The sequence below is a fragment of the Varanus komodoensis genome, unplaced genomic scaffold (genome assembly GCF_004798865.1).
Source record: "Varanus komodoensis strain SLA01 unplaced genomic scaffold, ASM479886v1 scaffold8, whole genome shotgun sequence".
Taxonomy (NCBI): Eukaryota; Metazoa; Chordata; class Lepidosauria; order Squamata; family Varanidae; genus Varanus; species Varanus komodoensis.
The window spans coordinates 21028838-21099306 of record NW_025336481.1 but is presented as its reverse complement, the minus strand read 5'-3'; the positions used below and the strand labels follow the sequence as shown (position 1 = coordinate 21099306).

At 43.4% G+C, this 70469-nt stretch overlaps 4 protein-coding genes and 1 long non-coding RNA gene across 9 annotated transcripts in view; 2 read left to right on the top strand and 3 right to left on the bottom strand.

The window, feature by feature from the left end:
- STRA8 (stimulated by retinoic acid 8) overlaps positions 1-6050 on the bottom strand; it is a 19858-nt gene extending 13808 nt beyond the window's left edge. Inside the window, exons 1-4 of the mRNA XM_044455666.1 lie at positions 5859-6050; positions 3578-3653; positions 1983-2067; positions 330-482 (exon numbers count right to left, since the gene is read on the bottom strand). Coding sequence (XP_044311601.1) covers positions 330-482; positions 1983-2067; positions 3578-3653; positions 5859-6050 — 506 coding nt within the window. The remainder of the gene's footprint in view (positions 1-329; positions 483-1982; positions 2068-3577; positions 3654-5858) is intronic.
- Positions 6051-10828: 4778 nt separating this feature from the next.
- Positions 10829-38046, top strand: WDR91 (WD repeat domain 91). 4 transcript variants are annotated; one of them, XR_006417105.1, is made up of 17 exons: positions 10829-10960; positions 14771-14950; positions 15169-15376; positions 16901-16983; positions 18299-18432; positions 22430-22607; positions 23196-23354; positions 24063-24262; positions 24935-25085; positions 25653-25747; positions 29627-29795; positions 32396-32504; positions 32875-32987; positions 33601-33798; positions 35270-35484; positions 36028-36193; positions 37039-38046. XR_006417105.1 is itself a non-coding variant. In XM_044455266.1 (15 exons), exons 1-15 carry the CDS (start codon positions 10838-10840, stop codon positions 35432-35434), a joined length of 2259 nt encoding a protein of 752 aa, XP_044311201.1. In that variant the 5' UTR covers positions 10829-10837; the 3' UTR covers positions 35435-35944. The 4 variants fall into 4 exon arrangements, 3 of the variants coding, with proteins under 3 accessions (XP_044311201.1, XP_044311200.1, XP_044311203.1); XM_044455266.1 differs by lacking the exons at positions 36028-36193; positions 37039-38046 and having other exon boundaries at positions 16907-16983; positions 35270-35944; XM_044455265.1 differs by lacking the exons at positions 36028-36193; positions 37039-38046 and having other exon boundaries at positions 35270-35944.
- A 137-nt stretch (positions 38047-38183) lies between these two features.
- On the top strand, positions 38184-45879 carry CYREN (cell cycle regulator of NHEJ). The gene is made up of 4 exons (XM_044455362.1): positions 38184-38393; positions 39935-40062; positions 44128-44194; positions 45102-45879. Exons 2-4 carry the CDS (start codon positions 39941-39943, stop codon positions 45324-45326), a joined length of 414 nt encoding a protein of 137 aa, XP_044311297.1. The 5' UTR covers positions 38184-38393; positions 39935-39940; the 3' UTR covers positions 45327-45879.
- Positions 45880-46956: 1077 nt separating this feature from the next.
- On the bottom strand, positions 46957-54559 carry TMEM140 (transmembrane protein 140). 2 transcript variants are annotated; one of them, XM_044455358.1, is made up of 2 exons: positions 54118-54559; positions 46957-48892 (listed from the first exon to the last, which is right to left on the bottom strand). In XM_044455358.1, exon 2 carries the CDS (start codon positions 48875-48877, stop codon positions 48260-48262), a length of 618 nt encoding a protein of 205 aa, XP_044311293.1. In that variant the 5' UTR covers positions 48878-48892; positions 54118-54559; the 3' UTR covers positions 46957-48259. The 2 variants fall into 2 exon arrangements, with proteins under 2 accessions (XP_044311293.1, XP_044311292.1); XM_044455357.1 differs by lacking the exon at positions 54118-54559 and adding an exon at positions 50667-50728.
- A 15057-nt stretch (positions 54560-69616) lies between these two features.
- The window catches only part of LOC123036259, a 7486-nt gene continuing 6633 nt past the window's right edge, over positions 69617-70469 (bottom strand). Inside the window, exon 5 of the long non-coding RNA XR_006417111.1 lies at positions 69617-69742. This is a non-coding gene — a long non-coding RNA (uncharacterized LOC123036259). The remainder of the gene's footprint in view (positions 69743-70469) is intronic.

Genomic DNA, 70469 nt, shown 5'->3' with positions numbered 1-70469 from the left:
CCATATTAGCTATGCCAATGCTGATGACAGAGTCAGGTGAAAGGCTATGATTTTGGAACCCAGAGCCAATTGTAGGGTTCCAGGGCTTGATTGTGAGATGTGCTCTTGTGCTTGCAGTAACATCATTCCATGGGGAGCGCCCCAAGGATTTTGTTTCTCCCAGCAGTTATAAAGAAAAAAGTCACAGTCACTGAATTTCTTCCATACTGCAGATATTAAAATCATAGGAACCACTCTTGGGTATGGTGCAAACTCACTGAAATGATTATGTTCTATATGGTTTTACCTGATGGGCCATTCCATCAGGAGCAAGATATTGCTTCATTTACCGTTCAAACTCCATGAGATCAGGAGACGAGATTGCTGGTGACTGTGTAAGCCTTAGAGTTACATCCTCCTCTACCACACTCTTCTCTTGTTCTTGAATCACATACCACACTGTGGTTCCACTCTGACCCACGGCATCTGAAGGAGGTAAATCACTAGAAAGAAAAAGCAGGCAATATCTTAACTCCATGGTTTCCCTGCCAGAATGGATGGATTGAAAAGTTAACTGACTTTATTCTGTTTAGTTATTCTTCCACGAGTTCCCAAAGAAGAATGTTGGCAGAGAGGAGCAAACATAAGAAAAGCTGGGACTGGGATCTATATTATGTTAAATTATTTGCTCTACAAAAATTTGCTTACAAGAGCTGAGCAGAGTTGTCAAGGCAGGACATTCTGGGGGACATTCATGGATAGGTTAGACATAAGTCAGAAATGACTTGACAGCACATAACAACAAATATGACTTACCTTCCTACTGAACAGTGAGCTAGAGATTCTATGTACAGAGAGCCAACATGATGCTTTCTGCTCTTAGTCCACAGTGTTTATTGGCTACCAATAGAATGTCAGTGCCCTTCATCTGCTCTCAAAAAGGAATTATTTTTATGATATCTTATGAAAATAAAAATTTACCAACTTTTTTTTGGAGGGAAAAGTCTCCTTCTCTAACATTTCACTGTTCATTCCTATACTCCCCTCTTCTACTTTGGTGTTTACACTGCTAGATAGAAAATACCTTTTTAAAAAGGCTGCTTTACTTTGCTCTAAAGCAAGTATGCTCACTCCAAAGTATCTTTGCCCATCTGATATAGTTAATTATCCCCATAGTTCCCTCTTCTACTTCTGCAGTTGCATTGTTATCTGGCCAACACATTTTTAAGGCTGTTTTTAAGGCACACCACTCTAAAGAAAGCAGAGCCACTCCCAAAGCAGCTCACCAGTTATCCCTGCATTCCTTTCTTCCACTTTTGTGCTTGCATTGCTAGCTGAAACATCTTTGATATTTATTTATTTGATTTATATCCCACTTTTTTCTTATAACAAACTCAAAGAGGCTTGTGTCGTTCTCCTCCTGCTGCTCTCAGTCTTATCCTCATAACAACCCTGTAACATAGGTTGGGCTGAGAGTCTGTCACCCAGTTGGCTCCATGGCTGAGCAGGCCTAGAATCCAGATTGCTTGAGTTCCAGTCCAGGCTCGTTACCACTACACCACATGGCTCTCAGTGGGTTATAGTATAGTTATGAGCTAGATATGGGTTACAGAGGAGTGAGCAAGATCGGGAAACATACACAAATGTCACGGCAAAGCAATAACGTGGAGGAGAAAACTGAGCAAATGTAAAGCCAGCTGCTGGCTGAAAAGAGTTGATTGAGGATAGCAGAAAAGGCGCAAGAGGAGCATCCGCTGCTCTGGATGGGTGGCACACTAACCATTCTTGGTAATGCACAATAAAATACCCTGTCAGGTTCAGACAACACAGCAAGCCATCATGGGTTTGAACAGCCCTAAAACAAGTCATTTGTTCTCAGTGTGGCTTGTTCTTGAAAAATAAGCCACCCTACAGAAACGGTGCTGGGCTTGCACAAGACAACAGCCCACTATGGGTAATCACTCAGTTAATTGCTACACATGGGAACCAGGTCCATGCCTTACCTGTGATTACTGAAATACATCTTGACATATTCCTCCTTCACTTCCTCCAAGTTTGATGGATTGCCATCCTCCAGATTTAAAACCTCTGTTGACAGCAGAAGAAAAAAACATCACAACAGGCTTATTTTCAGACATGCTTGAGGCCCATCTTAAGAAAGTGATGTGGATAAATTGTTTCAAAAAAGTACAAACAGAGGGTATTTTAAATCATCATCATCCCACTTTATCAAGCAGTATGGTCAAAACAGCTTGTAGTAAAATAATCACAATATATATTACAATATAAAACAAATGAAATAATAAAATTAAATAGGGAATATAGGTTCAAATTCTAGGGGAAATACTATATAGGTAGCAAATCAGAAAAGACTGGTGGCCTAGCAGTGATAGATTGAATTTTCTCCATCCCGTTTTTTGAAAGTTCCCCACTTCCTGGGGAATGGATGGCCAGCACAGTCAGCAAAATGTGCAACTCTACCCATTCCAGACTGTTTTTACCTCCCCATCCTCAAGATGCCACTTAAATTAGTGAGATTGTAGAAATTACTGAGGTGATGCATGACTGTGCCCTCTCAGAATCCTAACTAGTCAGATGTATTTCCCATCCTGGAAGCTGCCTGTCCCATAGAAATACATTTTGTCTTTGGGATTCTCCTTTATGTTTGACCAGCTGGCAACAGTGAAGATAAGCCCAAGACAGGCTGTAACCCTGAATAAACCTTATCCCTCCTACAACTTGAAGGCTAGTTGGTAACTGAGGAGCCAGATAAATAAGCTTTAGTGAGCTAGGCTGATGTTTCATTTTAAAAGCAACTATTTCTAAACTGCTTGATTCTTGCATAATTATATTGAAAACTGGAGTTGATTTGATTTTCTTGCCCAGTTTAGGAGTTAGAGTTCTCCGTGAACTCAAATGCTTAGTAGGAACACACAAAGGAGCCTAAAGGAGGCTCTGAAACAGAGGACTATTGTTGTCCACATATAAAAACCACAAACCTGTCTTCTTAAGTGGGCAGACGAGGGGAGATTAAAAACGCATGGGAGCCATGGTTGCAATACCTCTGAGGAATAGAGGGGAGAATCAGTGTGGTGAAGTGGTTAAGCACATTGGACTGAGAAGGCCTGGATTCAAGTCCCCACTTGGCCATGAAACTCATTGTGTGACAAAGGAGCATTCACTGATGCTAAACCTAATCTACCTCACAAAGTTGTTTGATGATAAAATCAGGGGAGGGCTCATTGAAGGAAGAGGTGGGATATAAATGTAGCAAATACATATAGATAAAAGGTGCTTTACAGCCTGTCCAACCATGCAGGACTGGAGGTTCAAACATACTGATTTGTCACAAAAAAAATCAAGGAACTTTGTTTTGAGAGGAAGCATAGCACAGTGGTGGAGCACATGAATTGCATGCAGAAAGTTCAGTCTTTTGCATTTCCAATTAAAATGACAGCTGATTCCATAATTTATTTATTTATTTATTTATTTAATTTATTAAAACGTTTTTTTATAATGTGGCCATCTGTCTAATTGTGATCAAATAGACAATGGCAGACCAGAGTAAACAAATCTGGCAAGCACTTGCATAAAGTACCTTTCATCTTCAGCAGATTTTCCAGGGTTTGTTCCAGTTCTTGGATATAATTCTTAGCCTTGCATAAAACCTGACACTAAACAAGAAACAATACAAAACTAAGATCAAAGTCAATCTATCTTATATTCTAAGCAGACTAACATTTTAATATGCCTTCTGTCCTTCCTTGTTTCACTTAGACCAGTGGTGTTGAACCTATGGCACGTGTGCCACAGCGGGCACACAGAGCCCTCTCTGTTGGCATGTGAGCCAAGTCGCTCTAGCATCACTCCAGCAGCCGAGCATCGGATAACAGCACACATAGAGGCCAGAGAGAGAGAGAGAGAGGGAGGGAGGGAGGGAGGGAGGGAGGGAGGGAGAGAGAGAGAGATTTGCTTGGACTGGCTGTGAGTTCTTTTTCTAAACTAAAACCTCAGCTTTCAGGTTTTGTTGTAGTGTTGGCACTATGTGACAAATAAGTGGGTTTTGGGTTGCAGTTTGGGCACTTAGTTGCTAAAAGGTTCGCCATCACTGAGTTAGACCATTTAAACAATAACAAAGATGGTTTCATATGCTAATTTCTGAGATAGTGCAGTAGTGAAGCCATCATGAACATAACTCTCCTATGGATGTGGGCTTGGGTGTACTCTGGGGGATGGTGGAGGACAGGGAAACCTGGAGGAATGTTGTCCATGGGGTCGCAAACAGTTGGGCATGACTTTGACAGAATAGAATCATGTTCAAGGAGCATTCATAGAGAAGCAAATAAGCTTGGCTTCTTGCACAGTAATTACAAAATGAAGTGCCTTCTTGATTTTTTTCCCCCCGATTTATATCCTGCCTTTTTCCTACAAAGGGCTCAAAGTAGCTTACATCATTCTCCTCCTCCATCTTATCCCCACAACAACAACCCTGTGAGGTAGGTTGGGCTGAGAGTCTGTGACTGGCCCAGAGTCACCCAGCTGGCTCCATGGCTGAGCGGGGACTTGAACCCAGATTGCCTGAGTCCCAGTCCCATGCTCTTAACCACTACGCCACACTGGCTCTCTTAATAGAATTAACTTAGTCTATTATAATAAACAAAAAACAATATTGGAAAAAGCTAGAAGACATTACCTGCAGAGTGGGAATGGTGTGTGGAAGTGACTATAGGTGGCAAATCCACACCAGCAATTTAAATTGTTTTAATATTTATTTCTTCTCCACAAGAAATCACAATGTGATGGGAAGGCCAAGGATTATATGGCCTAACACATACAGGTGAGGCAACAGTATGAGGACCTGGTTCTAACCCTGTCCACATAGATATGCTCAAGCAATGCATTTTTAAGTGGGTCAGCCCAATTCCATGCTCCCTAGGCTACAATGTGGATAGGAAAACAGCTATCCTTCAGATTTTATGCTTCTTCAATGGTTAGAATACAGTTCTCAACTAGAGAGAAACAGAGAGAACAAAACACCTGCAAAAATGCATATTCTAGGGCCAAATGCCTACAAATATGCAATTTATGATAAAATGCATATAAACATGCATATTAAATTATTTACATCCAATGTTTGTGTTTTAAAACATTGTATAATGCAGATAAGTGCAGAAACAGGAGGAATGTGTGCAAACCAACAGAAACAGATGAATGTGGCCAGCTGTATTTCTATACTATGCTATATATCACAAAGAGTGGATTAGTTTACACAGTTTTGATAAATATTCCTTCTGTATAAGAAGCTGCAGTATAGTAGGCATCTACCAGACTTCCATGTATAGTTTAGATTACAACTACTACCAGTCCCCTCCACTATGGCAACATGAAGATATTTTAAATCTTCTATGGGCAAAACTGAAGCAAGCCATACACTTAGTATCTATAACTCTAGTATGTAGTCTGCTGCTGGTTTGTTCTGAAATAAACATTGGTACTAATAGAAACAGCTCAAGCAAGTTCCACTTTTATTAGATTTATATCCTGCTTTTTTCCCAACAAACACAAAGTAGCTCATATCATTCTCCAGCTCCTGCTTTAATCTTATACCCATAACAATAACCCTGTACGGTAGGTTGGGCTGAGAGTCTGTGAGTGGTCCAAAGTCACCCAGTTGACTCCATTATTGAGGGGGGACTAGAATCCAGATTGCTTGAGTCCCAGCTCTGCACTCTCAGCCACTACAACACACAGGCTCTCACCATATGGTGAACTCAAAAGTCTATTAACTGTTCTAAGAGGAAATTGTGTATGTTACAGTGATAAAAACAACACTTAAGTATTCATTGGTCGTAAGTACAAATCCAACTTTATTTCTATACCTTGGATACAGAATTTTCTCGTTGAGAATATACAGTTTCTCGTAGGCTGTTGAAGAGTCCTGCCAGGGTGGCTCTGTGGCGTGCCTGAGACAAGCGTCTTTTCCCTGCTTGTGGCTCTGAATTTTGCAAGCGCGCTTGATACCTGGCTGTCACTCTGACATAGGGAGTGCCACAATCTCTAGATTTCTCCATAAAAGCTGTAAAAGAATACATTACTTAAAAAGTAACTCTGCATTATCTGCACTGAGTATAACAAAGTTGCACATATTTTAATTAAATCATTCTTAAAGCCACTTGAACTTCATAGCACATTAGTTAATTGACATATACTATCACTAAGTGTTAAAGAGAAACACTTTTTAAGATTACTTGTATTCAGCTGGAGAGCTCCCCTGCACTTCAAAAGAAAATACAGTTGTACAGTAATGGACACAGGCCATGCTCTTCTAACTCCTTCCAGCAGATGAAATTTAAGCTGGTGTGCAACTCTGTGTGAAGCAGAGAAATTTGCTGCTTATTTCTCAGTGCTGAAATGTCTATTCCAGTATTAAAGCAGGGTTATTCATATTGATGGTGAATCAGTGCACACCACATTTATTATCCTTTTAATATAATTGCATTCTATGAATATGCTGCAGCCATAATGAAATCCTAAGTGCAGTACAATAGGTAGGGTACTGGGCTGAGACTGAGAAAACATGGGTTCTACTGCTGACTCAGCCATGAAGCTCACCAGGAACTTTGGGTCAGTCACTGAGTCTCAGCCTAACCTACCACCTAGAGTCGTTCTGAGGAAGATCCTGTACACTAACTTGGGGTTCAAATACAGCTAGTTCTAAATATGCATGCTTGCAATTAGAGCATGAATCTTGTATGCTAGGTAGAGTACAGCAAGCTTGAATGGAGTTCATGCCATTGCAACAGAGCAATATAGAAAGTTCTCCCAGATCTCCCCATTGCCATCCTACTAACTCCCTTGAGTTGATCCCAGAATAAAGCTAGCCAGAATTTAAGCCTGGGTTATTTCTTCCTTGATTTCCTTCACTGTCATGATACTCTGATCTTGGATAAACTTTATATCTGAGTGACTGGCAGACTTTGAAACATATACAAAGACCGAGCCTAGAATTATTAATTGTTCTAAACCAATTGTTTCAACAATCCCATTTCATCACCAGATTCTCTTCACTGTATTGATATTGCCCAACCACTATGAATAGGGCTTGTCCCTTGAAAAACTTGGAAATGCCAGTGGTATCTTATTCTGTGAAAAAATGCAAATTATGATTTTTAAAATTCAGCTGTGTGGGAAACACTGCAGACTCATCCCAGTCCCGCAAATCTGAGTGTAAAGGCTGCTAAAATTAATGCAACAGATGCCTTAATTCTATTAATTAGAATTAATTCTATTAATCTTCATAGTGATACATCATTCACTATTATTGCTTGGACAACTACGAGCCTCATCCACTCACCATATGCAGCAACAAATTTCCTCCCCTTGTACCCCTGCGTATATTGTTAGCCAATTAAGAGTCCTGTTAGGCTACCGAGCTGCATATTCATTTAAAAATATAAATAAAGGGTAAGGATCTATTGAGATTGCTATCAATAGGTCTTACTTCTGTGTGAGGTATATGAGGCTTTCTGAGTTTGGGGACCATACAAGGTGGCAGAGCAGATCCTTTGCATGCAAATAGCTCATGGTTCATTCCCAGGATGGGGAAGGGGGTCACTTGCCAAGAAATGCTAGGGTGCTGCTGCCACTTGGCATACACAACCTTCCCCATCTAGTTCCCCCCAGATGTGGAAGAATACCATTTCTCAGAAAGCTTGAGAGATGCTGGGAGTCACAGTCCAACACATCCTTAAGGCACGGAGAGTAATGCTGACACTGAGCGAGGTGAAGGTGTACGGAAAACAAGCTACATAAAGTCTGTCATTTCCTCAAGCCTGCTTTGTCACTCGTTTCTTTCTTTCCTTTTTTAAAGCCAATTTCCCTCTTGGCTCCAAGTAAAAGATAAAAACATGCCTGCTGTTTCTGAAGATAGGTCCACCAGCCCACCGCATTTTCTGCTAATATCTACCACAGTACCTATATAGCCATTTGCCAGGCTCTTCCTGGCCAGAGACTATTCTTTACTTGAATTTCACCGCCTTTTTCTGGGTTTAGTCGTCCTGTCCGAGCTTTTCTAACCTTCTTTAGGAGTGCCAACAACGTTCCCCACTTTATGCCCTCAGTTTCTTGCTGCCCACTCTTCTCCCGCTTTCCAACCTCGCCCCTAGGATAGGAGAATAGGCTGCAGACTTCTCTGTGGGGTACACCTCACACAGCAGATACTTTGCACGCTCCCGCCTATTCCTTCTTCTCACCTTACGCAAAATAAGCAACGTCTCTCCCACCCATCCGCATCTACCTCCCCACACCCTCCCTTCATAGCAATATTTTCGTGGCGTAGGACAGGGAGCACCAATCAGAACGCAGGAGGCGACGGCAGCAACCAATAAGAAATCTCTGGCGTTAAGCAAGATTCTGATGGGGCCGGGAAATTGGCAACAAAAACGCGGGAAGAAAAATAAGCGAGGGGGCGGCAGGAGAGTAAGCAGGCAAAAGTAGAGTGTGGGTAGGGAGCGGAAGGTGGGAGGCGTGGAGGAGCGGGCTGAGTGAGGACATGTTAAAGTGCTGAGGAGAAAAAAAAATTAACGCGTGTACACGTAACACAAACACATGTACATAATACTCTTATATAGGGTTATTACTATAAACCACTTGTCCAGGAATGTTGGCCGAGAAGCTAACATGCTAGAAGTTGTAGGCCAACAAAGTTTTCAGCTGACCAGTTAGGGAAGCTTGGACTTACAGTCCTGGGTGCAGGGAGAATTGTATTCACATGGTAGATGACTGCCTCTGAGTTATCCACCTAACAATGGGATGTGATTTAATGGGGTATTGAGTCTGCAATCTGTGCCTACCTACATAGTGTAGGTGCTCTGTGGCTTGTTATTAATCTGAATCACCTCACCTGTGTATACATAGCAACTGAGAGTGCCCCGTCTGAATTAGGCATTGAGCAAGTGCAGACCTGCTCAGTTTTTCTTGGAAAGAATAAAAAATGTTTTTCCATACATAAACTGTTTAAGCAGAGTGCTGTTTAAACAGTTCTCTCCATCAGGTAATGATGGCCATTCATCAGGGAGCTACTAGAAGACCTGTATCCATATTCACATGCAAAGAAGTAATTCTAATGACTACACTTGCCCTGCCTGGGTAATAAAGATGTGCATAACTGAGACTACAAATACCGGTATGCAGTAGGACAACCTGTTCCTATCAATTCTTGAAGAATTTTGGGATATGTAAGTTAGTACTTGCTCATAATCTGTACAGGGTCTAGTGTATGTAGTCATGAGATAAATGTCTATGAGAATACTGTTCATTGCTTTTTTATTCTGGAAAGTTGATAGAATGTCAAAAATAGAAATAATGAATATGAGGACTGTAACCCTGAGGTTTGCTCCATTTAGGTTGAACAGGATGAAAGAACACAAAAGTGTGCTTGCCACAGAACTCAGTTACTTTTGCTGTCATCACACAGTTTCACAGAGACCTTAGCTTTGCTGTCATTTCAAGTTTTGGGGTATCTGTCATTTCCAGATATGCATAGATGCTGACCCAGAAACTCTAATACCAGTGGAAACAAGAGGTCGTTACATGCCATCAAGTTGTCTCCAACATATGGCAACGCTATGAATGAAATACTCCAAAATGTGCTGTCCTTTACAGCCATGCTGAACTCTTCTAAACTCAAGACTGGCTTCCTTTATGGAAGTGACCCATCTCATATTTGGTTGTCTTCTTCCACCTTCCACCTTCCTTAGCATTATTGTCTTCTCCAGTTAGTCTTGCCTTCTCATAGTGTACTGGAAGTATCAGTTTTGTCAGTTTTGCTTTCAGGACAAGTTCTGGCTTAATTTGATGTAGGACCGACTTGTTCATCTTTCTCTTGGTCCAGGGTATTCGCAGTGCCATGCTTTGAATGCATTTGTTTTTTCCTTTCAACTTTCTTCACTGTCCAGCTTTCACTCCCTTATTTAGTGATCAGGGATAAAAGAGTTTGGATGATCTTGGCCTTGGCCTCCAGGGAGATGGCTGTTGCAGTTGAACTTTCTAGTCAGAAATAATTCAAAGGAGTTTACTCCTAGGTAAGTAAGGAAAGGATTGCCGCTTAAACTGTTGCAGGACTGTTATTTTGGTTTCAAAATGCTTAGCAATGTGTCCTAAGTTTCTTTGAGGTAGATGGGGGACATGGTATACAAATTTGGCATATTTATTTATCATATTTCTAAACCACCATGTAGCTGAAGCTCCCTGTTCACGTTTGGATGTTAGCAGATATACCCCCATGGGTAGGACCATAGGAAAAAAACAGCTGGAGAGCGAGAACAAGTTTTGAACCACAACATTAGGGAGTAAATTCTCAAAGTTTGATAGAAAGCGAAGTACGAGGAACATGTTCTAATTGTATTAAGCTTATACACGGACAGCGTGTGCTAATAGTAAACACTTGGCTAAGTTACTAAGCTAATTGGGACATCTGGGTTTTTTAAAGCTTGATATCTCGAGACTCATGCGAACATCGTGAGTTCCTAAAATTGCGAAACTTTGTACTCGTTGTTGCAGGAAAGAACTCTTCCGAGACATACCGCCGTGCTGTGATCTGCCTTCGGGCTCAGATTCAGCCATTTAAAAGAAAAAGCAAAACATAGCCTCTTCCCTTTTACAGAAAAATAAAAGCAAATGTGGAGATTGCTGTCCTAAAACTCGGACTGTCTTAAAAGGAACCATTAGAAGGACAGTGAAGGGAGGAAGCGCCGAACCGCAGCGGGACGGCGCCAGCAGAGGGATTGGGGCAGGGAGTGTGCGGGGCGGTGCGCACGGCTCGGCGCCGCCCTCCTATTCCCCGTGACCCGGCGGTGCGATGGCGGCTGCGGCGGAGCGCACTGACGAGCTGGTGCGGGAGTACCTGCTGTTTCGCGGCTTCACCGGTACTCTGAAGCAGCTAGACGCGGACATCAAGGCGGACAAGGAGAAGGGCTTCCGGGTGAGGGTTGCAGGGAGGCTTACTAGCAGGAGTGGGGTGGCTGAAAGGGGCAGAGATGGGAAGAAGAGGCTCAATTGAGATTAGTACTCCCCTCCGCCCCACACACGCCCATCCATACATGTCTTTTTCACATTATCTCAGCCTTGCATGAACAGTATGGCTAATGTAAATGTTATTTGCCCGGGATTCCGAGCGCCCATGTCAGTGCCGCGTGGACAGGATAGGGGCTGCTGGCTATATAGGCCGCCCTTTTAGTTTCGATGCTTTTTGGTCTCCATTGCAGACCGTTCAAAGACAACCTGATCTCACAAAGTCCTTTGTGGTGCTGCGAGTATCCAGCTTTAAGCAGAGCTGTACTGTGGAACCAGTTTGTTCTCAGCTGTGCTGAGCTCAATTGCTTTGGAACTATTGCACTGGTGATGAAGAGGAGAGAATGTTTGAGTGTGTACAGCATTTCCCCTTTCTCAGTTGAATAACTGCCCTGGGCTTTATGCCTCTGCTGTTGTAGGCAGGGTGTCCAGTTAAGCTTGTAACCTGGCACTTCCTCTGTTTATGTGTAGTATTCCTTCAAGGTGGCTTACAAAACTGGAGCTATTAACAATAAAAAAGAGATAAAACCCATCTTTAATCATCAACTCAGACATATAACCCAGTTTGAGTGCTTTCCAGTGTGACCACCTGTAACTCTAAATAGTGAGTATCAGTTGTCTTGGCACGCTTCCCATCCTCAAAACAATTTGCACACCCAAGGCCCTGGCTCATGAGGAGAGAGATGCTGGAGGCACCCCCAGGATGTCATGTGGTGCTGGTGTCTTCTCCCTGCTTTGTGCCCCAGTGCCATCTCTGAGGTCAACCTTATAACCTAGGAGCTGCAAAGGCAGAGAGTGCTGTGAATTTGGGGTACCAGCTCTGACCTAAGAGCACTTTCCTGAGGTTGGAGCTGGGACTCCTACAGCCATTTATACAGTGTCTAGTATACTACTAATTTAAGCCATTTTACAGCATTATAGATACTCCTGATTTTCCCTTCATGTGAACTGAGGAAGAGTGGGTACAAATTAAATGAAAAGTCTTCCTAGGGACAACTAAGCAATGCATGACATCAAGGCATGATCAGATGCTAGAGTCATAGAAGATAAACTAGAGGAATTATAAATGCAAGGCCTAGGGGGCAACATAATAAAATAATTAAATGTCTTATTGAGGCAGAACAAATAGTTCGCATATTTAGGCAAAGATAGATTCAAAAATTCCAGCATTCCTCAAGCTGGCTGAGACCTTTGTCAGATGCCTCCCAGTTTGTTTCACTAAAATTCCCCAGCATTGCACTGATGGAGACATAACCATTTCTTTTGAACTGTTTAAACCAGAACTGCTTAAACACCTCGGTGAGGGTGTTCAAACATAGACTGTACATGCACATGGTGGGCATGTCGTGAGTGGAGCCGACTGGAACCGGGGGTCAGACTAGATGGCCCGGGAGGACCCTTCTGACTCACTCTGTTTCTATGTTCTTAGCGGACTAGTATGATAAGTGTAGGTTCTTGGTCCATTATCAGATACACATCGCAGAAACACCCGCCTTCCCAAGGTTTCAGTTGGGAAGTAGTATCCCAAAACTACTGATGCTACCCAGTACAATCTTTGGTAATACGGTATGTGGGATAGGTAGGTAACACAAGGATGAATCAGAACAAAGGTGGCATCCTGTTTCCCATAGTGGTCAACTAGATCTACTGGGGTAGCTCAAAAGCAAAACATGCCCTTTCCTGCTTTGGTCCCCTAGCTACTGGTCTTTTGGCTGCCTCTGAAGCTGGAGGTAATATGCAGCCATCATGAGTAATCAGCATGTTAGCCTTTTCTCCATGAGATTATCTGTCTCCTTACAGAGCTATTAATGGAGGCGGTGGCTATCACAATTAGTGAAGAAGCTATCCAAAGAAATATACCCTGTGCACACTTGCATGAGAGTGGACTCCCCTGAACACAGTGGGGCTTACTGCTGAATGTATTGAATTGCTTTGTTAACTCTGTTTTAGGTAGCAAAGCCAGGAAAATATCTGAGGCTGGTAAAGTTTTTAAAAATTTGGGCATTTGGTTAGGTGGAATAGTGATGTTGTTCATTGACTGTGGACAACATTTGGGGAAATGTAGATGATTTTTCTGGTGCTTGGATTTTGAATATTCAGGAGGTTCTTGGTTAATGAACTGGGGGTTAATAGCAAGTCTGATGAGAAAATGTGGTGCATCATTTTTGGTATCATGGTCTTACTAACAGTAGTTTAACATATGAGTTCAACTATGGGCCCTCACCTGGATCTTTTATGTTGCTACCTTGGAGATAATTTCATTGTGATTACTATTTGGTTATACAAAAGTACTGATTTGGCATAAACACTTCAAAACAAAACTGCCCAGACTGCTTCAGCTGTGGGGCAGTATAAAAATGAAATGGATAATAATCATAACATGAAATCCCATTGCCTTACCGGTTAACATATTTAAGTCCCTTGCTTTCATTCTGCTTAAATTGCATTCTACACAAGTATACTGGAATGATGGAATGATGCCATCCTCACAGCCATGCTCATCAGGCTTGTGTTTTTATTTGTTTATTTTTCAGTTTATATCCTGCCTTTTTCCTACAAAGGGCTCAAGGCAGCTTACATCTCCTCCTCCATCTTATCCCCACAACAACAACCCTGTGAGGTAGGTTGGACTGAGTGTCTGACTGGCCCAAAGTCACCCAGTTGGCTCCATGGCTGAGCGGGGACTAGAACCCAGATCCTCTGAGTTCCAGTCCCATGCTCTTAACCACTGCACCACACTAGCTCAAGATGTTTTTCTTCATCTTGCCACCGCTGATGCTGCTTCTCCCCCTCCCTCTTGATTCAAACAACCTTATGTAAAAAGTAGATTTCACAGTACAGGATCAAGAACTTTGAAATGTAGAAGCAATAAACTGTGTACTGGAAAGACAGAGGCTCAAACTGAGCCAGAAGTGGAAACCTCAGGCCCACAAGACAAATGTAGCCTTCTTGGGGTCCAGTCCTATCGTTCAGGGTTTTCCAGATGACCCTGACCCCTTCACTTGCTTCTAGTTCCTTTCTTCCAAGCACCAATTGTTTGCTGTTTCCTGATTTTTCAACAGTTTTTCCCTATTCTAAAAGACTGAGAAACTTCCCCTAAGGCTATTTACTGACAGTGAGAGTTTGTTGTGAAATAATGCTAGTATTTTTGTCTCCACCCCTTTTGCCCCACCCATTGCCCAGGAAATTTCTCCGAAAATGAATGTGGTTGTAGGGCTCAGATTCAGTGCCTAGCTTGTGGCTGAGGCAACTGAATCCTAGCCAGGCTACTGAACATGGGAATCTAGGACCATTCTGTAGCTGAGTCTTTGGTGGGCAGAATGCATGTGCTTGCTGTTGGGTTTGTGGTGCAACCTTGATTTGTTTATTTACCGAGTGTTGCACAACAAATGAAAAATGCCCTGAGCCGGATGGACTGTGGAAGTCTTACAGCATGACAAGTCTTACAGGACCTGCAGAGACACAAGATTGCCAAGGATGGTGTTGGCCTTGTTTTGAAAGAAGATGTTGAAGGCAACCTTCTTGTTTTCAGCCAGTCCTCAAAACAGTGGACAATTAAAAATAGAATGTGACAAAAAGGAAGTATCAGTCAAACTACATTTATGCCATCTTTCCAAGCCTTGCTGCTAAAATAGAAAGGAACATCTGCTTGGAAAATCTTGGTCAATTGTGAAAAATTTAACCAATTGCCTATTTTGCTTTTCTCTCTTTCCATCTTTAGGTAGATAAGATAGTGGACCAGCTTCTGCAGTTTATTCAGAGCTATGATCTGGCTGCCCTTCGGGATTACTGGAGTTACCTTGACAGGCGCCTTTTCAGTCGATTAGAAGATGTGTACCGGCCTACGGTGAACAAGCTGAAAATCAGTTTATACCGCTACTACCTCGTTCATGCTGTGCAGGTCTGTGTCAGGCTGGTAGCCTTGTTTAAAAATTCTGTGACTTTGTTAAAAAGAACATATATCTTGCTATTCTTCTCCAGCTGTTGTGCTGTTTGGTGGCAAAAGCAGCCTTATGACTTGATTTGGAATAGAAAAGCAAGGAAAAATCTGTCTATATTTGGAAATGATTCTGCAGAAAAAACTGAAATCTGAGCCTCTTTGTCTTTTCTATATTTTAGACAAGCAGGAATGATAAGACACAGGAATTCTTTCTCAGGCATGCCTCTGAACTTCAGAACCAGGTTGAGTGGAAGGACTGGTTTGTTCTGCCCTTCATCCCAAACCCAGAAGCAAACCCAGCCTTTGCCACATATTTTTCCCGCCAGTGGGCAGACACTTTCATCGTTTCTCTGCACAACTTCCTCAGTGTCTTATTTCAGTGCATGCATATCCTTTTTTTGGTGTTGAAGAATAACTTCAAATCTATAGAAGCTTCATTCTATATGCACATCTCTCCCGTAAGAAAGCAGTAACTTGCTGTTTGTTAGTTTATTGGGGGAATGATTTTGTGGATTGCTTTTTGGCTCAACTGCATTTTCCTCAGGTTTCAGATTAATATCTTCTGGTCCTTCAGTAGTGGATTATCCTCAGCTCTGTAATTTAGGAAGGCTGTGAGAATGTATAGTATTGGTTATAATCGTCTAGTCCAGCCTTCCCCAACCTGATGGCCTTCAGAGACATATGGACTGCAACTCCCAGAATTCTCATCTAGCAGGGCCACTGACTAGGAATTCTGGGTGTTGCAGTCCAAATGACTGGAAGGCTGCTCTAGTCTGTAGTCCACAAAAATGGATCTGCCCTAAACAAATCAGCTGAATCAGCGAAACCTTTGGCTGAACAAATCAGCCAAAGGTTTAGCTGATTTTAATAGAAAATGTAAGGTGACATTCAGCCCAATCTTTGCTCCTTCTCTGCCATCTCCTGGCCCCTTTGTCTTTGGGGCTCCCAGTTTCCCTGACTCCAGGGTTTTATTTCTTATCTGCTTGCTTCTTCCCAACCATACACATTCATTCTAGTCTCTTGGCACTCTGTTGCCCTGTTCTCCTGCCAGTTGCCAAATGCACCTTTTACTTTTGTCACAGAAGCTGTTCTGTATTTAGTGCTTCATAATTTTTGTACACATTCCATGACTGTGCACCAACTCAGCCAGTCACTGGACAGCATTGCAAGCAACAGGTAATTAATATGTGGCAGCCATTTTTAGTCTGTTTTGTATATAAAACAGGGCCGCCTTGGTCATTGCACCTCACATTTAGAATTCTCTTTCAAGGAAGGTATGACTAGCACCCATTTTATCTTGCTTTTGATGCCAAGTCAAGACTTTTCTATTTGGTGTCTGTTTTTAGATTGGATTATTGATTTGCTACTGGTTTATTGTTTGTCATTATAGGTTATATTGTGTTTATTTTCCTCCTATTCCTATTTATATGGTTGTATTTGTATTTTAATTCTACTATGTTTTATGGTTTGTTTGTTTCTTACTTATTTTTATTTGTATTATATATATATATGTATTGCACTGTGAGCCTCTGGCTAGGGGGCAGCATACAAATGTGATAAATGAATAAAATGTAACCCTTTTGCTACCCTGCAGAACACTTGAGCAATGGGGATGGTATGTTGGGTAGAAAGGCAGGATCAAAACTATTTTCAAAATAAAGAAGATTATTAGAGATACCATAGATGCAATGGGGTCATATAACTCTCTAAATCTTAGGGATGTGGTGGGGGGATCTGTTTTAATTTCAAAGAATGGAATAGACAATTTAAAATATCTTTTAACTCTCAACCACCAAGTGTCAGTCCAAATGATTCTTATGATGCTTCTGGAAAATGTTTGGGTTTTGGTGAACTGCAAGAGGAAGGAGTTCTATAGCAATCTTAGGTTTTTTTATCCTTAACTTTTCTAACCTGTACCAGTCATCTTGAACTTTGAGGCCGAATGTCAAAGGAGTAATCTTCTGCAAGAAGAAAATGAAATTCTGCGTCAAAAGGTGGGTGTGGCAGATCTTGGAGTTTCAATATAAAAATATTTTTCCATTTTCTTTACTTAACCCAAACTATTACCATGTTTGCATCTCACGTTAACATGGGAATCCTGACTGGAAAACAACAACAACAACCCTGTTCACATGTTATGACAGCAGTTTTTGGGTTGTTTAACCCAGTTACTGCAGGAATGAGTGGAGTATGTGCATCACACGTTCATTATTTCAGCTTTTAATTAACACCCTGCCCCTGGATTATTTTGTGATATGCAAACCTACCTGGAAACTTTAGTTAATCAATCCATGGAGGATTCTTGGATTAACTCTGGGTTGTTTAATTAATAGTTTCTGTGTGCTCATTTCACAAAATAACCCTTGTTTGCTGTTTGAAAGCAGTGAACTATGTGTGCTCCACTTGTCTCCACAATTCCTGGCTTAAACCACCCAGCAATTGCTGTCAGAACATGCAAACTGGGTCAGTGTGCCTGAGCATCATGCAGGTCCATTCGTACTGTTCAGCTTCTCATTTTCTGTGAGCAGGTAATCATGTCAGGGAGGGAGTTTCACTGGTCATCTAAACCCAGGATTAGTAATAGGTGGGGAATCCAGTTTGGGGGTAGGAATCAGTCAGATTTCCTGGACTCAGTTCCCCTGACTCTGGTGCACTTTCTCTGTGCCCTGTTGTGTGGGAGTCTGGCAGGAAGCAAGCGAGTCCACGAGGCTGATGCACATGGTGCCTGCTGTGCAAGTGGAGTTCTGCTTCCAGACATGTGCCTTGTGGGCTTTGCGTCATTTGTGTAATGAATTGCATACTTTGAATAGTTTGCATAAAGATTTGCATACCTTCACAACCTGCTTGCATTCCCAAGCATTTGCAGACCTGATATTGGCCAACTTTCTTCCTAGCCAGAGTTGAGTGCAGGAAAGAAGTCTGGTCAGCACAAGAGAGCTGGACTTGGGCCTGATCTTCACATCCCTATCCAAATGTGCCCAAACAAGCCAGGATTTAAGCCAGCTTTAAATCAGGTCATCTTTTTGGCTTACAAATTCTGATTAGTATGGGCATACATAAACTTAATTTTGGGTTCAGATATCACACAAAGTTTCCTTTCATGGCTTGTGCAAAGCAGCTGCAAATAACACAATGTTTGATTGTATCATAGGCTATTAAATTGAAATTCCTGGCTTAAAGGCACATGTGAATGCAGCCAACAACTTGAAGTTAATAAATACAGTATTGTAGAAATATGACTTACTGTACCATTGGAAACAGTTGCAATTCAGTCCTTTCTGTTTTCCTCTCCACTGTTTTTTCTTTTAGCTGTTTGCCTTGCAGGCAGAGCAATTCCGAATGAAGAAAGAGGAACAGCAACAGGAGGAAGAGGAGCAGCTGATACTTCATCACAAGCTTCCTTCCTATGTGGCTAACATGGACCATCTGGGGGACTCAGAGCTGTGAGTCTGTATTGGAGAAGCTGCATGAGTGAATGGCAGTGGTGGATCTTAGCACTTTTACAGTTCTTTGTGTGGTGGTAAACTTGAACAGGCAACTTCAGAGGGGTGTACATTCAGAAAGCTTGACCAAAACATGAGAGCAATTGCGTGTCTTCCTCCACACCTCTGCTCCCTGGCCACGCCAGGTTCCTGCAGAATTGATTAGTAGGCATTGCTTTTTAAAATACTCCCACTGAAGTCACTCCATGAGAACTTTGTATTTATGCATTGTGGCCCATTAAATAAATGTGGATTGGGTTTCAGGACTCTGTGTATAAAAGTAGAAAGTCTCAGTCATGGCCCTGGTGAGCATCAGGCAACTCACTAAAATCATAGACCTCTCTTAGTGGTTTTATTGGCCTCCTGGGAACAGCCAGCTGTATATGTGGCTATGCACTGAGGTTTGTGCAGACTCTGCCCCCTTGTGACTGGCTGTTTATAACAGGAGCAACCATTCTTATAAGGTAGCTTCTTGCTAACCTCTGGCAAATTGTGCAGAAATGGAAGTTCACTACATTATGGTCTATTTTACTTCAGGCGCTCCAGTCTTGAACTGGGAAAGGTCCAAATATCCCAACTGTTACCATTGTGATGCAAAACATGATAATTGCTCTCTGAGCCATGAATTCTTGAGCATCTGCTTCCATTGCCATTCCTGAGCTCAGAGGATAAGATTGCAGCCCCAAAAGTATAAATGGCTTAGTTGTAAATATGCAAAATTGAGAATATACCTAGGATTAGAGAGAACTCCCAGCTGTTGCATCCTATGCTACCTAAGTGCATGTGTGTGTGTGCCATGAAAAGTTGGAAAAATAAAGTTGAAACTAAAATATGAAAATTTCAGCAAATGTAAGTATTTGGACAGAAATAGACTCATGTAGTCACAATGAGGAAGGGTATCACCATATTTGGATACTTGAAGCATTTTAAATAGCACTGAAAATATTAATCTCTTAAACAGTGTGAGAACAGTCTGTAGCAAGACATTTTGATCACAGTCCTTGGAGGAGAAGGCCCAACAGGGAAACCGTGAAGGAGGGGCCAGATGAAAAGTATGGCAGCAGTGGGATACTTGCCTTCTGGTATCTCTTAACTAAATTAGAGTACCAGAAAAATGCAAGCAGTGAATCATATGATTCTTTCATAAAAATGCCAGCTGCCTTGAAGTGCAAAATGCATTTTGTGTTTGATTGTTGCACATATGAATTGTCATTCCCTAATTATGTAGATTATCTTACATATAAGAAGCTTCATGACACATATTTAGGGTGAGTTAACCTTGTCTTAAAAAAGCATTTTACTCATTCCAGCAGAGATGGTCTTTCATAGAATGTGTTTCTGCACCCTGCCCATCCAGTTTCTTAAAATCTCAGCTTGATCCATTTCAGATGTCTGCTTCATTGCAGTTCCCCAGAAAGTTCAATCTCCAGAAGCTTGAATCAAAATGAACTTTTAAAAAAAAAAATCCTCATGATGCATGTATCAATTGGCTTAGGTCAGGCATGTCCAAAGTCCGGCCCGGGGGCCAATTGTAGCCCGTTTTCAAATTTCGAGCGGCCCGCAGCCTCTTCTCCCCACCGGCTCAGCCTGTCACTCATCCCCACCGGCCGGCATTTTTCCCTTCACCGCACAGCGGTTCCCACAGCTGTCCCCTGCTGCCTCCTGCTTCTTCAAGGCTGGTGGTTATATTTCACCAGAAGATGGCAGTAGACCTGAGTCAGCACTCTCCCGCGTGACCCTTGTGACACAAGGCTTGAGTGCCCATTTCTAAAATGGTGACTGTAACTAAAAAAAGGAAAGCTGACAGCGAGGGCCACTGCTTCCAGGACAAGTAGAAATTGGAGTATTTTTTCACTGAAATACGAAACAACTCTGTCTGCCTAATTTGCCAAGAGACTGTGGCTGTTTTCAAGGAATTCAATATCAAGAGGCACTACCAGACAAAACATGCTAACTACAATGAGCGAACTGGGAACGAACGCAGCGAAAAATTGAAGGAACTGGAAGCTGCTTTAACGGCACAGCAGCGCTTTTTCACAAGAGCCCGTGGGTCAAATGAAAATGCCACAAAGGTGAGCTACAAGGTGGCAACGCTGGTTGCCAAGCACTGCAAACCTTTTACTGAGGGTGAATTTATTAAAGACTGCGCGATGAAAATGGTGGAGAAAATTTGTCCTGAGAAGAAGCAAGAGTTTGCCAATGTTTGCCTGGCTCATAACACTGTGGTACGGAGAATTGAAGACGTTTCATCTGATATTAAGAGACAGAGGCAAAAGGAGTGGAGTTTGACTTTTTTTCGTTAGCCTGCGACGAAAGCACGGATGCATCTGACACCGCTCAGTTATTGATTTTTTTGAGAGGAGTGGACAATGACATGAACATGAGTGAAGAGCTGCTTGACCTCCAGAGCCTTAAGGACCAAACAAGAGGAACAGATTTATTGGTTTCTGTTTGTTCCGCTGTAGATGACATGAAACTACTGTGGAATAAAGTCACTGGGATTATTACGGATGGCACACCTGCCATGGCTGGCGAGCGAAGTTACAGACTATCAACCCTAGTCTGTAACAAAGTCAGCGAAGAAGGAGGCAAAGCTATAAAACTCCACTGTACTATTCACCAACAAGTTCTCTGTGCCAAACATCTGAAATATGATCATGTTATGAAACCGGTGATGAAGGCTATTAATTATATTCACTCCAAAGCCCTGTGCCACCGCCAGTTTCAACAGTTTCTACTCGACATCCAGGCCGAATACGGAAATGTTGTGTATCACAACGAGGTAGGATGGCTCAGTCGGGGGTCTGCACTGCAGCGCTTCTACTCTCTTAGGGAGGAAATCGGACAATTCTTAGCAAAAAAGGGACAACCCATGCCAGAGCTATCTGATCCTGTTTGGCTGGCTGATTTTGGATTTTTAGTTGACATAACACGGCATCTGAATGTGCTGAACACAAGCCTTCAGGGGCAAAATGCAGTGGTAAGCCAACTGTATTCACATATCAAAGCCTTTGGGACCAAGCTGCTACTTTTCCAAAGGCACCTGTCACAAACACAGCCCAATACCACACATTTCCCTTCGCTGCAGGAAATAATGACCAGTTTTACACAGAACAATATCAGTGTGCAAATAAGGAGGTATGAAGCAGACATCTCATCTGTGGCTGAGGAGTTTCAACAGTGCTTTCGGATTTTGCAGCTATTGAAAAGGAGATCATGCTTTTTTCAGCTCCTTTCTCTGTGTACCCTGATGACGCTCCAGACCACCTGCAGCTGGAGCTCATTGAGTTGCAGTGTGACGCCGAGTGTCGCAGTTGGCACCAGCAGCTCCCTCTTGTCAACTTTTACCACCAGCTGGATAAAAACAGGTTCCAAGAGATTAGAACATTTGCTAAGAAAATGCTGAGCTTGTGTGGTTCGACATACTTGTGCGAGAAGACATTCTTGGTTATGAACATTAACAAGAACCGCGTGAGGACGAGACTAAGTGACTTTCACCTGCGTGACATCTTGCGCATCAAAACCACTGTTTTTGAGCCAGACCTGGCCTATATAATGCAGTCGAGATCTCAGTATCACCCTTCACATTAGTGCAGTTAAGTTATTTGTTTAGTCTTTCATAAAATAGCTCATTTGCATTTAATATTAATAGTTCAAAGAATGTCAGGCTGAATGGTCGGCCCCCACACATTTTCACCTCACCAAATCTGGCCCTCCTTGCAAAAAGTTTGGACACCCCTGGCTTAGGTAGTGCCAGGATGTTTGAGTTAAGAGCAATAAGTGTTTGTGAATGGCCACTATTAATAATGAGGTTGTCCTTGTCAATACTTCTTGCATTTAATTTCACCTCTGAAGTCAATATTTATATTATACCATTGATTCTTCTAGCTTGGGTTTGGGGTCTGTGTCTAATGTAGAGCTTTTGGGTTGACTGTCTTTAATTTCCTCTTGCCCTCAGTGACATGACATGCAGCCAAAGAAGCGCTGCTCACTTTCTCCAGGCCCGAGGAGGGTTCCTGTCATCTCTCCTGTCTCAAGGTAAAAAGGGCCCCTCTAGAGTGACACAGGCACCAGGAACCATGTCGGGGCAGACGGGTATGGCATCTCTGGGCAGGAAAGAGCAGTCAACCCACCAGGTGAGGAGAAGAAGAGTGTGTGTATGTGGCAGTTATTCTGATGATAGGAAAATACTGCTGTTCCTCTTCAATCATTTAACTTTCATAATTAGAACTAGGCTGAGAACCTGCTGCGTTGGCCTGCCTGTACAGGCTGTCTGCAGAGTGATGCTGCTATCTGGTATACTTGCCAACTGTCCTTTGGAGCCAGAGATTGGTTGCAATTAATTCTTGTTAGCTTCTTGCACACCTTCACTTTGGCTGCTACATGGCTGCCTAAGTTATCATTCAACCAACATCCCCTTATTGCTAACGTTTTGGTGCAGCAGCCCAGGAAACCACCAAGAGCTTTGCAGACCCTCAGTTCAGTTCATACAAGTCTCGGTTTATATATGTGACATGGGATGTTCTGCATTTCTCTTTCCAGGTTTTTTTGCTATTTCTGGGAAGGTGCTAGTCAGGGCAGGTTAATGGAAGAGAGACACAATAATGTGAAAGTCCTTTCACATCTTCAAAGGATGCTCCCAGACTTTTATGTACCAGATCTGCTAGCTTAGGCATGGGATCTTGGAGGGCCAAAATTTGACAAGTCTTCTCCTTGCCTTCTAGACCACCAAAGGAAAGGAAGTGGCATCTGGCTGCAAGGAACCAAAAAGTCACTTCAGTGGCCTGGTAGCAACAGAGACCAGTTCAGTCCAGCAGCGTCAGCGGCGCCTGCAGGAACACGGAAAGGAACGGAAAGAGCTTTTGTCTAAAACAGTTTCCCAGGTATGAGGCTTGGGTTTGAGATGGAGTAGATTGTAATGAGTTTTTGCCATATTTCATATTTCGACTATGGGTTTTTGCTGTACTTAAGAGTTACATTAGAACTGCATATGGATGGATCTGAAATCCAAAAATATGTTGTGGGCCAGGCTTCCTAGGCTTTCAGTTGCCTATTTCTAATACCGAAGAAGTGGCAGGGAAGACGATCATTGCTGCTTCTGCCTGGAAGCCTCTTTCCTCTTTGAATGGAATGACCTATATATTCTGGGGTACTTTCACATACAGTCAGTCTTCTAATTGTATTGGCTGTGCATAAACAGGCAACAAACTGATCTTTCTGCATGTAAATAGCTTGGATCTGGGAAAGCAGCACAATCTCTACCAACCTCTAGAAAGCAGCACAGCCTGTAGAAACAAAACTCCCTTCAAACTGGCTAGCTTTATGAAACCTTAGAGCCTGAAGAATAATGTCTTAATAGGACTTTCCTTTTCTTCCTCAAGGATGATTTTTCTGTGAGAGTAGGATAAAAATAATCAATCGAGAATACATGCCATTTGCCTGATCGCACTTGAGTTGCTGGTGTGATACAATAGTCTGGCCTTGATTACCTAAAATCTCTTTGCTCATTTAGTAGGTTGAGGTGGACATGAGCAACTTGACTGATTCTCCTGGCTTGCTGTACTATATGCAGGGTCCTTCTCTTGGTTTAGGCACAGACTGTTGAGCGGAAGCTGGAGACGGGTAGCACTGAAACAGACCCACCTCCTGAACTGCATGCAGAGCAAGCAGAAACCTTAACCAAAGCTTTTGGGTCTAGCACAGAGCCTGGAGGCATCAGGCAGGAGCAGCCGTTCATTGTCTTGAGCCAGGAAGAATATGGAGAACACCACTCCTCCATCATGCATTGTCGGTAAGGGCTGTTTCCTCTTCCAGGAGGTGTGATTGATGAAGGGAGAGCTGCTGCTGTTCAGTGGATCAGGTACTGAACTTGAATTTGTGGAAATTGAGCTCAGCTATGGACTTGAGAATACCAGTAGCTCCTCCTTTGTGAAGTGCGAGTGATGCCTGACTTCACAGGAATAGCAAAAAGAGACCTGTGGCACCTTAAAGACTAACACATTTATTATGGCATTAGTCAGATTTGTCCAGACTGGTGCCCTGCAGTTATTAATGGGCTTCAGCTCCCATCAGCTTCGGCTAGCAAGCCCGGTGATCAGAAATGCTGGGAGTGGTAATCCTAAACATCTGGAGGGCACTAGGTTGGAGAAGGCTGGTATAAGCTCTCATGAGGTGAACTGAAGTCAAAAATACTTATGACAGAATAAATGTGTCGTTCTTTAAAGTGCCACAAGAATCCTTGGTTTTGCTGCTACATGCCAATATGGCTGCTCCTCTAAAAATTAAGAACACAGGAATCTTGTTAGGAAGATTATAGCAGTTTCTGCATTTTAAAAGTTCTATGTCTATGGTAGTGCTACTGTCATCTCAGATGGGTGTACTGAGTGTACAGTGATCAAATGGCAGAAGAAATGCCAGCTATGCGTGTTGGAAGGACAACCGAACAGCTTCCTTCTGTGTTTAGGGTCGACTGCTCTGGTCGCAGAGTGGCTAGTTTGGATGTGGATGGAGTCATCAAAGTCTGGTCGTTCAATTCCATCATGCAGACAAAAGCTTCTTCCATTTCCAAGTCTCCCCTGCTCTCCCTAGAATGGGCAACCAAGAGGGACAGACTGGTGAGTAGCTGGGATGGTTGTGGAGGTGAATATCTAGAATTGTCGTTGGCGTAGCCACTGGCTGCCCTTGCTCCTCAAGCAGGCACAAGATTGCTGCTCAATCCAGATATGTTGGAGTACAATTCCAGCCATCCCTAGTCAGCATGTCAATTTACCATGCAGAAATAGAATCTTGTTCCTTTTTTGTCTTGGTCATCTCAGGACCTAAACTCTGCCATTTGATGTTTGTTGTAGCTGAAGTGAGTACCGTTTCCTTTTTCCTTCTCACCTGCTCCCCATTCCCACATTTTGTATTTGAAGTGTATGTTTACTTTCAATCTGAGCCATTGTTATAGCTTGTGGCATATCAGTATCAGAGCAGGCTATAACGGATGAAGGCTTTAATCAAAAGGTTGAAGAAGAGCCATCTGCTTATTTGAAGTACATTAGGAAGGAGACTAAATGGGCAAGTTTGCACTAGGGCAGATTCACCAGTAGAGTTAAACCATGTCTTTTTTAAACTGTGGCTACACCAGGCTTTTGCATTTCCCCACTCTCTGTTTTTCCGTCTTTGGTGCTGGTTCACAGTTGTTGCTAGGAAGCGGAGTTGGGACTGTTCGTCTCTATGATACTGAAGCCAAGAAGAATCTCTGTGAAATCAGCATCGATGAAGACATGCCCAGGTAAGCTTCCTGAACTTGGCCTCCTTCTCTTTGCCTGTGGTGAATATAAAGCAGTCATTTACTATCTTACTCTCACTTGCATGACATGGTTTGTGATTGTCCCTGGAGACTGCATTTGTTTGTTTATCGCATTTGTATGCAGCCCTATAGCCAGAGGCTCTCTGTCCGAGGCTCAGTATGGCCTCTTAAGACAATGATCCACTTTTGAATTATTTTGAAAAATTATTTTTATAATAATTTCTTGTGAGCCTATTTTCATCTTTGTTTGTGGGCATTGTACGCAATTGCAGGGTAACCTCCAGGTACATGTCACCTTGTTCTTGCTGGATTGAGGCTATTTTATGCTTTGATTTTCCTTCACAGAGAAAATATTTGTGATGGGAGAAGCATATGCACTGAATTCCATAATTTTGATTACAGATCTTTGGCAAGTGTCCCAGCCTTCCTCCTAGCCTTGGAGGAGCAGCAATTGTATGGTGATTTTCCAAGTTTAAGAGAAAGGCTGCAGTGGTTGCCAAGGCTCCTAGATTACCTCAGGGTTGCAGGACCAAGTCAGCAAGGTCCCACTCTCCTTTGTGGTTAGGACATAGGGTTGGAGAGAGGACCAGAGGGTTGTTCCTTAGCTCAGTTGTGAGCAGAAGTAAATGCCTGGATGCTTTGGCCTTCAGCTTCCAGAAACCCTTGTCAGCATGACCAATGGCCAGGAATGCTCTAGGTCAGTGGTGGTGAACCTATAGACAGAGCCCTCTCTGTTGGCACGCGAGCCAAGTTGCCCCAGCCTCGCCCCAGCAGCCGAGCATCGGATAACAGCGTACATAGGGGCCATGTGCATGCTCAGAAAGGAGTAGTGGTGCCAGGCAATGATGTCACAAGCCGTGACTCATTACCTGTGACTCATCCAAGCTTTCGCATGGCCAGTCAGTGCAATATATATACAGGGTGTTTCATAAAGTATGCAGTTTTTAAAAATGCAATAAGTCAGCCAAAATCGAAATAAAATTCAAAATTTTTATTTAATTTCATTCAACATATACTTTGATTTAATAATGAAAAATGATATTGAGCATATGTTCACCTCCACTTTCTCTGCAGACAGTCATCCGATCGTTGATTAACGATAACTCTTTTGCAGACATCCCTGTCGATTTCGCCGATTACCCATACCGTTTACCCATACCGTTACCATACCGTTTTGACCGGGCAATTTTCTGGTTGCAACTGACCCAGATTCTTTGAATTTCTGTACTTGCACGAAGTTTCTGTAGATTGTGCGAAGTTTATGGACAGTCTCTGTGTAGCACTCCCCATTTTTGTAATGAGTTTTCACAATAAGAATGCGTTGCTCGATACTGAACTGCTCCATGGCTACTAAATGGAAAAACAACAAATGGTCTTCTAATTGGAGTGATAATAGATAACAAAAATGATAGGAACAGTGCTGACAATCTTCAGACAAAAAAATTTAAAAACTGCATACTTTATGAAACACCATTTGCTTGAACTGGCTGTGGGGTGTTTTTTCTAAACTAAACCCTCAGTTTTCAGGTTTTATTGCAGTGTTGGCACTTGGTGATAAAAAAGTGGGTTTTGGGTTGCAGTTTGGGCACTCGGTCTCTAAAAGGTTCACCATCACTGAGTTAGGGTTAGAAAAATGAGATGTCCTGGTATGATTTTGATGGCTGGAATGTGTTTAGAATGGGCAGAAATGTTGAGATGTGCAGAAAAAGCTACTCAAGGCTTTTTCAAAATTGTTCCATTTTCAATGGAACTTTAGCCCTGTATTAGGGTTAGGGGTGTACACCAGGGTAGGGTTAGGGTTAGAAGAATGTGGTGTTCTGGCATGATTTCGATGGTTGGAATGTGTTTAGAATGGGCAGAAATGATGGACTGTGCAGAAAAAGCTACTCAAGGAAGGCTTTTTCAAAATCGTCCTATTTTCAATGGAACTTTAGTCCTATTTTAGGTTGAATTCTTTTTTTTTTTTTAGGTTGAAATTTTTTATTTAAATAAAACCATACTACAAAAGGGTTAGGGGAGTGCACCAAGGTAGGGTTAGGGCAGTGGTGGCAAATCCATGGCACGCGTGCCACAGTGGGCAAACAGAGCCCTCTCTGTCACCATGCGAGTCAAGTTGCCCCAGCATCACCCCAGCAGCCGAGCATTGGATAACAGCGCAGATAGAGGCCATGCGCATGCTTGGAAAGGCATAGCGGGACCAGGCAGTGATGTCACATGCCACCACTCATTAGCTGTGACTCGTCTGAGCTTTCGCATGGCCTGTCAGTGCGCTGCCAAGGATATATATATATTTGCTTGGACTGACTGTGAGGTGTTTTTTCTAAACTAAACTCTCAGTTTTCAGGTTTTATTGCAGTGTTGGCACTTTGTGATAAATAAATGGGTTTTGGGTTCCAGTTTGGGCACTTAGTCTCTAAAAGGTTTGCCATCACTGCTATAGGTTGTAGTCCAGAATACCAGGAGATCTTTTTCCTACGTCTATCATAGTCCATGGAGATACAGCATGAGGTCAGTGACAAGGGGAGGAGCTAGATTTGGCCACTACAGTTTTTGGCTTGGTTGCATGTAGACTATAGCATAGAGATCAGGCAGCCTTTTTTTCTTTTTTTAGCATGTTACTTCTTACATAGACCTGATTCATGCTGAAGATGACCCAGAATATGGCTTTAGCATGGGTTGTTACTGAATTATGGGCTGTAGTTATGTGAAAATCCTGCATTATGGTTTAACCATGGGATGTTAACCATAACAACGCAGACTTCATATCCCAACAGCAAACCATGGGTTCACTGCTTAGGTAGTTTATGATTTAACCTATAAATCATACTGTAACATTCACATGTAACAATGCATGTTTCAACAACAACCCATTCAACAATTCAGGTATAATCTGAATTGCTATATGCAGACTAAGTGGTATGGTAAAAATGTTAAATGTAGCCATGCAAAGCATGTTTAGGATCTTCTAGAGTTCTTCCAAGTTGCCCTGAATCTTGGAAAATTATTTCATAGCCCTAGATAATTGGCAAATCATGGGTACAAGGAAAGGAGATCTTCTCTCAGGGCTGACTGGAGTAACTGGCTACAATTGTGGGATTATAGCTGTGCTGGTTTTCAGTTGCTGCTCTAACCAAGCATGGTAGCTGCTTGGTGTTGATCCAAACAGATTTCTTCTCTACCTTCTTCCCAGAACAAGCAGGAATTCTGACCTGGCAATTTTATCTTCTGCTTGTTCCAAGCAAGAGATGACAAAAAGAAATGAAATAATATGGAGTATTGTACAACTGCACCTTCCCTTCTAGGAGTAGCTGGAGAGTGAGGGGCTTTGACATCTATATCTCCAAAGTTGCTTTTGTTGTAGGCTTGGGAGGATATATAAGCTACCAGATGTTTTCTTGATTTCAGGGGTTGAAATCTAACAGATTTCATTAAACTGAAGGCATATACTATGAGTAAAACTAACCATGGATTGATGTTCTGTAAACTGCCGGGAGAGCTTCTATTTGGCAGGATAGAAATGAAATAAATGAGAATAGTGATTACATAGGCAAGAATACTTGACTAATTTTGCCCATTTTTATCTTATTTAACCATGCCTGTCAGTAGTTGATTTTGCTCTCTTGTGCTCCTCGCTCAAAAGATGAGAGATGCCCCCATGTCCTCAGGTTAGAGGAAAAGACAATAAGAGAGGGGAGCAGCTTATACTTTCCAACATTAGAAGAGTCTTGTTAGGATAGAGAGCATAGAGATATGCACGAGTGTGGAGTGATGTGGCTTAACAGAACTATGATTAAGGCTTGAAATGGACCTCTGGGCTTCCTGTGCAGAGAGCCAAAGCTGAACCATGCTTTTGTGTTTCAGGATCCTCTCTCTTGCGTGCAGTCCAAGTGGTGCTTCTTTCGTCTGTTCTGCTGCAGCATCTAGTCTTGTAAACCAGCTAGATTGCACAGCTCTGGATTCTGGAGGGAAAAGCATCAATCAAGTTCCTGGCAAGCTTCTTTTATGGGACACAAAAAACATGAAGCAGCAGGTAGGGTTGTGTGTTCATACTATTGGAGCCTAGGTTTTAAGAACAAAGGAGAGTGTTTTAATATTAATTTATAGCTCTGTAAGAAACTACTAGCTGACGGTTTGGTTCATACAATGAAATAAATCATGCTCAACCCATACTTAGGGTTAGGTGTAGGTTGTCGTTGAAGCATAGGTTATTGGGTTGTCTGAACCAACTGCAGTAACACATCATGGTTTGTTGTAGGGTTGTGAACTGTGGGTTGTTTGTGACTAACAAACCACAGTTTGCTAGCATGGTTGGGTTCACAGATAGAACACAACCCATGTTACTTACAGTCAATCATACTCAACCTTACATATGGGTTGAATGCATTGTGGCATTGTATGAATCCAGCCATTGACACAGATACCCAGAAACCTTTGCATTTAGTCTGTCTGTGTGTCTACTGTGTTTATTTTCTTGAAGGACTCCATGAAATACTCCATTTCCATGGTACTGAGATCTGTTAGTTTTTTAAATGGTTGGATATTGCATTCCAGATGTTTTAATGTTGTTTGGTGCCCCAAATGAGCAAATCAGTGAATGTTCTCTGTTGCCACCTCCATATGGGTGTGATCCTGCATTCCTCATTGGTCCTGGGGGGTCAGCGGGGTCAGACTGCTGTGGCAGAAGGGCCTTTGTTTAACTTTACCTGGTTCACTGGTTGTGTCTGGTGAATACAGACTTGTAACTATAGACATATGCCTTGGTCACTTCCAGATTAGACAATTGCAATTTGTTCTTCACAGGCTGCTCTTAAAGATGGTTTGAGAACCGCGGCTAGTGCAAAATGCAGCAGCCAGGAAACTTCTGGGCAGGCATCCTATTGCACTGATCTTGCATCAGCTGCACTGACTGCTGCTTTATTTCTGGGTCCACTTCAAAGTAGTGGTTCTTACCAATAAAGCCTAACAACTTGGAGCTAGGATATTTGCAAGACTGCGTCCTCTCATTTGAACATTGTTAGTAGATCATACGTCACACTGATGTTCTAATAACAAAAGAGGAGGATATGTGACCAGTTGGAAACATTTTTCCCTGCTTGACTTTAAGTAGGTTAATGATACTGAACATTTCACCATCTCTGCATTCTGTTTTTGTTTTTTCAACTGTTTTTGTTTTTTGTCTCTAATTTTGTAGAAATACTTAAAACGTGTTTTTGATTATTTTTATAGATTTTATTGTAAACTGCTTTGGGGATCTTAAGATTGAAAGCTGCTCTTTACAGAATGGACTTCTCTACATGATGCATTTAATTTGTTTACTGAGACTTCTTCCATTTTCTTCATGGGAGGAAGAGAGCATCCTTTATAGAGCCCCTCTCCTTTGCTTTTCTCCGCTTGTCTGTATATATTCTAATATCCAACCACAAGGTGGCACGATGGTGTAACTGCAATTGCAATAATACATGAAGACCTTCTTTCTGGGCTTGTATTATTGTTGAAATTTAATAACTGACTTTTAAAAAGATCTATGAAAATGACTGGAAAACATTGGAGAGGCCTCAAAGGATGATGAGATCATGTCAGGGACCCACAAATTGCCATGGGTGAGGGATCATGAGTACAAAATAAGTGTTTTGTGTGCAGAAGTCCATTGTCTGCAATCTCAGGCTGAAATGTTTGACTTCTTCTGAAATGTTTTCAGGAGTGCTTGGAAAACTGATTAATATTTGTGTTCATTTCCCCAGTTTCTGTCCTGGTCTTTTGATTGATTTTCCTCTGCTGGTGCCTGTGCTCATCTTCCCCCAATAGAAGGCCTCACTCTCCTTCCCTGGTGGTTTGGCCCTAATCCCTCCTCCCAGTTCTCTTGCTGCTTTGTTGTGATGCTGCTGGAATCCATTCTGTTTGCCCGTTGCCTGTTTACCTTCTATTTGCATTCCAGAGTGGCAGACTTGCCAGCTTGAGGTAGCCACTGGCATATGGAAAAATAATTACCCACAGAGCACTTTTTATTTTATTTATTTATTTTTCGATTTATATCCTGCCTTTTTTCCTACAAAGGGCTCAAGGCAGCTTACATCTCCTCCTCCATCTTATCCTCACAACAACAACCCTGTGAGGTAGGTTGGGCTGAGAGTCTGTGACTGGCCCAGAGTCACCCAGTTGGCTCCATGGCTGAGTGGGGACTAGAACCCAGGTCATCTGAGTCCCAGTCCCATGCTCTTAACCACTACGCCACACTGGCTCTCACTTTGCAACCAAGTAGTGGGCCATCATGTGGAGGCATACCTGAATAAAGTTATGCCTCTTTCCCAAGAATTTACGAGTTCCCCTCTAACCAAAAGTTATCTTTCATCTGTTCAGTGGGAGAACAGTGCTCATCCTTCGGTGGTGGGAAGCAGAAATTCTGAGAAACCTCTGAAGGAAGTGATGGGATGGCTTGGTTCAGTGCCCTGGAATCCCTGTGGTGCAGGACTGCGTAGGAAAGGGGAACTCCATATGATAGGGATCATCTGACATTTGATCAAGCAACCTGACTCCTTGGAATAATGGTTCCCTTTTGGGTCTATCATACAGTTTTTAGAGGAAAGGATTCATAATTAAGCTCTCAGTTTGTTGTTTTCTTTGCTGTTTCAGCTCCAGTTTTCTCTTGAACCTGAACCCATTGCTATAAACTGCACAGCATTTAACCACAATGGAAATCTACTGGTTACAGGAGCAGCAGATGGCATAATCCGCCTCTTTGGTAGGTTGCATTGACTACAGGTTTCATTCCAATAGTATCATTAATTTTAGGAATGAATGTTAATTTTATTTTTTGGCTGTGGCTGCAGTTTTTACAAGACAAAGCCTGAGTTGGTGCAGTTGCACCATTTGGAAGACAATAAATGCAGTTCCATTGATGCAGTCATGGGGGAGAATTGCTAACCTTAGAGGCTTTTCCATGCTTTTCCCGTAGAGCAGCCTTCCCCAGTGTGGTGCCCTGACTGAAACTCCTCTCTGGCCAGCAACAATGAGAGTTGTGGTCCAAAACATCTGGTGGAGTCCAAGTGGGAAAGGCAGCATGAGGTTTTTAAAAAATAAGTCATACACAGCCTCTTTCCTTCCTCTTTCAGATATGCAGCAGCATGAATGTGCCATGAGCTGGAAGGCTCATGATGGGGAGGTATATTCTGTTGAATTCAGCTATGATGAGAATGCCGTTTACAGTATTGGAGAAGATGAGAAGGTACACTGCAGAGCAGGGATAGAGAATAGGTGGTTCTCCAGATACTGGGCTGCAGTTCCCACCATCCCTTACCATTGGTGGACCCTCACTAGGCCTGGTGGTAGTAGCAGTCCAGCAATACTGAAAGGTACACATGTTCCTCATCACTGCTGTAGAGGAAGATGGTGGCCAGATTCTTAGGATTGAATCACTGAAGTATAATTTGTATTTATTTAATAATGGCATGTATGTACTGTTGGGTGGAAGGGTGGGTGGGCACATGGCTGTTGAAGCAGCTTACAATTAGTAATAATCATAATATTGGTAACTACATATTCAACTTAAAAATATTAACATCAGTTATAATTCAACGTTTAGTTAAATAAGAGAGATGCTCAGCAGAAAGGGCCTGGTGGCATGCTGTGACTGCTCACTTGCAAAGTGGTGGTCCAGCGAGGCCACCAATCCTTTTGGAAAGCAGCTGATGTTTTGAAGGAGGCTATTTCCTGACTGTGCCTCTTCTGGTTCTGTCAACTGTTACTCTTGTCTTTGTAGTTACTAGTGACCTCACAGAGCAGATTAAGAGGCATGTGTGCTTCTTGGTGTCTCTAACTAGCATGTTTTGTGTCCCTAGTTTATTCAGTGGAATATTCATAAAAGTGGCTCGAAAGTATCTGAATACGCTCTGCCCAGAGATGCCACAGGCCCCTTTGTGCTGTCTGGCTACAGTGGATATAAGCAAGTCCAGTTCCCACGTGGAAGGCTTTTTGCGTTTGACTCAGAGGGAAACTACATGCTGACCTGTTCTTCCACTGGGGGTGTCATTTACAAGGTATGTCTGCTGGGTGTGATAGCTCTGTGCTGCCTCTAAGATCAGAGGCAAAGCAGCTGTGCTGCCTGGGAATGATAGGTGCAACATGTCTGAAGGGCACCTGGTTGGGGAAGGCTGCCCTTAAACAATCAGGCCAAGATCCTCATAGTCCATATTTTTTAGAGACAGGAATGCAAGCCAAGGTCTGCAATCATAAACGCACTTAATTCTGCATGATTTTCTTCTGAGAAAAGACATGTGGCATCTCACGATGTGCCTCTGAATTTACTGCTGCTACCCTTTGAGATATGCTTGCACATTTCCTAGTGGTAACGTTTTAAAGTGCATTTATCTCACTGTGAGAACTCTCTGGCATAGTTACAGGAGAGGAACATACTGTCATTATGAAAGACTCTTTCATTGGAGCAAAGTAGGGTTAGGAAAAACCCTTTTGGAATCTGCCCCTCTAGCATCTAGCAGATTTCCTCTTGGGCTTAGCCTGGTCCTGCAAAGTGAGCCAAGCTAAAAGGACTCTGCAAATGTTTGCAGAGCCCCATTTCCTCAAGTGGCAGTTGAGGGTAAACACTGGGAGAGAGGTGAGCATTTCTCTCTTGCCCTGCTTTGTGAGGATGTGTCAAATGCACTGGGCAGGTCCTTACACAAAGAGAAGCCATCCTTTGCAGAAAGGGGCTGTCCACGGCCTCTCCTCAGTTTGGTTGCTTGGTTTCTTAGGGGAGAGCAGTACATTTTTTAAAAGGGCCACCATAGACAACCCCTCCTAGGTACTGTGAGGATTCCTTGGGGTGGCAAGATGTGACTATCCTAAATGGGGATAACACAAGTTGCCTGAATGGCAGCTTTCATGATCTCAGTAAATATGCTTTAAAAATAAAAAGACAAGCCTTGTGAGACTGAAATGGCTCTCCACACTCTGGGGATGCTCTTGCCAGCCATTCCCCAAGGGCCACTCTGGCACTTTGGGGCATTTGGCAGAGGGAGTTACCCAGGAGCTGCTTGGCTAGAGCAGCAAGCCTTCTGCCACTTTTGTCAAGCAGCTCTGCAGAGTTTTGAGGTACACCATGGCCTATTTTGAAATCCAGGTTCAGATGACACACTAGGCCACAGAAGATTAAGCAAACCCTAAAAGACGCCCTGGATTGCTTGGATGATTTCATAGCCTCAAAGAAGTCATCCCACAGGAAGTGTGCTGGGTTCAGACAGCATGCTGAGCCATGGTGTGTGAACCCAGTTAGTGTATTGGCAGTCAAAAACGCACACCAAGTCCACTTACATCGACTGTGTGTTAACTTCCAGCAAGCTGGTCTTCAGGAGAGGGATGTTTTGCTAGGCAAACTCCATCTCCCTGAACGGAAGCTATCCTACTTAAAAACAAGGCTTGGTTATACAAGCCTTCTAGAGTTCAGGTTCAAGCAATTTCTGTCTCAATTACCTGCCAAGTTTCCATTTGTGTCTGTCCTTTTTTCTCTTTCAGCTGAGCAGCCATGACAAAATACTGGAAAGCTGCCTGTCCCTGGGAGGGCACAGGGCCCCTGTCGTCACTGTGGACTGGTGTACAGCTATGGACTGTGGAACCTGCCTCACAGCCTCCATGGACGGGAAGATCAAACTAACTACTTTACTTGCACATAAGTCTTAAATGGAGCTCTGCTGTTCAGGAAGCACAAGAAGTGAACTATTTTTTTCAAGGTGTGGGTGCATGGGAGGGTGGGGAGATCAGTATTAACTATTTAGATCCAAGCTACTGTGGGGAAGAGGAGTGTCTCAGCTATCTGTCCTAATGTCACCTTCTCCTCTAGGTTAGGTTCAACAGTTTTTGAAGCTGATGCCAAACTACTCTCGGTTAGGAGTTCCAGTTACAGCTTTTGCTTTAAATTGTGCTCTTAGCAGGCATGCACTGATCACCAAGCTCCTTCCAATGAGGACCAAGCCCTGACTTTGAGTGTGGGTGAGTGTGTGTGTGTGTGTGTGTGTGTGTGTGTGTCCCATGGGCCCACAATAGCACATGGCTATAAGCCTTCAGGATTTGTGCCAAGGTGAGATAATAGACTTACAATTGTTCCAGCAGGAAAAAAAATGCCTATGTAAACCCTAACAGTATTCTGTGTCGACACCTACATTTCTTATTAAAAGAAGTTGTCTGACTGCACTTGCTGGGTTTGTTGCTTCTGTGACTTTAGGACACTTCTGTGCATTGTAATATAAGCCATATTTCATTTTCCACTGTCGAAGGACATCTGAAGACTTGTGGCAACTTGGACTTGGGAGGTGCTATCTTTTTGGATTCCTGATATGAGCATCCCCTGCAAGTGGCAGTGAAAATGCTGCATTACCAAGTAGTCCTGCAAGAGGCAGGTGGAAGAGCTGTTGAAAGGATGAAAAGGAGAAGCAACTACAGGTATCAGAGCTTCCCTCTAAGGTGTGGGTCCTTGGTACATGCCCATCCAGGCTTGCCCTTGGTGCCAGCTCTGTGAAGCTTACCTGGCCAAGATGGCACCTTCCATACAAAAGAAGGTATTTTAAAACCTCCAATTTACAGACGTTCAAAAAACCTGAAACCCACACCACAGTACAACAAGGACTGGGCTTGTTCAGGAGTCACAGAATGCTTGTTGTGGGAGATGTGGAGGTAGAAATGGAATAGCTGCAATCCTGCTTCTCAGCACTCCACATTGCAGCACTTTGTTGCAAGTCCCATTTGGAACCATTTCTATGCTTTAGCACTCTTGCAGTTAACACAGGCTGTAGGTCATCTTGTTGGTTAAAAAGATCATGTATTCAATACTGCATTTTGTTGCATATACACCCAGGTTTGTTGAGATCCTTTTGAAGTATTTTTTTGTTTTTGGTCACACTGATTAACTTGGTGTTACTATAGACTGAGTCTTCTCAGCAAAGAGACCAAGCATCAGTCCCTTTTGGCCACAGATCAGCAGCTCTCCCATTCGTGGACACAATTCCCATCAGCAAGTTGGGAATGGTAACATCAGACTAGGACTGAGCAAATCTCCATTTAAAAGACTAACTTATCATCAGTGATCAAGCTGAAGGGTGATCTTGTGTCCAAAAATCATTAATTTTGAGGGCCCAGATCCAGTGCAAATGTGTAACATAGGTCTCCTCCCATAAATAAATACATGCTTCTAGATAAATCCCTCATCTATAGAAATTACAAGTGGTCCAGATGATATTGGTTTGCACTTGTACCCACCTGCTTTGTGTTTTTACCTTTTTCTTTTGCAGAAAATCTGTTAAGAAAAGATTTAATAGCTGCACAATACTTCCTGAGTGGCAACACCAAGAGCATTTTGTCTGGAAGCATCCCTATTCTAGAATGCTGAGCTAACACTGCTTCTGGCTGGCTTTAGCAAGCCTCTATAGCTGGACAATGCATTTCCACAAATATTCTTAAGCAGAATCCTTCTGCTCCTTTTTTGCCCGTCCCCCACAAAAAAACCCAATGCTACCCCACTAAAGTGGACTCTCTCAGTGACTCTCACCTCAACCTTTATCATCATGAGCTTGTGAAGTGGTGGGGTGAGGGGCCAAGTATCCTTCCTTAAGCATCTTAGAAGAAAAGCAGGGGCACACAATAAATGATTAAGCATTTTGTGCTGGGGAAGCTGTCTTTCACTTTTCCACCTAGTTTCTCAAATAGCAGTATTTACCCCAAATTATTTCTACATGGTCAGAACAAGTGCACTGAAATGAACCAGATCCATGGTGTGTCAGGATAGGTCCATAGAATGGTGGCCAAAGTGCTGGGCTGAGGACCTGGGAGACTGGGTTCTGGTCCTCACTTCGCCATGAAGCTCACTGGAGGATTTTGGAGCAATCACAGGCTCTCCTCCCAACCAACCTCACAGGCGTGCTGTTGTGAGGATAAAATGGAGCTATGTAAGCCACCTTGGGTTCCTCACCAGAGAAGAAAAGGCGGGTTATAAACGAAATGCAATAGCAGCAACAAGAAGTAAGGGGAGACGTGATAGTGTTTCTAATAAGAATGGAATGGAGAAAATAGGGAGACCCTTTTCTCCCTGTCTCAAAGCAGACCCAGACCTAGGGTTATCCTATGAAGCTGATGAGCGACAGACAAGAGAAAGCACTTCTTCAACAACGTATAATTAAATTATGGAATTCACAGCCAGAAGTGGCGATGGCAACAAATCTAAATGGCTTTCAGAAGGGATGGGACCCAGGCACGAAGCGCATCTCGACCCGCCCTCTCTTTCTGCCCTCCCGTTCGCCCCGCAGAGAGGCGCTCGAAACGGGCGAGGCCCGCGCGGCTGCCTTCGAGCGACCCGCGTCCGCCCGGCGAGCTCCCAGCCAATGGTGAGAAGGGCGAGGCGGGGCCGGCTGCTCGCGCAGCGCGGAGGAGGCGCCCGGTGGCGGCCCGGAAAGCGTCGGGGCGCGTCCTGCTTTCTGTTTCTCGTTCTCTCCGGCGTCCGTTGATGCGGGGTAGCTGTTTCGGGTGGGAGGGGGCGAGGTTTGGAGCGGCTGCTTTTACGGATGATGCCAAAGGTCAGTATCTCTTCCTGTCGCTTTTGGCCTTGTGGACGATGAGCGCGCGAGAGCAAGATTCTTGACGTACGCAGCAGGTAAGCAAGTGCCAAGATTGGTTTGGTTTGGTTGGTTTGTAAAATTCTGCGGCTTAGGTGATCCTTGACTTCTTATAAGCGATGTTTGAAGAGTAGCCGATTAGACTGAGGCTATGATCCTAGGTATTGCACTGCTGCATGTGGAAGGGGTCTCACTGTAAAATATCAGGGCCTGGCAAACTGCTCTTGGAAAGTCCACATGTAAAACTTTGTTACGGAACTCAGCCGGTCAGCAACTAGGGCAAGCCTGGGTGGTCCCCAGACCCCGAGTCAAAAGGGGCCTGGGACGAGACTTAGAGCCAAACCAGCTTTATTCTAGTGTACTATAGAATAAAGGGAGACAAAAGGGAATATGCTGCCCAAAGCAGTGTCTTGAAAGTTGCACCCCAAAGCATGAGTTTTATACCCTACTCAGGTCACCTAATACACACCTAATGCATCAATACAGCAATGTATGCACTCCTCCCCCTGCTGTTAGCTTCAAGGAGTCCTTTCTTCTGTCAAGGACTGCACATTTCCCATTTCTATTTCTTACCTGCTCTAGATTCACAGAGGCCTGCCATGTTCTTACGCCCTGCACATTTGTAATTTTCATGGTGGCTGTAATGAGTTACAGTCACTGTCCCTTTGATTACTGCATTTGAGGTCAGACTAGCTTGTTAGATGTGGATTACACAAAGTTCGAGTTTTTATATGCCGCCCCATCGCTTAACGCCTGTTTTTATTGCCCCTCCCTTCTGGGACAGTATAACCATTTTATACTGTGGTGTTTTTACTATGTGGCCTCCCTCTGGCCAACTACTTTTGTGGTGTTTTAGGGTGCTGCGATTGGCAACAGCTTGGCATAAGGGAATCAAATTTTGTGCTGTTGCTGCCCCAGATATTGAGCACTGTGTTGCCCCTAAATGCAGATCTGTGTCATTTCAGGAGGGGCTGTAAGTGAATATTTAGACACCATGCCTTTTAGGGGTGAATGAAAAGGCAAAGAATTCCATTGCATACCTGCCAAGATCATTATTTTTATTTTCATCACCCTAATTATTTCTGTGGCTTTTCTGTACCAACCAAGATGATGTATGAAAAATGAAGGAAACAGAAATCCAAAGCAAACAGTAAAACTGACATTCCTGTGCAAGGTTACACAGAAAAACATTTGGGGCATGCTGGGAGCAATAGGTCCCTTTTCTGCTAATTCCTGCACAGAATTGATGTCTTAGTGTTTTCCATATGGTGTGCGGTGTAACCATGGTGCTTGTGCCTTTACCATGTGAGATTCATACCAAGGCTCAGACCTGTGTAATATGAATGGCAAACTGGTATGGTCACACTTCTGGGGACTGTTTGCTGGAAGGGCTGATTAATGTTGGCCTTTATAACCAGAATTTCCACTCTGTAGGCTTGCAGAAACTGAGGGAAAAGAGAGTCTTGTCCTTTGAGCATGCATGAGAGGGCAGAGTGGATAAGTATCCTGCCTAAACTCAGTTGTAGAACCCAGATGCATGATGTCCGTTGTAAAAGCCATTTCTGTTGTTCTTGACCAGAAGGAAATGGGATCTCCTGAAGCAGCAAGGAAGAGAATCCTCCCAATTTGGATGACACAAAAGGGAGTTGATCCAGCACAACAAACAGAAACAAAGTCAAAGAGAAGGAAAAAAGCAGCTTTGGCAAGGTCAGTTGTTCATGCTGGTTCTTTTGAACCAGGATAGGCTGAATTGTACTTCAGCCCTAAACCACCAAGAAAAAGCCAGTTCATAGTAAATGGCAGAGATTTTAGAGTGCCAGTGCGAGTTGCTGGTGATTTTCTTGAACCAAGGTGGAAGTTAACCTCTACTTGAGGAAGTGTGATGTAGGAGCCAGGTCTGACTACTTTTGCTTAGAAAACAAAGGCTGTTTGCATCCCTCACTTCTAAAGGGAGGCACATTTCAGATCCAGATAAGGACACTTCTTCCATGACCAAAGCCAGCTTTATATTTGCAGCCTCCGTCAATAGGTGTTTTTAAAGGCACCTGGTGCCCTCCAGATGTGTTGGAACTATGGTGTCCACCCAGGACAATCATTAGCTATGAAGGGTGGGATTGATGGGGGTCTGCAGTCTCAAGCATCTGGAGGAAGCCAGGTTGGGGAAGACTACCTTTGAGCGAAAGTGAGTAAACAAGTGCATCCAGGTTGCTTTGGCTTCCAGTAATGTCAAATTAGAAGTGGACAGCTTGCAGGCCAGTCATCTGGAAAGACCCCAACTCTCATCATTCTTAATCTGCACAGCCAGTGGTGATGAATGATGGCAGTTATAAGCAGAAACATCTGGAGGATTACAAGTTGCCCACCCCTGTGTTAAGCAGTGCTGATACGGAAGAGGAGCACTATCTGGAATAGGAACAAGTTTAGTGCGAGGATTTGGTGCTACTGTTGTGTTGCCAGTGAAAATGATCATGCTGTTCCATTTAGACTATCAGGCATCGGCACAGCTCATGTATAAACTGTTGTGTTGAATCTGTGTCCTAACCATAACAGTTTCTTTCTGGATACATTTTTAGAACTATGCTCTAATGTTAACTCAGCTGCTTCCTGTTTATGTTTTCATTCACTGTGGTCACATTCCTATCCATGTTTAGACAGAGAAAATTCCACAACTCACAGCATTCCCCAGGCAGCAAAGCTAGCTAGCAAATGCTGAAAGTTGTAGGACTTTTTTCTCTAAGCATGCATAGGATCGTTCCCTAACAACCCATCCTACACATGTTTAGAATTCCACCCAAATAAGCAGTGTTTAATCCCAGGTAAATGTATATATTATACAGCAATCTAAAACATGTTTCCTCTTTAAAAATTCCCAATATGAATATGAACTAAGCACATAACAACCAAAGTTTGGGGAACAAAAGAAGTTTATTAAAAGGATAAAACATAGGAGTGGAGGACACTATAACATTCAGGCTAAAGCAGGCATGTCCAAAGTCCGGCCCGGGGGCCAATTGCGGCCCATTTTCACATTTCGAGTGGCCCGCAGCCTCTTCTCCCCGCCAGCTCAGCCTGTCACTCATCCCCGCCGGCCGGCGTTTTTCCCTTCACCGCACAGCGGTTCCCGCAGCTGTCCCCTGCTGCCTCTGCCCCTTCAAGGCTGGTGGTTATATTTCGCCAGAAGATGGCAGTAGCCCTGAGTCAGCACTCTCCCGCGTGACCCTTGTGACACAAGGCTTGTGTGCCCATTTCTAAAATGGCGACTGTAACTAAAAAAAGGAAAGTTGACAGCGAGGGCCGCCGCTTCCAGGACAAGTGGAAATTGGAGTATTTTTGCACTGAAATACGAAACAACTCTGTCTGCCTAATTTGCCAAGAGACTGTGGCTGTTTTCAAGGAATTCAATATCAAGAGGCACTACCAGACGAAACATGCTAACTACAATGAGCTAACTGGGAAGGAACGCGGCGAAAAATTGAAGGAACGGGAAGCTGCTTTAACAACACAGCAGCGCTTTTTCACAAGAGCCCGTGAGTCAAATGAAAATGCCACAAAGGCGAGCTACGAGGTGGCAACGCTGGTTGCCAAGCACTGCAAACCTTTTACTGAGGGTGAATTTCTTAAAGACTGCGTGATGAAAATGGTGGAGAAAATTTGTCCTGAGAAGCAACAGTTTGCCAATGTTTGCCTGGCTCGTAACACTGTGGTACGGAGAATTGAAGACGCTTCATCTGATATTAAGAGACAGTTAGAGGCAAAAGGAGTGGAGTTTGACTTTTTTTCGTTAGCCTGCGACGAAAGCACGGATGCATCTGACACCGCTCAGTTATTGATTTTTTTGAGAGGAGTGGACAATGACATGAACGTGAGTGAAGAGCTACTTGACCTCCAGAGCCTTAAGGACCAAACAAGAGGAACAGATTGATTTGTTTCTGTTTGTTCCGCTGTAGATGACATGAAACTACTGTGGAATAAAGTCACTGGGATTATTACGGATGGCGCACCTGCCATGGCTGGCGAGTGAAGTGGATTATCGACCCTAGTCTGTAACAAAGTCAGCGAAGAAGGAGGCAAAGCTATAAAACTCCACTGTATTATTCACCAACAAATTCTCTGTGCCAAACATCTGAAATATGATCATGTTATGAAACCGGTGATGAAGGCTATTAATTATTTTCACTCCAAAGCCATGTGCCACCGCCAGTTCCAACAGTTTCTACTCGACATCCAGGCTGAATACGGAAATGTTGTGTATCACAACGAGGTAGGATGGCTCAGTCGGGGGTCTGCACTGCAGCGCTTCTACTCTCTTAGGGAGGAAATCGGACAATTCTTAGCAAAAAAGGGACAACCCATGCCAGAGCTATCTGATCCTGTTTGGCTGGCTGATTTTGGATTTTTAGTTGACATAACATGACATCTGAACGTGCTGAACACGAGCCTTCAGGGGCAAAATGCAGTGGTAAGCCAACTGTATTCACATATCAAAGCCTTTGGGACCAAGCTGCTACTTTTCCAAAGGCACCTGTCACAAACGCAGCCTAATACCACACATTTCCCTTTGCTGCAGGAAATAATGACCAGTGCTCCACAGAACAATATGAGTGTGCAAATAAGGAGGTATGAAGCAGACATCTCACCTCTGGCTGAGGAGTTTCAACAGTGCTTTCGGATTTTGCAGCTATTGAAAAGGAGATCATGCTTTCTTCAGCTCCTTTCTCTGTGGACCCTGATGACGCTCCAGACCACCTGCACCTGCAGCTCATTGAGCTGCAGTGTGACGCCGAGTGTCGCAGTCGGCACCAACAGCTCCCTCTTGTCAACTTTTACCGCCAGCTGGATAAAGACAGGTTCCAAGAGATTCAAACATTTGCTAAGAAAACGCTGAGCTTGTTTGGTTCGACATACTTGTGCGAGAAGACATTCTCGGTTATGAACATTAACAAGAACCACGTGAGGGCGAGACTAAGTGACTTTCACCTGCGTGACATCTTGCGCATCAAAACCACTGTTTTTGAGCCAGACCTGGCCTATATAATGCAGTCGAGATCTCAGTATCACCCTTCACATTAGTGCAGTTAAGTTATTTGTTTAGTCTTTCATAAAATAGTTCATTTGCATTTAATGTTAATGATTCAAAGAATGTCAGGCTGAATGGTCGGCCCCCACACATTTTCACCTCACCAAATCTGGTCCTCCTTGCAAAAAGTTTGGACACCCCTGGGTTAAAGGGATAAAACAGGGTAAAATGGGGAAGGGGAGGGAGTAATTGTTAAGCAGCAAAGATACTGTTCACAGCCAACCAAGCACCCCCAACCCCAGGGACTTGTTGCCCCACTCCAACCTGAAAAGAACAAAGCTTACCCTTGCCTCAGCTATACACAGAAACTCTACCTTTGACAGGGTCAAGATGCAGCATTCACAGCATGGCACAGAGAACAGGCAGCAGAACGGATCCCTCAAAGAGGAACAAAGAGCCTCTCTGTTCCCCAGCCTTTATCCTTCCACCATACCACTGGTCAGCTGAACCATGGGGAGATGGTCTAACTCCCAGTCCTTGCCTCAGACCACTGATGAGTCATTGCTGTTATCTTCTGAGTCCTTGAGGCCAAGGTTTCTGACAAGTCCCTGAAATAACACAGGAAAGGGGAAGAGGATGACTCCTTGGGCACCAGACCTTACAGTATTAACCCTTCCCTTGCTCTCTGTGAGCCAAGGGGCCAGTTCAGGTTACACTCAAAACGTTGCATGCATGATTTATATGCTTATTTGCAGGAGTGAAACAGTCTATTGCATGAATGAAGCAGAGCTGGTAGACATAGCTCTTTGCATCTTGGCTGAGGTGAGCTCTGAGCGTGTGCTTTTTGAGGGTGGTAGTAGGTGCTTGCTTTTTCACTCCACCATACAGTGGTGGCTCTTTTGTTAAGCCTTGTCATACCCCTTCCTTCCTTCTGAGGATGGAGAAACAAATGTATTTATTAGATTTATATTCCGCCTTCTTTTTTAAAGAACACAAAGCAGTTTACATCATGCCCCTCCTCCTGTTCTCAGTCTTATCCCCACAACAACCACATGTGGCAGGTTGGGCTAAGAGTCTGTGACTGGGTAAAAGACACCCAGTTGTCTCCATGACTGAGAAGGAACCAGAACCCAAATCGTCTGAATCCCAGACCTGCACTCTTATCCACTAAAACACTGACCAGCTCTCTGACAAATCCCAGGTTGGTGCTATTTTGCCCTTGGAGAATCAGTTATAATGTTCAGTAAGAAGATGAGAGTTGTGGATACTTTCTCATCCTTTACAAAGTGCATCTGCTTCCTAGCTTGGTATGGTCAGACAGAGGGGTGGCATAGTGCCATTGTTTCTTGTTAAGATCTATGTGCCTCTGGGATACTTCTGTAGAACTGGGAGCCATTACATCTGTGCAAGCTGCACAGAGTCCCACCCTTTTTCAACTATTTGGTTATTTCCTGACTTGTGCATTCCCCCTCCTGCTGCCTTTCTGCAAGGTTGAAAGGCTTTTCCCAAGGCTTAGTTACAGGAAGTGAGAACTGCACACTGAAATACGTATTTTTGGTGTTCCTCTTTTGTCTTGGGTCTCAGCCTCCATTAGCTTACTGAAATAAAATTGGCCCTGAAAGAATTCAAGACCAAAATTTAGGCTGACAGAAGCTGAACTGCCCTTTATTAACAGGTTGCTACCAACATGCAAGAGTATGTCTTTACATCTGATTCTTTTCTGTGCTAGAACTGCAAGGGTAAGGGAGCTGAGGTGACTTCATCAGAAGACGAAGTCCAAGAGCCTCAGCACATGCTGTCAGATCATCACTCAAGTTCAGTAAGTGACATCAACATCTCTGGCACAGGATCCACACCTCCCAAGGTGCTTGATGCTTTAAGCAGCAGTGAGAACACCAAGTCAGAGGATGACGATGATGCCTTAAAATATGTCAGGGAGATCTTCTTTACTTAATAAATCGTAAGAAAATCACACAGAGGAAGCCATTTCTGGAGACTGTGTCAAATAGGATGTTCAGATTCAAAGGCAACCCTGGGGCAGCTCCTAATGACAAGTGTACAACAGGAAGGAGTGGTATCCCACATTCTTCATCGTGGTTTCTGTGCATCTCACATATCTCATCGCTTCCGAAACAATTGATTCAAGTAGGGAAAGCATGTACTAAGAGCAGGGTGTGCGTGCACGTGTGCGTGCATGTGCGTGCATGCGCTGGGAGAAGCCTGCTTTTAGTTTCCTTGAAAGCATAAATATTTTCACATGACTTGTAAGAACTGAACTCTTTAGCTGTGTCATAAGTCCTAATGCCTGTGCGATGTGTTAAGTGTTAGACTGGGCCTTCTAGTCCCTCCTCGTCAATAAAGCTCTGGTTGACTTTGGGCCTGTCACTGACTCTCAGCCTAACCTACTTCACAGGGTTGTTGTGAAGAGGTCTATGTATGCTGCCTTACATTCCTCAGGAGAAAATGGCATCAAAATGTGATACAATAATAATAATGCTTCTTCCGCAGCAGTCTTTGTTTTCTTCATTCTCAGGGAAGAGGGCTGGGTTTTGTTTAAGGCTGACCTCAAGTGGAATTCTTAGAATATCTGATGTGAGCTGGAACTTGATTGTGATCCATGGGTTCTGCAAGCATTGTAGGCCTGGGGACCTATCTTAAAGCAGACTCCAAGCCCACACACCCCCACACTGCCTTCACTGGAATTACTAATAGCACACAGGACAAGCACAGCCTGTTCCTTTCTTCTAACTTCATTCTAGGAGGAACAGATCCCATCCTGGAAATTGCTTCTATTTCTTTTAAGAGCTCTGAGCTCCAGGAAAGTTTCAGTAAGCATGTGTTTCTTCTTGCTGCTGTAGTAATGGGGAAAGTTAGCGTCAGAACTTCACTGGTGGCTTAAGTAACCTGACAACCGTATTCCTCACTTTAATCCTCTTCTTTGGAGGACAGAGCTGAACCACAGCCTGAAATCTACTGATCGCCCCTCCCCCCCCCTTGCACATGCAGGTATAGCCCAACAGTGTGTGCAGGTATAGCCCAATAGCAAGAACACTGGAGCAGCTGTTGGAGAACAAAGTTGTTGCTCCTGAGAGCACCGGTCACACTATCTGTTAATGTGCAACACTGACTTTGGTTCAGTGCTAAGGTATCACTGAGAAAGGAGTATAAGCATGCACTCCCCCCTCCCGCTTAAGCTAAATAGTAATTTAGCCACCATATTGTTTCATTCACATGTAGCAGGGATGCGATTCAAGAATCACAAAGCAGCCTGTAGTGAAAGTGACCTGGAAAGTTTGTATTTTGGAGCATTGCTCTGTTACCAGTTTTCAGAACATCACAAAGCTGCATAATTTACATTAGAAATGAAAGCTAGAAAGTAAATGGCAACTGAATCATGAATGCACTAGGTCAGTCTAGGTCAGTCTCCCTCAGTGTGGTGCCCTCTGGGTGTTTTTACACTACAACATATCTCTGGTCCTGCTGGCCCAAGTTTGTGTTGAATGTAATCTAGCACATCAATAGAGCAACAGTGTGGGGCAGGATGCACAATGTGGTCTTAGATAAGCCAAGTCTGACACATTTGGTAATGATTAATAACACTTTAATTTTAATGAAAAAGTGATTGGTCTCCAGCAGAAAGATGGTTGAAAAAGCAGATCCAGCAATTTTCAGGTAGCTTTCTTAAGCTTTCCAAAAAAGTTCGTAATTTTAGTCACACTTAGTAATTATGGTCTATGAAAAGCCTCCTTCTTTCATGGAGTAACAAGTACATGCTGGAATATAACTTATGCTACCACTGTTATCAGACACCAGAGTATTGACACTGCAGTCATACCAGCTGGATGTCTGGAGAATACCGTTGACTAAGACACACTGTATAAGAATTGAATGTAAAGCAGTCTTCTGCTTTTAATAATGTGTATGATTATCCAAGGTGGCTACAAATTCTGGTGGTGCAGTCTACTACCACTGGAGGACACCGGGCTGGTACACAAAAGGGAACAGCCCAGTCTGCCTCTGCATCTAGTTAAGCTTGTTTTTGGAGCTTATGATCCCTTTTGGCTTGGAATGGGCTTGCTTCTGCTTCCAAAATCCTCTGGTCTGTCGTGTGAATAGATGGGTTAGCAGCAGCAGTTCTTGAGCAGAAATTCCAGTAGAATTGGCACCACTTTTTAACCTAACTTTCATTAAAATTCAGAGACTAACAAAATCATACCATCATAGCATATTGGAAAGTAGGAATTATTGCAATTTCTTGTTCAATAAAAGTTGTAAAAGAACAGTCTTCCTACGCTAGGACTCATTGAAAAAAATAAATGTTGTATAATATTAGCACAGCAGTAGTAGAACAAAAGATTGCTTTTTCCAAGCAGTATATAGGTCTCCTCCTTAAAGGAGAGGAAAATTAATGGCACAAGTTTCTTCAGAGTCAGCGTGTGAGGCACCCGTTGCATCTTACATTCTGTATTTCTCAGTACAACTGTGAAATCTCTCTTCACAAAGCAGGTGACCCGAAAAGTAGTTGCAGTCATAGTTTATCTTCCATTTAGAACTTGGTGCAGGAAGTGGTGCAGGCATTGCTAGTTTAGACACCAAAAAGTTTCAGCTCTGACAAGTACCTAAGTCAGCTGCTGTTGAAACAGCCTAAAAGGCTGCAACCATTCTGAAGGCATCAAGGAAGCAATCCGGTCCCTGGCATTTAAAACTGAGGCGGAAACAAATGCATCAGTGTGCTGGGAAGGAATATCACCCCTTTACCTAGTATACTCACGGGATAATAATGCCTGTATTCAACTCACCCTCTATCTGGAAAAGGAGAGTGATTGCTATACACTTAACTTTTCATCCCACCCCAGTATTTGATAGGCAAGTAGATACTTCATGTTCTTATGGGATGCTCCTTTCAGAATATAATTGTCTTCTGGGAAGAGTTTCTTTGAAATATGCAAGATATACAGCAATAATGATCACATGGAACAAGAGTAAAATATGAGCCCCCAATAGCATTGTAAAAACCTCACCAAATTCTGAGAAATGAATCCACTGCTGAAGGTGGAATAAAAACAAAGCCAGACCAACAGGCAAAATCAAATCACAGATTAACAAAACAAAACCGGCCAGTTTCCACACAGCTCTGTCTTTAAGGCACAAGGCCTGCAAGACCATAGTGCCCACAAACAGGCCCAAGACTGGCATGGTATACACAAAGAACCGTGATAACACCAACACGTTCAAGCTGATACCCATCTTCTCCAACTCCTTGGGCTTGAGACAGTGCAGTTTTTCTGTTTCCTGGTCCCACAGACAGAAGTTGTAGAAGCCAATTCTTTTCGTGGGAAGATTCACAATATCCCCAGCTCCCCAGACGAGGGAATAAAACAGCAAAGCAATGTAACCAATTGCCAGGGAGAGATTACTCAGGCACCACAGGCACGGGCTGCATCTCTGCCACCAACCCTGGGCTGTGCTGGGCTTAGCAATGGCTGTTTCGAACTTCAGCTGCATTTTCCTCCTGAATACCTGGCAAGAGAAGGCAACAGTCATTGACAGCTTCCAAGGGTCAAGCCATTGACAGCTTTCAGGGGTTTGTGGCTGAGAACCTTAGCCACAAACTTCCTGGGTGACTTTCCTCAGTCCCTCTCTTGGTCAAAACTATTGTTGCAAGAACAAACAGCAGAGATATGTGAGAAGAGACTATATGTAACTATAATAATGTTATTGCCTGATGATGTCTGGCAGAGTCTGGATCAACTGTTTTATTCAGTGTTGCCTGAACTGGGAGTAGCTACTACCCCCTGGGCTCGCTGCAAGTCTCATAAAGATTATGACAACAGTGGTGGCAGCAGCAAGCGGAGAGGCTCTGTCCTATAAACAGAAGCATGACCTTGAGGATCGATGTGTAGCTCCTAAGCATCAGGAAGGCAATCAGCATGTGAAAGGGTCCTGGAGGACAATTCTACACACATTCACCTACACCTAAGCTCCATTAAGTCCAACAGCCTAACATCTCATAAGAGACAGCTAGGATTAGAATTAGTCCCTATGTATGTATGTATGTATGTATGTATGTATTTTAAATGAGTTATTTCCTCTAAATCATGCAGTATGCTATAAAAGATTCAAGAAAATTCCTTTCTCTTAAACTTAAGTCCTTAAAAGCTCCTCCATTGATAGTTCCAACACTTAGATAAATCTTTCATTGTTGAAATGGATTCAGTATGCACAAAGAAAGCTTTTTCTGACTTTTTCAGAGCCAGGGTTAGCCCAAGACACACAACCCACAAGATACTCAGGAGCACAATCCAGTGCACCTTAGCGCCAGAACTCAGAGGTTGATATGAATTCAATGCTCAGAGCAAGGCACGGCAATGGCAATCTCTGCTGCTGCATTTCACCCCGTGTATTTACTCTAGCTGGCCATTTCTGGCTATTCAGATATAGTGCTAGGGAGGAAAGGAACTGGGGCACCATAGGAGCTGGCATCCAGCAATAGCCCCAGCCTCCTGCCCCTTTTCATCTTCTCTGAGGCCCAGCTGCATCCCTGGAGAAGAAGCTGATGGTTTTTTTCCTGGACCAGCTGTGGCAGGGGCAGGGTGGGGGCTCAGCCTTTAGGAATCCCAGCAGGTCACGGGATTATACCCCTAATGGTTCAGGAAAAACAGTAACTCCACATTCAACATTTGAATGTGTTGAATCACGGGTTGTTGCTGGACCTTGGGTTATTATGTTGTCTGAACCCAGATGTATTAACAAGTCATGAAGAGAACCCCATGTTTTGCTGCTGGGTTGTAAACTGTGGGTTGTTCATCATCTTGGTTGGGTCTGAACATGATAACCTATGTTTCAACAATGACCCAATTTTTTTTTTATTATCTTTGACATAATCCAAAATAAACTGCTTCAGCTGGTTTTTATGCTGCCTATTGGTAGAGCTGGCCTCATTTGCGATTACTGAACAAGCAAGTATTAGGTTATCATGGAGTCTAGCAAACTCTATTCCATCTCATTGTGTACAGTACCTAGACAGAGATTTTTATCCAGCTTTTCTTGTTCTGAGACATCAAAACGTGTATGCTTTTTAAAAACTTCCTACAAAAGCCCTTTGGTTTTAATTCTGATTGATACCACATCACCTGTCACTGTGATGCTACTTGACATTTTCGTTTCCTACCTATCCCTTGAATTAAAGGCCTTCAGCGTCTATAAATTACAACATCAAGCTGTGTAAGAATATCCAAGATGGTAAAATTGCTAGGCATGGGTGGAGTGGGGGAAAGGGAAAAATGGCAGATACCACTAGCAGAAAGATACTTGTTCTAAGCAACACACAGCAATGTGCAGATCATGAAAAAGTATGATCTTTTAATGTATGTTGAGATACATTTTGAGATACATGTTGAGATACATTAAACCAGTTTAATGTATGTTGAGATTCATTCAGTACATCCAGATGACGACTGTTTTGGCACCTATGAATAGCAGATTTCATGATTGGGTTAAAGTATAGGTTGATTATCTGGATTTGGCAACATGCAAAGTTCTAAACTTCAACTGCCCTACACTCATATATATTAATGGCATAGACTAGAAAGGAACATATTTTATTTCACAGAAGCAGCAAGCATATGACTGCTGGAGTCAAATGATTCCATGGATCTCTCCATGTGAGAGCCAAAAAAATGTCCTTGGAGAGGAAAATCTGATGCTTCAGCCTCCTCTGTGAGTTTGTGGAAAGGTTTATACATAGTACTACTCCAACGTTTAACACTCAAGTAGAAAGCAAAAAGGTGACCCCAGAACTAGGGATGGGAAGAAATGTACACTAGCCCTGGAGCTGGCATAGTTAATTTTCTTCCCACTGATATCACTAGGAAAGAAACAGCTTATGCAAGGAAGGAACCCCTTTCACCTTTCCAGCTTGCATCCTGCATGACTTCAGATAAGCACCTTTAGATCCCCCACCCCACCCTGTAAGGTAGGTTTATTCTGAAATTAAACTTGGGGTATAGTCCAGACAAAGTCAAGCAATTTGATGTTTTATTGGTTTTCCTGAAAGATTTAGGATTGTGGTTGATTCTTCAGTTGAAATAACTGAAGATTTAGGATTATGGTTGATTCTTTGGGACTTTCAAAGCATGTAGCCTTTGCTGAACTCAAATACTTTGGCCACCTAATGAGAAGGAAGGACTCACTCGAGAAGACCCTAATGCTGGGAACAATTGAGGGCAAAAGAAGAAGGGGACGGCAGAGAATGAGGTGGCTAGATGGAGTCATTGAAGCAGTTGGTGTGAGCTTAAGTGGACTCCCCGGGATGGTGGAGGACAGGAAGGCCTGGAGGAATGTTGTCCATGGGGTCGCGATGGGTTGGACATGGCTTCAAGACTAACAACAAGCCTTTGCTGGATACCTGCAGCTTGGAACTGGGCTAAAAGGATTAATTCTCCAAAAGACTAGGCCTATCAATTGTTCTAACACTGCTAAATAAAACCTCTATGTTCAGAGACAGTAGGTATCTTACTTCCAGATCTAGAGGCAACACCACAGGGAAGAACTGTTGTTTTCATGCAACTGAATTGGCCAGTGCTGGAAAAATGGATTCTAGACTGAAGGAATCCTAAATCTGATCCAACAGGGTGTTTCTCATGTGTGTACACTTGCACAGGTTTTGAAAAACACACAAGCTCATCACCCTGGACCAGGAGTTCCCACATTCTTTTGGGTAGTGGACACATTTGGAATGTTGGGAAAGTCTGTCTTCAAAATGGCTGCTGTTAAGGAAGAGATTAACTAGTCATAAAATGGCCACCCTGGTAGGCATGGCCAGTCACAATTATTATTAACTAATTAACCAGAAGGCAAACTGATGAGACTAGAAGACATGTCACTTGCCCAGTATTTAAATACAAGGCAGAGGCTGGGCCTGAGTCCTAAAACATAAAACTACACCTCTGAACACAAATAAAGAGGTTTCTGGAAGACACCACTTCCTTTTGTAGCAACCCACTCAATCAGTTAGCTTTTATTTTTTTTTAAAAGAAACTTAATAAAAATAAAAAAGTTAGGAGGGACAGGGAGTCTGATGCGTGCCAAGAGAAATGTCTGCGAGTGCACTGGCACCCATGGGCACCCAGTTAAGGTCTCCAGCCCTGAGCCAAAGAAAATAAATGGCTCTATTAATTAATAACCCAATATTGGTGGCTTTATCGATTTACATAGGATTTCTACCAAAATAATGTTTGAGGCTTGATTACCACCCTTTGATACCACCATTTCATAGGAAGAAGGGAAAAAGTAATTTCTCTGTCCTGGGCCTACTATAAAATCTATGCAATTTCATAGCGTTTAAGTGGCAGTGCACTTTTCATTTTTGACCTTATTTCCAGGATTTCGCTTGCCCTTTTACTAGCTATAAGAAAAAATGTGTGCCAAGAACACCTACTTGGTGCAAAACGAATCCGAGTGACAAAGGAACAGGGGTGCGCTCTCTTTGAAAATATAAACGCCAGCCTTTATTCGGATTTATCTATGGCAAAGCGCAGTCAGGAGATACGTGACAACCCTCATGTTGCTAAGAGAGAGCTCAGCAAGGGACGATTGGCATTAGGGGAGGAGAAAGAAGGCGCAGGCGAGGATAAACAGGAAGGAGAACAATAGTACGCCCGGGGGAGGTGGGGGAGGAACAGCGCCGTGCGTGAGCGAGGTTGGTAAGGAGAGCTTAGACGGAATCCGGAGGCAACGTTTGGGATAGACTGAAGCATAGGAGAAAATACGCAGCAGGTTTACAGGAAAACGGAGGACAAGAAAGAAACTAGGGCGAAATGGGGAGAGGAGAAACACAATATGGGAAAGTGAAAGCGTGACTGAGATGAGAGGGCGAAAGAAAAGCAGACACGCAACCCAGCCCAGGTTCCCTCTTTAATCAGCAGATTTTGCCTAAAGCGTTTAGGGGGAAGCACAAAGAAGCGAAAGGAGCTCCGAGCAAGGAGGACTCAATCCGACAGTCGCTGGGGGGAAGCGGTTTGGGGGCTAACGCAAGGTTTTGCAACTGCGTCCTTGGGACTTACGGCGGCGGTTAGCCCTATGCTACCTTGCCCGTCTTGCCCCAGCAAGTGAACCCGAACCACGACTGAATGGTGGCCAGATCCCGTATGGTGGCTGGACCCCGCCCGCACTCCGGTTTTAATCCTAGTACTTAATTTGTGGATGTGGTGGGGAAAATGCCGTGGAAACCGCGAAGGTGTGTTCAAACCTCTTCCAAACTCACTTTGGAATCAGTGTCTGCCTGCAGGCTTTCAAGATACTGACAACGCCTCTTTCAAATGGCTTACGAATTATGAGGAAAAATTCTGATGTGCTGGGCTTCGATTTATTTACATCTATATTGTTATTCTTTTCCTGTGTCACGTCGAGCTCTGAAGCCTGCCTTCCGTTCCACCCATGTTGCACAAACTGAGCGAATTCATCACGCACACTTTTTTCCCCAAAGCGGTGCAGAAACTCTGCAGATCGGACAAGGAGATAAACGGGAGGAGAGAGGCTGCTGAGCCTGTTTAGTGCTAACCGAATGAGAAGAACCTCTCGAGCTGTCCCGGTACAAAACCATAGCAAAAGTAGGCTGTAAAGAAACAAGGATCTTGCGCCTCCCCAACCCTATTTTTAAAGTCTTTTTAAAGTCTCCGAGCCTTTTTAGATAAACAGAAGCGCACGGACGCTTTAAGATAGAGGGAATAAAGGAAAATAGTTACTTGCTAACTTCGACGATGGCGCTGGGTCTCACCAAAGTCTTGATCCTCTTCGGCGATCAAACACCTTCTGGTATTACTTGTTTAGAAAGTTCTGTTTCAGCGTCACGTGCTGCACGCTCAGCCGATTTCGTTTTCGTTTTCAGAAAGTGACGCGCCGGCAGCTGCATCCGCTGTGTCAGGCGTGATTGCACACACGCCTCCCCCAGTTAAGGAACTTAATGGATCCTACCTAGTATAAGAAGGTGTCTTCTTACCTCTTGTTTATGTATTTTCCGTATTTGTATGCTGCCTTTAAAAGCCACACAGGGTCGCTCAACTCAAAAATACACTCTCAGGGTCGTTCACACAATAACGTAAATATAATAAAAATATAAACATATTCTTTCAAAGTTGCGGTAAACAAAACTTTTACTCCCCTCGTGTCCGCGGTTTTGCTTTCTGTGCTGGCTGCCTCTTATTTACCAATGCTCAAAGATTCTAGTCAGGGATGACTAATGAATGCTCCTTTTAAGGTAAACGGGTTGAAAGAAAATACTTCCTCTTCTCCTAGACAGAATTCTTGAGCTTAAAAACAAAAATGTCAAGCTATGCTACAGGTAGATAGCATATATAGTATGTAACTCTTTTCTCAAGCACAGAAATGGTAATAGCTGAAATGGCTCACCTGATGAATCAGGGCTTATAATACCCCCCTTTAAACATAAAGACTATAGGAAGTCTGCCAGGAAACAGAGTACAAACCCAGCTACAAAGATGCACAAGCAGCTTGTGAATTAAGTATGCTTGTACTTCCATGTACATCTACTGAAATGGAATGTAAAGATGCTTACATTTAAAAAGGTTTCAGGGCTCTTGTTATTGTGCTGCCAGCTGCAGGCTACCTAAACTAGTAATGGTAAACAGTTGGCATTTATCAGTTGCCCCAAAGTGACCATTGCTCAGCTGACTGGTACTTTTGCTAGATTCCCAGTTGTTCAGTACTCCAAAGAAACATTCTCTTGGTCCTCTCAAATTATTCCCAATATTGCCAAGATCTGATATTCTGAATTAAAATAGACATTTCATGGGTCACTCGCTCAACTCAAAAATACACCAAGTTGCAACAGTTTATGGTTTCATTACCCACTCAATGCTGTGAGATCTTTATGGAATTCCTTACAATGCTAGTGAAGCTGGCTCATTTTACTGAAATTAGTTTTATTTACACAGTTATTACTAGCATCAAGGACAAGTTTCCAAGGAATAATAATGATACTAATATTCCAATTCAAAAAGAGTGTGCCATCTGTGGGCCCAGTTTTCTCCCTGCTGCACATTGCCTGCATCTGTCTCCCCTTCCCCATCTGAGTGCTCACTGTGTGCTCACTCCTCTCCCATTCCACCCCAGCTCACTCAACCTATGTCCTGTGCCTTCCATCCTATTGCCAGATTCTGAAGACTATCAGCCAGAAAAGCAGCCAGCACACTCTTCAGGAACTTGGCTAAGCCCTAATGTGTTGCTCAATGATCCTTTTCTCAAAGCCAGGCATTAAGGGAGACTGCTGGTGGTTCTGAAGAGATGCACTGGTCATTTTTCTGGCTGAGGTGTCCCTTCAAAAAGCTTACCTACGTGCTGCCCTATGAAAGGATCCACAGAGCTAGTGAGGGCAGTGGCAGCAAGAATAGCAATGGGGTTGCAAGGATGGTGAGAATTATGGCAGCAGTGAGGGTGAGCAGGCAAAAAAGGTGGAATTTGCCACACTGCCATACTGCTTCCTGTGGCAGGCATCTTATCTGCTTCATGGAAGAGCTGACCCTGTACATTGCACTTTTATTGTTGTGCCATATTCATAAATTCGCATTTGTTTTGGACTAATGACATTTTTATCCACTGTTTCCATTCTAAGTTAATTTGAATTTTATTTTGGAGATGTTAATTATTCCAGTTTCCGCCATAAACACATTTAATTAGGACTCCCTTAATCTGAGACACTGATGAAAATTTTGAGGAGTAACATGTAGGATAAAGTTCAGGTATTTCAGATCCCAATTCATACAGTCATCTTTCTGCCATGCTTTTGAAGCACCAAGAATGCCTTGGTCATCACCATCTGGTAGAGCTAAGTATATTGACTTCTGTTGACCATGCCCAGGAGTTACCAATACATCTTCATAGTCATCTAATACTTAACGATCTAATTGCAAGAACCTGTGGCAATGAGTCCCAGAAGCTTTTGTTTTTTTGTTTTTGGGTTTGTTTGTTTGTTTAATTCTACTACTTGGTCCTCTTGAATCTTCTTGCAATTTTCTGGTCATCCACTTTGTTTTTCTCAGTCTATATATATTTTAAACATTTACTAATATATTTTCATAATTAAACTGATTTCTCCCCTTTCACTTTCTTCAGACCACATGCAGTCCTTATAAAACATTCACATTTCCCGAAACCTGTTTTGGAAAGGAAAAGTCCCAAATTTGAAAGCATACAAAATGAAGAGTTTTATGGTACCTTAAAACTGCTAGCCTGTGCCTTTCCCACTAGCCTTTCTTTCTGAAATTCTAGCCTTTGTTCAGTCAAATTTTAGGATATATTTCACATACTATTGTCAGCCTGTTATATTCCAGTGTTTTCTGTACTGTCCTCCTGGTTATATTTTCAGACCTGATTGGTGGAAATGTTCCAGAAATAAATTGCAACTGCTGCACTTAGACAGATAAAATAATATTAAGGGTTTTAAAAAATGCTTTTGTGCAAAAGATTAAACAATTCCAGTTTTGTGGTTTTACTCTATTTTGTGGCTTTCTCTTGATGGATCCTGCATAATTAGTGATAAATTTACTACATAAATAGTCTCTCTTAAGTGCAATCCCAGGCAAGTCTACAAATTAAATGTTGCTTACTTTCAGGTAGGTGTGTAAAGAAGTCAGTTAATGCTTTCATTACTGATTACTTCATTTATCAAAATAACATTGTTTTGCTAAAAACAAAACAAAATAGTGAGAGGAAATCAGTCATCAAAACCCCTATAGCAACTGTTTGGAAGACAATTCAGAAAGGCTCTTCAAGGAACAATTAACAAACTGATCATCTCTAATCCTCCAGCCAGGATCAACAGGAAGGAATAGGCCAAAGTTGTAAATAAGCAGGTTGCTTACCTGTAACTGATGTTCTTCAAGTGGCCATCTGTGCAGTCACACATATGGGGTGCTGCGCCTGCGCGGTGCCTTTGGCCAGAAGGTTGCAAGCTAACGGTTTTTGGTGGGAAAGCTCCGCTCCCCCTCCCCCCATGGCCTGTAAAGAGCGGAGCGTCCACCATTTTGTTCAGTCTTTGACGACCAAACGTGCGCCCCTTTGTGGAAAAAATTTCAATATGAGATAGGGAAAAAAGGATCGGTACCATGAAAAAAGGGGAAACTTTCGGTACTGACAAATGTGTCCACTCACCGACACCGAGCGGGGCCGGCAGGTGGGTTGTGTGACTGCACAGATGGCCACTCGAAGAACATCAGTTACAGGTAAGCAACCTGCTTTTCTTCGTCGTGGCCTCTGTGCATCACACATATGGGTAGATTAACAAGCTTACCATAAAGGAGGAGGGAAGGTGTCCTCAGTGAAGAACAGATGAAAGAGCGGCTCTACCAAAGGAGGAATCCTGTCGAGCCTGAACATCGAGACGATAATGTCTGGCGAAGGTACAAGGGTTCGCCCAAGTTGCAGCTCAGCATACATCATCAAGCGGGACCCCCGATGCAAAGGCAGATGAGGTCGCAACAGCCCTAGTGGAATGGCCTCGAGGGGCTGTAGGCAAATCGATCTTAGCCAGTTGATAAGATAAGGTTATAATATGGACTATCCACTTGGAAAGTCTCTGCGGCGTGACTGGATCGCCTTGATCTCTGGTGGAATACTTAATGAATAGTCTATTTGAACATTGAATAGATTCAGTCCTGGATCTGTAAAAGGCTAAGCAACGTCGAACGTCAAGTGAATGCAAAGATCTCTCTAGTGGAGTCGATGGTGATGGAAAAAAGGCAGGTAGAACAATATCCTGCCCCATATGAAAAGGTGTAGTCACTTTGGGAAGAAAGGACGGGTCGAGGTGTAAAACGACTTTCTCTCTGTGAAAGTTCAGGTAAGGAGGGTCTATGCGGAGAACGCAAAGCTCACTGGCCCTTTGAGCTGAAGTGACCGCCACAAGGAATGCTGTCTTTCATGAAACCAGACGCAAATCCACTGTTGCCAATGGTTCAAAGGGAACTCTCGTAAGGGCTTGCAGAACAACAGAAAGACTCCAGGTAGGCATTACTGGTCTGATTGATGAATTAAGATTATGCAGTCCCTTAAGAAATCTCTTGACAATAGGTTGGGAGAAGATAGGTGATCCGTCGACTAAGCCACGATGGTAGGCTATTGCTGCCGTATACACTTTAATTGATGATGGCTTTAAGACGGAATGGTGCAGTTCTAATAGGAACTGAAGGATTTGATGTATAGATGACATAGATGGAGAGAATGAACAGGACTCGGCAAAGGTAGAGAATCGTCTCCATTTAGCTGCGTAAGATTTCCATGTGGACAGCTTTAAAGCAGAATCGAGGATATGTTGGATATCAGGATGAAAGGCTGTCGAATTCGACAGGTCAAGCCTTGAATCCGATTGTACAGAATGAATAAGGGAAGAGGAAGCACCGGATTGATTGGATTCGACGGCAGGATCCGATTCAGTTGAAGTTGTCATTGGTACCGGTGGAACAATGGTAGTTATCGGATTTGCCACACTGTTAGGTTCAATGACAGCAAGTCCGGGTGGCGAAGCATACTGTCCTGTTGGGTTATAAGGTATGGAAACGGTGGTAGATGAAGATATTCCCTGTGAGAGATGTTGAGAAGTGTCGCAAACCAAGCTTGACGTGGCCACCAAGGGGCAACTAGTATCCCCGAGGCTCAGTTGTATACTATCTTCACTATGACCCACATCATAAGAGGGATTGGGGGAAGGTGTAAAAGATCATGTTGTTCCATGGGATCATGAAAGCATCCCCTAAGGATGCGTGTCTGATTCCTGCTCTCAAACAGTAAGCATTGCACACCTGGTTCTGTTGGGTGACGAATAAGTCCACGTCGGGGAACCCCCATCAATGAAAGAGATGGTTGCATGTACAAGGATCTAGCTCCCATTCGTGAGAGATGAACATGTGCCTGCTGAGAAGATCTGCTTGCACATTGTCCGCACCAGCGAGATGAACAGCCATCAGCGTGATGTCTCTCAGAATGCACCAGTCCCAAATTTTCATGGAAAGTCTGGCCAAAGTCGGTGACTTTCTTCCCACTTGTTTGTTCAGATAGAAGATGGTAGCTGCATTGTCCGAAGTTATCTGAATGACCCAATGTTGAAGAATGTCCTCAAAAGAGCGTAGAGCTTTGAATACTGCCAACAGCTCCAGGAAATTGATATGATTCGTGGATTCTCGATGATTCCATGTGCCTTGGGTATATAGGCCGGAGCATATCGCTCCCCATCCCAGAAGAGATGTGTCGGTACCGAGGGTTATCGAAGGAGACTGTGCCCTGAAGGGGACTCCAACAGTCAGATTGGCTGGTACCGACCACCAAAGTAGAGAATGGAGTACCGAGGATGGGATTTGAATCAACTTCGACGGTGGATCTCTCTGAGGGTGGTACACCTTGTTGAAGAGGAGTTGTAGCGGATGGAGCCAAAGCCTGGTGTGCGGAACCACAGCAACCGAGGAAGCCATATGCCCCAGGATCCTCTGGATGGACTTCGCCAGAACGGTCCCATCTCGTTGCATTCGATGGATGTGGCGAGCAAGAGTCTGTTGTCTGTCCCGAGGAAGGAAGGCTTTCTCCAACGTCGAATCCAGGCGGGCTCCAATGAAGGTAAGCGCCTGCGTCGGAAGAAGAGAAGATTTCTTGGTATTAATGCGTAGGCCCAGATCGTCCAATAAGGCACAGGTTGTACGGATGGATGCAAGGAGTCCTTCCCTAGACTGGGACACTAGCAGCCAGTCGTCGAGATACAGGTAAATTTGTATGCCTTGGAGGCGTAGGAAGGCGCAGACAGGGGCCATACATTTGGTGAACACCCTTGGAGCCGTGGCCAGTCCAAAAGGCAAAACTGTAAACTCGTAGAGATGGGGTGCAACAGCGAAATGAAGGAAATGCCTATAACTCAGGTGGATCAAAATGTGGAAGTAGGCGTCCTCCAGGTCCAATGAGGTGAACCAATCCTCTTTCCTTAGCAATGGCAAAATATTTTGAAGGGTGGTCATCCGAAACTTTTTCATTACAATAAATCGATTCAAATTACGTAAGTCCAAAATCGGACGTAAACCACCATCCCGCTTCAGGACCGTAAAATATCTGGAATAGAATCTGTGAAGTCCGTCAGGTGGGGATACTTGACGAATCACTCCTTTACGAAGAAGTTGTTGTATCTCATCGAGCAATACTGGCGAACATGATGTAAACCAGATTGGACTCAAAGGAGGAACGACGTCGAATTCTATCCGATAGCCGTGTTGAACAATGGACAATACCCACCGATCAGATGTGATGGACTGCCAAATGGGGAGTCGGCTTTGCAGCCGATCCCCAGATGAGAGGGGGCTGGGTATGGAAGAGATTAGAGGAATGGTTTGCCAGTCCCGTCAACGCTGTCTCCTGTCATCGAAATGGCAACGGCCCTGTTGATAGCGTTGCTGGGGCTGTGGACGGCGGCACTGCTGTTGCTGCTGCTGACGGTGCTGGGGTTGCTGCCTAGGCTGGTATGACTGCCTATAAGATGGGCGAGTCCATGAGCACTTATGCCTGGTCTGGGCTTGTATCTCCATCCTACGTGCCGTCATGCAGGATTCGTGCAGCTTCTTCAATTTGTGGTCGGTGCGAGAATGGAAAAGCCCAGACCTGTCGAAAGGCATCTCCTCTTTGTAACGTTTGGTTTCCTCCGGAAAGTTGCAATTTCTGAGCCAGGTGTGTCTCTGGAGCAAAACGGCACCAACCAAGGCCCTCAAATCTGTGTCCACATGGTGCCTGGCTGTGGACAACTTTTGGATAGCAACCTGCATTGCCTCCTTGATAAGGACCTTAGTCAGGTCACCTGGTGGTCCGGGAGTGTCGAGGCGACGTTGTGAAGGCACTGCATGATGAAGTATTGGTACCTCACCAACGTCGCCTCGTAATTGGAGATCCACAGCCCCAGACCTGAAGCAGCATAGACTTGCCTGGCCAGGGAGTCGGTCTTTCAGCCCTCCTTGTCCCGTGGTGCGGTGTGCCCTCTTGCCTCTCTGCCCTGGGAGGACTCCACCATGACCGAGTTTGGCTTGGGGTGGCGGAGGAGGAAGGGGATGTCCTCCTCCCGAACTCAGTACATGGCTTCGTACCTCTGGGACGTGGGTTGAGGGTGAGAAGGCAAGTCCCAGGGCGGCGTCATTGCTTGCCGTAGGGTTGTTATGAGCGGCAGGGCGATCGATGTCAACTGCTCCTCGCGGACGACGTCATAGAACTTGTCCGTAGTTGGTCCCAGACGCTGGACGGCATCGATGTCGAGGGACTGGACAAGCCAGGACATCGTTCCGTGAAGGAGACATGAGATTCGTCCGGTGACGCAGGGCCCTGGGAGGTCACAGCGACATCGGGGGAGGTTGAATCGACCTCCAAATTGTCAGAGTCGGCGCCGTAGTACGGGGGAGCCGATGACAAGGACTCTGCTGGAGAAAAGGAGCGGCTGCTCCCATCCCAAGGAGTTTGCAGAGATGCATGCCTCGGGTCCAAAGGATGAGGTTGGTCGCGGGACGGTGGAGAAGACCGACCCCTAGGAGCGGGATAATACCTGACGGAGAGTGGATCACCCCAGGTGTGATAGTAAGGAGGATGCCACCCTTCCGAACGCTGCTCCATGTAGCGGCTCCTAGGCAGTGATATCCCCACATCTGCCTCCATAGTGGCCACGGGCATTGGTGTGGGCGACCGAGCCCTAGGGGGAGAGTCCTGAATTTCCCCATCAGAGATCGAGCCTCTTTGTAGAGTTGGAAGAGGCCCAGTGGGGAAGTCAGCCACACGGCGCGGGGACCCTTGAGGGGTAACCCGCATAGCCTCCTGAAGCACCGGGCCGGGTGGAGTCGGTACAGTGAGTGCCACTGGTACCGAGGGGGCCATCGAATCCGAGTCCCGGTGACAAGGACGCTCCGAATCCTTCGATTTTTTGGAAGGTTTCGAGACTTTCTCCTTCCTGGCCTTCTTATGGCCTGCCGACTTATCGGGTTCGGCATGCTTCTGCTTCTCATGCTTCTTCTTGGGAGAAGCAGAGGGAGCCACTGTAGTAGACGCACCTTCATCTGAAGGGCGTGAAGGTGGGGCCACTGAAGCGGAGCCAGGCTTTGGAGCAGCAAGCAGCAGATCGGACTGCATGAGAGCCCGATCCCAAAGGAGCCTCCGGAGGCGATTCTCACGGTTCTTCCTGGCCTGCTTAGAGAAGGCTAGGCAGTGAGAACACTTATCGGTCCTATGCCCCTCACCCAAGCAGAGGAGGCATAGGTCGTGTGGGTCGGTTGGTGACATTTTTGACCCGCACTCCGCACATTTGCGGAAAGCTGCTCGCTGCGCCATTGCAGGAAAAGGAAAAAAGAGAGAGTGCAGAGGGTAAGTATATATTTTTGGGGTTTTTTTTAAGATAGATAGATCGAAAGAAAGGTAGAACGATAGAGAAAAACTACAAGAACTATATGAAGTAGAGGAATTAACTAACAGAAACAAGAAGAAATACCGGGGCTATAACAACTGGGAACAATTGAGAAGAAAAGAGCTATACGAGCAATAGTCAGAGCGAGAGCGAAAGCAGCACGAGGTACAGCGAACAGCTGTCGCAAAGACTGAACAAAATGGTGGACGCTCCGCTCTTTATAGGCCATGGGGGGAGGGGGAGCGGAGCTTTCCTGCCAAAAACCATTAGCTTGCAATCTTCCGGCCAAAGGCACTGTGCAGGCGCAGCACCCCATATGTGTGATGCACAGAGGCCACGAAGAAGAACAATACAATTTTAATTGAAATTGCCAGGGCCATCAAGTGAACAAGACCTGTGAATAAATATTATAGGAGGGTCTTGGCCATGTGGAAGGCTTTTTTGCCTAATACATTAAGAACTTGGTGGCTTCTGCACATCCAAATGCTCTGCCAGGCTGTTTTTTTTTTACCTCTCTGCCCTCCTTTTTCATGTTTTTCCTCTAGACTATCCCATCTAGTCAGAATGCACTGGTAAGGGCTGTGCCAGAGCTGGAGAGGCTATAAGACCTCTCATACACTGGCCTTTCCTCTTCTCTCTATTCCCCACCCTTGAATGTTGCATTTGAAACCTTGGGATGCAGCAGTCCTGGTGCTTTCCATGGTGGCTGTGAGGGGGTGGGGACTTCAAATTCTGAATCCACCTCCTCAGTTTGTAGCAGCATCTACAGTCTCACAAGAGGAGCTCTGAACAATTCTATGGTCCCTGGGACCCTCTCTCTGGAATCTCTCTAACATTGCCATCTCATTAACTAAAAATTCCATTTCAATTCCTCCAACTGATTATAGAATAGAAATACCTAAGCAGTAAAGAGGCTAGTGTGACATTAATTCAACATCAGAAGCATGAATTTTTATCCTCAGCTGACACGTATATATCCATATTGTTGTAACAGATTTGAAAGTGACAATGCTTCAACAGAAAGGTTTCTAAAAAGAACTCCAGTTATCACTGGACTTATTAAAAGACTTGGGCAGTACTTGCTACTCTTTAAACATTCATGTACACTACTAATCTTGCTTTGCTAATTCATTACCAACAGGGAGCGGATCATAACTGCACTAGATCTTTTATTCTTTTGATTAAAATTTCATCTGTAACCTTCATACTACTGTGGCATGGTTGTCTCTTGTATCATTGGACTTTCTGACTCCACTTTATAACAACATCTATGTCCACTGAGGTTAAAACTTTCAATGGGTACACAAAATATGACAACTCATCATGGGTAACTCTCCATGGTGGGTTCTCATGCCATGAGAACCTGATCTGCTTCCCACAGGATGGCTTGTTTTGAGACAACAAGCCATCTCAACAGTAGCTTGTTGGACCCATAGTGGGTTGTCCTGTCATCCAAATCTGGGAGACTGATCCCACTGGGAGTCCAGGGATGTGATGAAGAATGACAGCAAGAATGGCAACAAATTCTTGTTCTTCTTCTCAAATTCTCCCATCACCATCACCTGTGATATTTGTCCTTTCCAAGCCTTTTTGTGAGATTTCCCAGTGATAGACTTTCCAAAGTGCCCAAATGGTACCTTGCAGATGCTGTCACTATTTACTTTAAAAATGTTTAGGAGTCAGGAATGAGCACAAATATTTTTGCAAATAGTTTTGTTATTGTTGTTGGTTGGTGTGCACCTCCAGTTAGCTAAAATGCAAAGTATTTCCTGGTCCTATTTCTTGCTATCAAAGTAGCAAATAGGCTATTGTTTTACTTTGCCTTTCACTTGGCAGTTATTGAACAGAAAGCTGTCAAGAGAAAAGCAGAACTGCAAAAGGATCTTTGTTCATGCAGACAGTTCTTGCTCCCTAGTAGTGTGATGCTCTAGTTTTTTAAGTATCATTCTGACAGTTCTCAGTTCCCACCATCTTCCACTTCCCTGACTCATATGCAGCCATGAAATCTGTCAAAACAACACTGTTTGATCCTGTCAAAAATACTGCTTAAGCAAAACCACTTTCTTTTGACAGCTGTTGGCATGTTTTGACAACTGAGTACCTATAGGCTCAGGAAAAGTTTGGAAAAACTAAAGGGCATTTAGGACTGTTGGGTGGGAGATCTGAATCCTCCTTCAATTTGGTAAAGTCTAAATGCAGTCACTAGACTCCTGACTGCAGTTTAAGAAGTCTTAACCCCTTGCCCTCTGTGCCATTCCCCAGTCCAAACCACCATGTCTGTTCCCGTGGGACAAATAGCAGCTTGAGTAGAGTAGGGAAGGGAAACTGAGTATCAGGCTTTCATTATTATGTTTTTTTATAATGTGGAACAAATAACTTTTTCTTTAGGAGACTCCCTAAAGAGCACCACCCACAGGTTTGTTCAGTTTCTACTTTTAGATTCATCATCCAATTGATGAGAGTCCTAAATATACATTCTTAATTTGACTGGTAGGTTTCATGCTAAGAAGCATAATCTCAATTCCCTTTTTCAGATAATTATTTTGTTAAAACATCTTAAAAATAGGTGAAATTTAGAAGTGAAATAATTGCTTCCCTGTGAAGTTGCCCAACAATAAATACAGTAGTTCATATTTTAGTGTTGTTTTGTCATGGCAGCCATGTGGATGATGTTCCAGTATAGTTGTATCCCATGTTCCAAGCTTGTATAAGGCACACCACACCCATTGTGCATGGAAAATACTTTTTTGCAGTTTCCCAGCACTAAATCTATAGAGCTGCAGCCATAACTTTTGAAGACTACAGGAATCCAACAGTGCCTGTGGATTGGTTTGTGCTGGTTTATCAGGTGCCTCAAAACAAATTGCATCTGTTTCTAAACATGAAAGGAAATCCTGTCAGTTGTAGCTGAAAGATCTTGCACTGAAGGTCTGTGGTTCAGGCACTTCCTTTTACCTCTCTGTGAAAAAACCTTGGTTTCACTTTGGCACAATAGAGTCTGCACTGGCATTTTTGGCCTGGTACATAGTAGAGACATAGAACTGGATGCTTCACCATCTTCACAGGGTTTCAGCAGAATTGCTTTGTTGGTCTCTTTTGTAGTTGCTAGCATAGCTAGGTGTGATCTGTACAGATAAGCAAACTAAATTAATCTTGGTCTATCAGGGGATAAAGCCATAAAATTACTATCTTAACCATATAGTCTCTATGTGTTTGCAAATCCAGTTATGGTTTACAATTGATTTCTGAAAAATCCAGGCAGTCTCTTGTAATGGAGGCCAGACCATCTTCTTGAATGAAACAAGGTACATGGGAAGTTGCCCTGAACTGGCAGCCCTCTTTACTTACCGGTGTCGACTTAAGAATTTGGGATGTCGTTCATTCCTCTGATGTTTTTCAGTGAATTGTCCATACTTTCCTTCTGACACAAAAGGCAAGGACAGTTGTAAAAAATCTTGTGTATGAGCAGATATGTTCAGTCTAGGATCTCCTTCATGGCTTTCTCCAATGTTTCTGTTGTTTTTAACATTTCTTGATGGCAACCATTGCTTTCCTTTTCTTTCCCTTTCATCTAAACTGCTTTGTGGGTTGTCAAACAGACCTGGAATCAAAACAAATAAACTTGCAAAATAATTACTGATTCCAGGATTCCAGAGATCAACTATATTCATCTACTACACATAATTCAGGATGGCAAAAATGTTCCAGTGTCCATAATAAGACCACTTTAGAAATAACCTTTATGTGCTGCTAAAACCAAGTCAATGTGTTATTTTAGGCTCCATATACACCATTCATTAATTCCATTGTTTTGTTCAGCTCTTTGTATGTTACGGATTCCTATGCAGATTAATCACACCTATACCTATAGATGTACAATCCTAAATGTGTAAGCAGTATCATCTGTCTGTAGCCATCATCAGTAGCAAAAGGTTCCTGAGTTTAGTAACTCCTATCTGCTCACCATGAAGAACTATGTCAGTCATTGCAGACTTTTAACCTTGAGAAGAAGCCTCACCAAACACCTGCTCTGGAAATTCCCACTCTATTTTTGCCAAGGCATGAGTAGAGCTCAGTTGCTTCTTAACTGTCTTCTTGTTTTTGATTACAATTTTTCAGTTAATTTTCCTTAATTGATTTGGACAGATTTGCTGACACTGTCTTAATGAATTGATTTGTTTCTTTTGATTTAACTCTTTGGCCCCAGAATTGATTTGCTTCATGTACCACAACCTATTAACTGGTTCTAAATTTGATTTACCACTGTGATCTTCACCATGGTCTCAATTTGTTCACTTTGTTTTAACCACCACTTATAAATTGTGGACAATGACCATTGGTTACAATTAGTCATAATCTTTTCTGTCTTAGTCTTGTTTTTGTCTATTTCTCTCCTCAGAAAAAAAAATCCTGTGAGCAGGATTGCTGTGGTAGCAAAGAGGTTGTACCATGGCAAGCAAATTGCCTCGCTCTAGTCATGGCATGAAGGAAGAAGGATGATGGCATCAGAGTTGACCAGCACAAGCAAGGAAGCACATTGTGGTAGCTAGCTGATTATATCACAATATAATCAGTAGGACAGGGATAGAGATGTCTTTCTTATGACACCAACATTATGAGGGCTCTTCTCAATCCCCTCATTCTGACAGGAGATTCAGCAATAGAACTAAAACTTGGGAATAAAGAATAGTCTGCACTGTAATGAATAAAGAGAAAGGAGAATGGACAAGTTTCTGAATGAGAAGGATTTTATTCTTAATTAATCTGTATCATTGCATTTTGCTTTGATTTCTTCCTCCTCTTGACAAACACTTTGGTCATGTTTCAGCTGGTTGAGAAATAGTCCAGCAGGAACAGGACCCTAGAAACTTAAGACTGGAAAGGCACCCCAGGGTCTCCTAATTCTATCCCCTAGTGATGCACTCCTACTACAAAACTCTTGCTACCTGCCATACAGTTCCTGCTTAACTCCAGCACAGAAAGTTCACCACCTTCTGAAGCAATGTGTTCCACTTGCAAACAGTTCATATCATCAGAAAAGTCTTCCTAATATTTATTCTAAATACTTTTTCCAGCAACATGTGTTTGTTCATTTAGATTCTACTCTATGCAGCCGCATAGAACAAATTTGCTTCATCATCTTCATTGAAGAATATAATTTTTTCCCAATGACCAAATAACAAGGGCCAGTTATTTAGCATTCTATTAAAGACAGCAGAGGGTCAAAAATATAAAATAAACCTTTCAAGAAGGTCAGAATTTGTAAAGATAAGCCTAGAGATGGATGTTTTGATACCAGATGTCCTAAGAGGAAGTCTAGGTCAAGATAACCATGTACAAAAAATTAATTGTTTCCTGCTATTATGTTTTCTGTTACTAACAATCACAAAAAGCTAAGCATATAAACTGGCTATGTAGGATGACTGTGGCAGCTGGTCCCAACTGGAAATGGACTTACTCTATATTGTTAGTGTGCACCAAATGTAAAATGACTTGCTGGTGTCTGTCTCTCTCACAGTCATACAACTAAAAAGAGGTACTCCTTTTTTGTCCTCAACAACATCCATACATCTACAAAATTTTATAATAATTGAAGATGGCTATCATATCACCTCTTGATAGTCTCTTCTCAAGACTTGTCCTCCTGTGGTTGGATCATACTCGGTGTTAGGGCAAATAAAAGTCCAAGTACTATCATAAGTCAATTAAGAGGCAGAATCATCAACCACACAAACAAGAATCCACCAAGAAAGAAGTTCAAAGCATGATTCAGTAAACAGGCAAGGGCCAAGAGCACACTGTTACCAGTCAAGAAAGAGTTTCAAGAGATGGGATTGAGACACAGGCAAGGTCAAAGCAAAGGTAAGCAGTCCACTATAAATGCAGTCACAATAGAAGACTCAAACAGGGGTCTAGAGGTCAGTAGCACAGAAAATCAGTTGTGAAAGCAAGGACAGGGATATAAGAGCTAGAAGAGTACAGCTCTGGACTGGAATTGTAGATCCAGAGTCCTCAGCAAGTTAAAACATTCCAATTACTGGCATAGCCCTGCTTGGTGAACAAATGGAAGGAGTATCTTATCAAGATACTACCCCTCAAATAAGGAGATGAGACCTTCAGTAAGGTCAGTGTTCCTTTTCCTAAGACAGTCACTGACAAAGCTCAGTCAATTTATCTAACAAGCTGTTACTTGAAAGCCCAGTGATCAGGAAATACTTAGGAAATACTTAGGCAGCTTAATTTAGCAAAGATTGTTCTCAAGCAGAAAGCTGTCCGTATAGTCTAGCCCTTTGAGATATCACAAGAACAAGACAGGTAGCTGAAATAGGCAGAGAAGACCATAGGAAATTATAATAATTAAAACAGAAAAAGACTCTCATGACACCTGCCATTATGAATATGCAAAGCCTGGTCAGGGGCTAATGTGTCTTATTTTATCATCCAAGCCCAAGTGTCAGAAGTTATTTGATGATTAAACTGCCATCAAATAACCCATAGTCTGTTTACGGTTACATGAATGTTGTTTAATCATCAAAAAACCACTGCCTCCGAGGTTTGGATGACAAAATATGTTAAAGTAACCTTCCCTGAACATGGCTGGCATAGTCATAATGGCAACCAATATGTACTGCAGCTACTCATAAGTAAATTAAGTCACAATGGGCTGCCACATTCTGTAAACTGGCCCATTATTACTGACAAGACTTTAGTTAATCATTTCAAAAATGAGAAAAATACCTTTGATCTGTGAAGATGTCTTCTCTCTGCGACTAGTGACTCTTTCAACTTGATGCTTCTCTAATCTCCAGGTTGTAGCTTTGTTGCATATAGAATTAGAATGTGTACCTTGAGCCAATGCTATATTTTCTAGTTCCTTTTCTCCTAACTCCAGTGTAATATAACCCCTTCCAGGATGATTTTCTCCTGTTGCCTTCAGAGTCACAGAACTTGTTATTTATCAGTATGTGAAAACATATCAAAATATAGAAGAAAATAAAATTAACACATAAAATGAAGCAACAGTTGTAAGAGAAAAAGTTCAAAATTATACGTAAATGCTCACTGAATTGAGATTCTCTATCATCTTCACATGGCAAATAGTGTGATAATAAAGTCCAGCTCAGTTAGTTTGAAATAGTGTGACAGAGAAAAAGGGCACAATTCACTCCAAGTTAAGCTCTTCTTAATACTACTGATTTTAATGGCAGAGGTAAACTTTCTACTAACATTTTCCCACTGAAATCAGTGGGGCTCAGAAATGATCAATCTCAGCACAAGCTGCCATAAGAAAATTGGAAAAATTATCATAGTGTTAGTGTGCGATCCTAGGGAAATGGTGTAAGCCCTGAATTCAGACAGTCATTAGTGCATCAGGCAGTAGAGGCACTCCCTGCCTCCCTGTCTTGCTGCATTGAATTTTTGCTAGAGAGACCATCTAAGCTGAAGCATTTTGGAAGAGTAGGCTCCTGTTCCCCTTCTTCAAGTTTGCTCTCTGAGCCTCAGAGGGCAGCATGGCCCCCCTGCCCCGCCCATGCTGGCTGCAAGTGGACTGAGTGCCAGTTCCCTGCTCCTAAATTGTTGACTCTGACCTTAGATCTGGAAATCTGGAATCTCTTATGGCTTTTCAGGTGCTGTTTAGGGGCCTTAGGATTGCACCCTTAGGAATATTAAATA

What these genes read in the sequence shown, in the direction of transcription:
- WDR91 (XM_044455265.1), top strand. Translation starts at nt 10,838, where the DNA reads ATGGCGGCTGCGGCGGAGCGCACTGACGAGCTGGTGCGGGAGTACCTG. An exon ending in GTATTGGAGAAGATGAGAAG is followed by an intron (nt 32,988 to 33,600) that starts GTACACTGCAGA and finishes TTGTGTCCCTAG; the next exon opens with TTTATTCAGTGGAATATTCA. An exon ending in CTGGGGGTGTCATTTACAAG is followed by an intron (nt 33,799 to 35,269) that starts GTATGTCTGCTG and finishes TTTCTCTTTCAG; the next exon opens with CTGAGCAGCCATGACAAAAT.
- CYREN (XM_044455362.1), top strand. Translation starts at nt 39,941, where the DNA reads ATGGGATCTCCTGAAGCAGCAAGGAAGAGAATCCTCCCAATTTGGATG. An exon ending in AAAAAAGCAGCTTTGGCAAG is followed by an intron (nt 40,063 to 44,127) that starts GTCAGTTGTTCA and finishes GCTTATTTGCAG; the next exon opens with GAGTGAAACAGTCTATTGCA. An exon ending in CTCTTTGCATCTTGGCTGAG is followed by an intron (nt 44,195 to 45,101) that starts GTGAGCTCTGAG and finishes TTTCTGTGCTAG; the next exon opens with AACTGCAAGGGTAAGGGAGC.
- TMEM140 (XM_044455358.1), bottom strand. Translation starts at nt 48,877, where the DNA reads ATGCAGCTGAAGTTCGAAACAGCCATTGCTAAGCCCAGCACAGCCCAG.